This window comes from Adiantum capillus-veneris, chromosome 13, assembly GCF_014529385.1.
Source record: "Adiantum capillus-veneris isolate H3 chromosome 13, ASM1452938v2, whole genome shotgun sequence".
NCBI classification, from domain to species: Eukaryota; Viridiplantae; Streptophyta; class Polypodiopsida; order Polypodiales; family Pteridaceae; genus Adiantum; species Adiantum capillus-veneris.
In genome coordinates this window covers 92,745,870-92,817,958 of record NC_140943.1, presented here as the reverse complement: position 1 = coordinate 92,817,958, position 72,089 = coordinate 92,745,870, and the positions used below count along the sequence as shown (strand labels likewise).

General features: G+C 41.2%; 1 long non-coding RNA gene across 1 annotated transcript; it reads left to right on the top strand.

Moving 5' to 3' along the window:
* The first annotated feature begins 21,177 nt into the window (after window positions 1–21,177).
* Window positions 21,178–60,820, top strand: LOC147444448 (uncharacterized). The gene is made up of 2 exons (XR_015190119.1): window positions 21,178–21,397; window positions 60,449–60,820. It is a non-coding gene; the product is annotated as an uncharacterized LOC147444448 (long non-coding RNA).
* Window positions 60,821–72,089: the final 11,269 nt, after the last annotated feature.

The following is a 72,089-nucleotide window of genomic DNA, read 5'->3' as shown; positions in this document are numbered from 1 at the left end:
GAATCGATGACCTTGTTGTGGGAGATAGTCTTTGTGATGGGACTGCAACAACCTCTGACTTGGCCTTGTACTCTACCGTTTAGGTTGGTAGTGTTCTTAGCAAATGGGGTTGATTGTCCATAGACTGTACAGATCCTTTGTCTCCCCAATATGATTCCACTTCTAGATTCATTTGAAATCCAGCTTCAAATTCCTCTATTGGTGGAAGAGACACTCCTCTTCCATCACCCATTTGGTTTACTTATCTACTTATCTCACTTGCTTCATTGGCCTCTCTGACTTGTTTCCACAATTCATCAAGACCATCTATTTCTTTACAGTTGTCAAGTATAGCTATGTGAAATCCCTTAGAAGAGTTATCCGTGGTATTTAACACTATCATTGGCTCTAATGTGGGGTCCTTGAGCTTTTGTCCGTGCTTGTAATGGGAATCTAGCTCTTTTTGTTCCTGGTTTGGTGGGATTAATGGTGTAGGTGGGACAAGGATCACACCCTTAGGTTTTCCAACTTGTGGTTCTAGTAAAGCTTGGGTTATTTGAATCATTTTCTTACACATTTCAAACCTGTCCTTTTCTAGTTCCACATATGGATATGTCATCCACCTATGTTCTTGGATTTAATTGTTTTCTAGCCGTGTTTCATAGGCTTTTAGAAGGGCGTCTAAATTCTCATTAACCTTCTTGACCAACATTGATCCTCCTGAACTAACACTCCTCAATTTCTCATATGTGGATGGTTCTTCTGGAGGTTGAGACATCTACGTAAGAGAAGGTGCAACCATTTCCTCATGTTGTCTTATCTTCTCTTCAGCTTGGGGAAGCTTCTCAGCTAGGGATTTCTACTCTCGTTCCCTATGTGCTTTCATCCTAGCCTTTCTAGCTTTCCAGCTATTACATTTGCTCTTGGTTTTTTGACTAGGTGTGTCGGTCTTTGGTTCACCGGTCTCTAAACTCGTGTCAGTTTCTGTTTTCTTTGTCTCTAGGTTCTCAACTTCTTTTTGAGCTTGCGCTCTCGTAACTATCTGAACTGGTACAACGTTGTCATTTTTTGAGCTACTAGGTAGCTGAACAATTCTTGAGAAATTCGTTGTGATCTTTATGACTCGGTTTGGATTTTTTGGATAATCGGGGATCAAGTGAATGATGCCACAATCAAGACAATAGGCATTCACTTGGGTGATCTACGTCTGAGGACATTTCTTGACCAAGTGGTTGTCACGGCTTTTGTGACAATCTATCTTTGGTTGAGGAGCTTCTTCTTCCAATTCCTCTTGGCTGTAAATAGGCTTTGACCTTGGTAAGCCTCTATTCACAATGAACCGCAATGTCCTTTTGTCCATTTCATACCTTCTTTCTTCAGGTCAAAACAGAAGAGGTGAAGGTTGTACCGGCCTCACTATTCCATGTGTTTCTCTCATCTTCTGCCGCTTCAAAGGAAAGTACCCGCTTTGGTTGTTATAATACATTGTAGCTGGTACTATTTCTTGTTTTGTTGGATGCTTCCATCATCTGCGCATATCTCATGTCTATAGGCATTCTAGCACTTGGACGAAGAGATTGTTGTCCTAAGATATGTTGTGGTCTTGCAACTCCTACTGGACCTGGCACATTCCCCATAGCGTATCGAGGTGGAGTAGGTGCTACTGGAATAGATTGTACATACCTCTCCTTAGCATATTCCATGGTGTAGTAACATTCTTCTCTCGTATGGTTGTCCATTTTCTCTCAATTGTGCACCACTTAAGCTCCCTCGGATCAGCATTTATAAGAGGAGCTAACCTCTTGACCATTTTTTCGATAAACTTTTCTCGATTGATAGGTGCCTCTGGTTTCTCAATGGACTCACTCATCTGAGAATCACTGTGCTGAGAGGATGTGTCATCCTCTTGACTCTTACAATCGTTTTCTTTATACTTCTCACAATTATCCACCAGATAAATAGCTTCTTTAACCAATTCATTTAGCGTTAGGCTCCTTATCATATGCAGATCCTTTTGAAGACCCATATGTCTCATTACTTGGATAAAGATCACCATTAATTGTGCTTGCGTAGGAAGTTCCACTTTCGGATAGAAGTTGACATATCTCTTGAGCTGTAATGCTGCTTTGCATACTGATTCACCCTCTTTTTGTTTGAATTTGTGGATTTGCGGGACCATATTATGAGCTATGGATTTCTGCGAGAATTCTTCGATGAATTCCTCAAACAACTCGTCTAAAGTCTCAAAATCCCATCTTTCCATTGAGTCAAACCATGTAGCCACGTCATCTTCTAGAGTTAGTCCAAATCCTACAAGCTGTGCTGCAAAATCCGAAACTTCCTTTGCTCTAATTACTCTTCTGAAAGCCTCTGCGTGATCTCTCGTATCTTTATCTCTCGAGTATTGCCTATTTACCCATTTTTGAATCTAGGATGGTCTAACTTGTGGATTATCTACAAGTCTCACCATAGACTCTCCCAATGTTTCTCTTGCTTCAGGCCTTCTACCATGCCTAGGTTCTTCTTTGAAGAGACTAGTCATTTTGTTGGGAATTGGTCCTTGAGAAAGCATGTCTGCCCTCTCTATGATCATTTCATATCTCGCTATCGCTCTAGAAGGGAATCTAGGTGGCTCCCTCTTTGGAATTCTCATGTTTGGTGGAGGTATCTGTGGTCCTTCATTGACCAAATATCCACTTCTATAAAAGTCATGTTCTATGGTTGCATCTGGGTATAGCCATGGTGGCAATGTAGTTGGGCTTGTGTCAAAATATGGATAGATTGGCATTTCAACACTTCTAGCTGGCTTGCCCTACCTTTGGTCATATCTACAAAAGAATGGGTAGATTGGCTTTCCATCCTGATGATCTTAGCTTTCTTAATGTTAGGCCCACTCAATACTCTCAAGATAGTCCTTAATAAGAACCTTTGGCCCCTTTTCAGGTCCCTAAAAGTCAAGTCTGGGTGGTCTTTTGACCTCTGGATACTGGTTTTGGGTACCCTAAAGGTGTGTCCTATTGCCAGGAAGCTTTTCTCTTGGCTATACCTAACTCAATTTGGAGTTGTCTATCAAAAGTTAGAGCAGTTTTGGTGAACTGCACTTGAAGCAGCACTCAAAACAGCTTTAGGATCAAGGATTTTTGCTTGTATCTTGACCAAATGTGACCCAAATTTGTTGAAACTTGGTCACTAGGCTTACTTTATAGTGCTTAACACTTCTAGAAGATCAATGTGAGTTTTCACCTCCATATTAGGGCTAGAGACATCATACGTGTATGATGTCTATTGTGGCCAAATCAAGTGATTTTTACTCTAGAGGATCTTTATCACTTGGGCAACTTTCATTAACTTTCAAAATTCAATTTGGATATTTTTGGGTAAGTTATGATCATTACAAGCATGAATCTGTCCAGATCTATCTTCTGGCCTTTACAAGCTCAAATGAGCTTCAAATTCAATGAAATTTTGGTTGCGGACTCCTTTTATACTCTAGGACACTAGGGTATACTCAAATATTTGATTTGACGCAAATCTGGCCTATGAGACATCATACACATATGATGTCTTTTGGCTTAGAATTCACTTAGATTTCTATCCAAGGTACTCCTTGATGCATACAACAAGAATATGTGATTACACCAAATTTTGGATGTCAAAATTGCTCAAAATCAGCACTTTTTCACCTTTACCTTCTTGTATCTGCAAAAATATCTTTAAATGAAAAAGTATGTGTCCAAATGAGATGAAATTTTGCAAGCAAGCTTAACGCATCATTTCCCAACCCCTTGTGTGGTCAAAAGTGAAATTTGACTTTTAGATTGGGCCTTGAGACATCATACACATATGATGTCTATGTGCTCAGATTTTGACAAAATTTGGTATGTGAGCTTGTCTTGTGGTGCTTAACACCCTGGTATGCTCATATTTCAATTTTGGACTCTAAAAGTGCCCTTTAGACATTATACGCGTATGATGTCTAACTGGTTAGAATGAAGTGAATTTCACTCCAGAGATTCCTCACTATAGTGGCAATTCACAACAACTTTCATAATTGAATTTTGATACTTTTGAGCAAGTTATGGCCAATACAAGCATTCACTACCTAGATGCGTCTTATGGTCTTTGCAAGCCCAAAAATGCTTCAAATTTGATGAAATTTGTCCTATATTCTTCTTGAATGCTGTAGATCACAAGGGTGCAATGGCTTATAAATTTTGACCTCATATCTGGCCTCTAAGACATCATACGCGTATAATGTCTTTTGCTCATATTTTAGTTCTGTTTCTACCTGAGGTGCTCCTTAGTGCGTAAAACAAGAATATGTGATCACATCCAATTTTGGATGTCAAAATTGCTCAAAATCATCACCTTTTATAAGGAAATCCCCTGAGAGAGTAAACCCTCCCAATTTTCAATCTATAAGCCCAAAAGAAATGAGATTTGGTGTATATGCTCAACACAACATGCAGAAGATGGATATAATGTCAAAAGTTCAGATTTGTTGTCAAAATCACCCCTCAAACATCATACATGTATGATGTTTGCTAATGAATTTTTGGACAATTTTCATCCACAAACATCCCCAAGGCTCCAACATTGGTTTTTGAGCATTTATATCAATTTTCATGCAAAAAATGTTTCAAACACTCCGTCTTTTGTCTTTTGGGTGTCGAAAGTTGGTCAAAACTCTAGTTTCGATGTGTAGTTAAGGTAAAACCTCCCTTTAGAATACTCTGGTGCACTCAGATTTTTCAAATTTGGTCTCGATTGGCCCTTGCGACATCATACGCGTATGATGTCCAATTTTACAGAATCTCGGATTTTCTTCACAGAACCTTTGCACATGCGCTCTTATATGCACATCATCAATCCGTCATGCAAAAATGTCAACAAGAAGATGTTTATTGCTTTTTTTCCTCAAAAGTAAACTTTTCAAAGATCGTGAATGAAAACAAGAACTTTAGCAAATAAATCAATGATGAATAACTCTAGATCAGAATCAAATCACTTACCTAAAGCTACTCCTACAAATCATATGGGGTTTTGCATCTATGAGTAGAAAAACGCTTCAATGTCACACACGGACTAGCAAACACTTTTATCACCTCACAAATCACTCGACCACCAACAACTACTCTAATCTACAAATCCTAACTAAATCTACCTAGTCGCAGACCCTGGTCCCTCGGCAAGACACACGTTTCCTAGCTATCCACTTGATCTCGGAATAACCTCTTCCGGATCCACTTCAGAAAAATGCTTTCTTTAGCCAAAACTAAAGCAAGAAACCATCACACAAGTGTTAGTAGGAATACCTACCTAAGTCCTTGTGTCCCTGGCAGCAGCGCCAATGTTTCAGGAGCGAATCACACCACCCATAAAGTGCATGCAAAACAACCTAGATCAACATAATGTCAATTGAGGACACAGATGACATGATAGGCACATGGAGGAAATATCTTTATCTTGTCAGACTGAGAGCATCCTACACATACAACACTCTGGAAGGGCAACCAAACCACAACCTAGAGTCTCACTGCTCTCAACTACACCACTCAACCCACATATGCACAAACGGAAGGAAACTCACTAAACCATGTCATAATCATACGAAACTTAAGGAACAACATCCCCTCACTAGGATACACATGTCCCTAAGCCTCTACATTCAAAACCCTAGCTCTAAACCCAGCTGCAAAAAACGTCTATAAAGACGGAGAAAAATTTTGAAGTGTCCAAATCTCAAGTCTATGAGTACCTATGTGTAGCTTATGTCGCTATGATTCTAACGACTACTTGCAGGTAGAAAATAGACATCGTTTGATATACTTACAACCGCAAATAGCTCGTAGATGCACGAGCGCGTTCGCTTCATTCCGTGAGGAATGTTTGGCGTTATCGTGTAGCTCTTGCTAAGGCTAATGCGATGGTGCATTCAGATCTCCAATGTGATGAACGAGCGGGGAGTCTTCCTATATTAAGTTAATAAAATACCAAGTCCTCATCATTTTCAAAAAATGAAAAAACATCTCAGCATTCAAAAAATCAACCAAACATTATAAGTAGGTTCCCTTAGGAAAGAAAAAAAGATTCTTAATGAATTTTTAGTTTTTCAAGAAAATAAAAATCTAATCATCAGGTTCAGTAACCTATCCATTTTTTGAAATTTTTTATAAGCAAAGCCCAAAGCTACTCTCCATGTCGAGCCAAAAAGACCAGGTAATATAAGTATCCCAATGTACAAGTTGTTGGAAACAGGGTTACAGGGAAACACACACAGATTGGAGAAGATGAAGAAGCTCAAGGTACACAATGTAAGTATCCCAATGTAGAAGTTGTTGGAAACAGGGTTACAGGGAAACACACACAGCTTGGAGAAGATGAAGAAGCTCAAGGTACACAACAGAGAGTCTATTGATTTGTACAAATGGAAAGATAAGATAGCCCTAGAGTGATGGGCGTCTGTACAATTCACGAGGGGAAAAAACCTCCTAGTGAGGGAAAAAATGCATCGGCAATCCTAAGTCTGTTCACACACATCATTACCACATATATATGGTAACAAATCCCCCCTTGGGAATGATGCGGTGAAACACAGCTAGCACATTGTGTATAGGGGAGTGCCATGCCCGAGGACATGATCAATCCATAAAGGGGAGTAAGCCCAAAGCTTTGCAAAAAGCTTCAAACTTCTTACAAAGACATTGCCTTTGTGAAAAGATCTGCAAGGTTTTCAAGTGTCAGCACATAAGCCAAGCTAATCTCCCTTGCTGGGAGTCTCTCTCTGACATAGTGATAATGCACCTCAATGTGCTTTATGTGAGCATGAAAAACTGGACTCCTCACAACTGCCAGTGCACTTTGACCGTTAGTGTAGATGATGTTGGTAGTGTCCTGTCCAACACCCAAATCAGCCATAAGGCGTCTGATCCATACACATTTAACTGTAGCTATGAAGACTACCCTGTACTTAGCTTCACAATTAGAATTGACCATAGTAGGTTGGTTATTGCTCAACCATGATATAGATGAACTGTTGAGCATGAAACAAAAACCACTCGTGGACACTCACATGTCATAACAACCAACCCAATCTGGACACTCGTGGACACTCACATGTCATAACAACCAACCCAATCTGAGTTCAAAAAAACATGTAAATCTGGCGGCAATTATCCCTCCTCAAAAATATGAATGCATCTTTATCAACCAAGTGCACTAGATGCACGAAAGGCGTGATAATTTTTTTCACATATCTCCAGAACATAAGAGAGATCACAAGTTGAAATCACTTGGTGGTTGCAAGCTCATAATGGAGGTACTTTTCAACAAATATCCCATCTCCTATATCACTAGAATGGTAACAGGACACTTTTATGTCCTTGGACACTTTTGTGTCCTGTTAAGTGACCATTTTGCTTGAATTATTTGAAGAGTATGAAAATGAATTTCTAGGTGCTATATATCCACAAAGTTGTCTTATGAGATGAAAAAAACTTAGCATTTTTTTTTGAGTATCGATCTCACCATTAACCTTACTCTTGCACAACATTTTTGAACCTAAACTGTGTGAAAAAACGGGTCCTGCTTTTGGCTTTTTTTCAATTTTTGGCAACTATACCACTCTAAACTTCATGTTTGTGAGGTTTAGATGGCTAGAGGTTAGTCCTTCATAGTTCTCAACATGTTTTGATGCTTGTAGGGAGAGCTAAGTGTTAAAATTGAAAGTTATGACCAATTTACAAGAATTGCATAATCCTGTTTTTTGGCCAAAATTAGCACTTTTATTATTTTTTTGGTGGCTTTCTTGATATCCAAATTCAATTTTGATTGTGTAAGTGTAATGTATAACATAAAGCTAATCTTCCTTGAGTTTTGGGGGACCTAATATGCTATATAGCATAGTATATGATGATGGTTGAGTTTTTTGATTGCTGAAGAATACAATACATTTTAGAGTAGCAAGTATAACTTTCTCAATATTGCTAGTTTCTTAGGCCAATTGTGTGTATTTTGTAGGTAGCGACCATATCTAATCATAGACTACAAACTTGGCTAGATATTGAGTAGTTTCTATGGGTTTCTAGAGGTCATAATGCTAAACCCAGTTTTTTCATGTTTGCTGTATTTAGCACTTTATCATTGCCCCGAAGGTTCCAATTGTAAGAGATCCATTATCCTTTTGACATGCTCCATGGCTCCTTTTGAATCCAGAGGCCCAAAGGGAACTAAGAAAACATGTATATAGTATCTGTATTGAGCGTGACTATAGAAACTTTGATGATAGGTCCGCAGAATGGCAAAAATGCAACTTTTTTGTACCTATTTTTTTTGCCCCAAATTAAATTGGTGAGGTAAAAGCAACCATATGTTTTGGTCACCAACCCATTGAAGTTAACGGGCCATTTTATCTCATGTCCTAAAAAAATCTCCACTCTTATTTATATGCAATCAACCGTGAGAAATTGCTGTTTTGGGCAAATGCACTGGTCCATCAACTTTGGAGGCTTGTAGTGACCAAGGGATGAGAAAAATAACCAGTTTCTCATTTTTTCCATATGTAGTAGTAATTGAACTATAAGCTCATGAAAGGATTTTTCAAAATGAGTGGATCTACTATGGTTTTGGAAATTTTTCCCAAAACCCTGAAAGGACACTTTTATGTCCTATTAGGTTACCATTCTAGTGATATCCAACAATTTCACAAAGGGCCGGATTAACCTGCTGCAAGGTTTGAGCCACCAAACGCTTAATTGTACACAATAATAGCAGGAGATCATCGTTCGCCCCCTTGTGCACATGCGGGCTGGCTTATTGCATATTCAAAGGTCATCTCCACATCCCTTTCATTCAGTGTGCTAATTACTTTTGGACCAACCTTCTTTTTTCCTTCGTCAAGCACCCATTCAAGAAATTTTTCTTTAATACTTTTGGGAGGTTTTTTGCAAGCTAGCAGGTTTCCAAGTATTTTGAACACATGTTCTTTTATCATGTGTGCATTCCCACTAAATTTATGGCCACAATATTTACACCTCAACCTCGATGAGGTCTTTCCTGCTATCAATTCATTCACGTACATCTCCACTCATATTCTTTTGCCATATTGTAACGGGGTCTGTAAACATCAACAAAATTATCTATCAACATAATAGCTCAAATTAGTTTCAATCTATACAAATTATTTCTACTCTATTTAAAAATCATATCATTTCCATTACTATCTTATTTGAAAATCAACAACCATTTACAATGTCCACAAACATAGGCATTAACATTTCTCAATATATAGTTATTTAAACCATAAAAATTCATATTCAGTGTGAGCTTTCACTCTACACATGGCGAGGAATCACCCAATTTATATCTATATAGCCTTCAAGTGTGAGTAAACTCCACACATGGCAAGCAATCTTCTAAATCTAATTAATGACCTTCAGGTGTGAGTCAAACTCTACACTGTAATTTCTATTTATCCTACCTAGATCAATTCCAAATTTGAGTCAAACTCTACACAAGGAAATCGATTACTATTCTACCTACATAAATCACCTCCAATGTGAGTCAAGCTCTACACGTGATAGGTAACTCTACACAAAGTAAGCAATTACTAGTCTACTTACCTAAATTGCCTCAAGTGTGAGCATCACTCTACATTTGGAAGGAAACCACAAAATAAGTTTACTTAAGTTACTTTCAAGTGTAAGCATGGCTCTACACAAAGAAGTTAATACTAACACTTCCAAGTGTAATTTTTTTACACATGGTAAGCAATCACTAGCTTTACTCACATTAACTTTTATAATCGCTACACTATTTATAAATATCACACTTTAAATTGAATTTCAAACTTTTTATTTTATACTAAAATAGACTTTATTTCTAACTAATAGCTTAATGAACAAAAAGATAATTGTTTTTTTTTTTTGGGGTTTTAGAGTTCACCTTTGAGGTGAACTCAAGGCAAACCATTCACTAGAGATGCAAATAGAGAATGATCAAAATGTAGATCAATTGAACTATATTGTGATCAAGTTGCTAAGAAATTATACAAAAATGGTGATCTGGGTGACGTGGTACTGTATAATACATCACTTTAAATGGGGTGTTGTATAATACACCCGATTAAAGTGTATGCCCCAACATACAATGCAAATTAGGTGAAGAGGAGGCAATCTTCAAAACAATTATAAGCATCAATTGTGTCAAAGTATGCAAGAGTAAGGACCCAAAGAACCATAAATTATTCAAACCTGTGAAAAGGAGGCAATCTCCAAAAAATCCATGTTGAATACATTATGGTAAGGTCAAATATGCTCAAAGCTCATTAGTAGATCATCATTGTATTATGTGATCACTCAAGCTTCTTATTCTTCTTTTTTTAAGCAAGACCAAAAGAAAAAACAACCAAAGACTAAGTGAGGGACAAAGCTTTTCCACTGCTTTTTTTTCACAATTCACGACCATGTAATTGTTTGTAACCAAGAAATAAAGAAGTAACCAAGCTAAGTGAGGGATAGGACCCTCACCTTATATATATAAAAAGGAGAGTTGATGCTTAGAGACATCTAAAGCAAGACGAAGCTTGTGGCCCTTCCTAATCAAGTCCAACACCACCAATCCATCATGAAAATTTCAATATAGTTGTAATCCTCTAGCCAAGTAGGTACTATAGTTGGAATCCACTAGCCAAGTAGGTACTATCTACTGATAAACCATAGTGTTGAAGGGATAGATGTGTCCGTAGTACTAGCCCATAGGAATGCGAGCACTTCAGCAAGTCAATGGAGGAGAAGAATCATGGTACATAAAAGAGAACAAGATTCAACAAAGCTTGGTGAAGCAATGCTTATAAGCAAGAATAGAATCAAATAAAGATACTCATTATAGATGAACTTACTGATGAAGAAAGAGCCCATCGGCTTGCTTAGAGGGAATAGGATAGAGCGCATAGGTAGGAGGTATTGGCATACCTTTCAACAAGGAATCTCAAGCCCATTGGCAGCCCACGTGGCGGTATGAATACAAATGTCTGCATAGGGCAGGGAGCAATAGGTAGTAGTCTGTGTGGAGTGCTACAAAGACGAGGAAAGTAAAGCACCACAAGCTAGGCAATGCAATGTGGAAGGAAAAAATATCTGCCTTCCCATTATTCCATACCATGTTGGTAGGTGGAGACAAGGGGGGTTCCCACATTAGGAAAAAGAGTGGTTGTCTTTTTGTAAAACATACAAGGTAAGGACTCATGGTAGTCCCCCACAATCAATATAGCCATCAACAAAGGGCATATTTAGTAGCACATGTGTGTGTGTGTGTGTGTGTGAAAATAAGAAGAGGGAACTGGAATGATCTTTCTATCACCCAAGTTCAATACATCTTAAGAGTAAGAGTTTCACTAGATAGCCCCCACCTGGCACTCCCTAGGGATCATTTGTCTTGGATCAACCCCTAAGGCCCTCCCTAGGGGAGTTGGAGATTTATTAAGACCAATATATATAGCAATCCACTTTTAAGGCACACTCTAGAGGAATTTAGAGGGGTTCTTTATTTAACCCAAGAATCAATGAGCGCTCTGCTCTAATAGAAGATCATTGTTTCAATAGTTTCTACCAAAAGTAAAATGATAAAAGAGTGTGTGTTTCTTTAAAGAAAACATGCAAAGGAAGCCAAAAGATTGTAGTTGGATAAAGCAATCTTAGCAAAGTAAAATGAGTGTGTGTGTGTGTGTGTGTGTGATATTTGCAAAGGGTGAGAAACACAGTGCCACTTAACTGCTGGTGAAGGTTTAGTAAGAAAAATCAAGTTAGAATACATGCTTCCAATCACTTGCTACAAGAAGTCAAGCGTGCCAGCTTGTTCAAAGGGAGTGATAAAGTCAAAGTATGCCGAAGGAGGGTAGCTCCTCAAAATTGTCACCATGGTGTAGAGTTGACAGAGAGAGCGAGAAGGAGGGGAATAATGTCTACGTGGTCACATGATAGGGAAAAGGGCATTAACTACCTCGTCAAAGTCCAAGGGAGGGTGGGTTTCCATGAGTAAGAACATCAAGGCCAATTTCCCACCAAGCACAAAGCCTCCCAAAAGGAGGTGGGGAATTGTACAAAAGAGGTGACAAATGATGGGAATTTCAAATAGGACGTATTCTTCATTGGGGACTTCAAAGGAACAAGGGGCCACTTGTAAAGAAATATTGAGTCTGGGGTTAGGGTGAATCTATCAACATGAACCAATCCAAGGGTAGGAATTTCCATTAGTGGACAACTACAAAAGGAGTTTGAGACTAGTCTAAGTAATGCCTTCTTATATTCCAGAGGGGCCAGATGTTCCCCTCGAGATCAGAGAAAAGCTTCAATAAGAGCCAATGCTAGGGCTAGCTTAAAATATTGCATGATAAGTTTATCAAATAGTGGTAGATTCATTAGAGTTTTAAGGATTAGGAATACTTAAGAGTTTTGGCTAGGTATATTCAAAACTAAAGGCATATTCCTAGTAGGAGAACATACGCTTGAGAGGTGAGATACATTCAAAAATGGCAAGGCCTTATCAAGAGCAGTAAGGTCCACTTTTGAACCAAGAAGTACTAGATCTTTAGGAAAGGCTACACCCAAAGAGGTAGCTTTTATTCTCATACAATGCAAGAGTTAATAAACAAGATTAAGATCAAAAGCTAGTAAAGCCTTGGAATGAGTTAGTGAACATGTCATGCCATTGTGTGTGCGTATGTGCGCATGTAGGCATGCATGCCATTTACTCTAAAAGTGGCCATTATCTTAATCTAGACAATTATAAAATGATCAAAATAGTATTATGGATAATATAAAACAAATCCCTTTCTCTTACACAGAGATGTATGAAACCAAGTTAGGTACAATAAGAACAAGCATCAATTATGGATTTTAATTCCCAATAAACCAACAAAAATATCCCCAAAAATACTAATGTAGAGGTTGATATTCCCCTATCAAAAAAACGAACATTGTCATGACTAGATTCAAAAACAGAAAGCTTGTTATGGCTTTTATTATAAGAAACACATCAAAAACTTCTCTTGAATAACCAACCAAGGTGGAATTCCTCCACTAGCGCTTGGTGATGCCAAAATTATTCAATCAAGACTAGTTTAGTAAATAAAGAGTAGGTACAGTACTGCTTGAAACCTAATAACATCCCTGATCAATGCAATAGCCAATAACATGCTGAATTTTTAAGAGAGGTTCCCCATACCATAATAGTTAGGGTTTTGTGCTCAAGGTTGGCTCTTTCTGGAATGTACGCGTAGGACATGCCTTTGTATGTCCGATTTGGTTGTCCTATTGCTGCCCTTACAATTTTATGACTTTGCACTACATGATTTTGTGTGCAAAGCTGAGCCCAAATGGCGCCCCATTTTGTTGCAGACTACTTTGCACTACAAATTTGTGCTCTGCATAGTCCCTAACATGCATATTTGAGCTACCACGTAGATGATACATTGGAGATCTTTTTTGGTCAACATTAAATCTTGCAAACCTTTATGCTCTGCGGCCTTTGTTGACGAATGCCCTTCATGCTCCATGGCTTTTGCTAATGAATGGTGAATATTTTGTAGATTTATCATTAAGTGCCTCTCATTTTTCATGTGGTCGCAGTTGTGTATAGTGAAGTGGCGGTATAGTTCTTTGTCTTGTTTTCAGAATATCCTTTGGCTTGCCGATTGAGGCCTTAGTGATGTGATACATCTTTTTTTGCTAATGAAAAATAAACTTGTTTGTTTTCTTTTTAATTTTTTTTAAAAATCCACAAAAACATTCTAGTCTCTATCCTACTATTTTGTGTGAGGAATAATGGAGAGACCAAGGTGTCCAATCAATATCATTAAGTGCCTCTCGTTTTTCATGTGGTCGAAGTTGTGTATACTGAAGTGGCGGTACAATTCTTTGTCTTGTTTTCCGGATATCCTTTGGCTTGCCGATTGAGGCCTTAGTGATGTGATACATCTTTTTTTGCTAATGAAAAATGAACCTTTTTGTTTTCTTTTTAATTTTTTTAAAACATCCACAAAAAAATTCTAGTCTCTATCCTACTATTTTGTGTGAGGAATAATGGAGAGACCAAGGTGTCAAATCAGTAGACGACATCGATGCTCCACCTGAAGTGAATATCCAAGGATTGGTATCCCAACCCTGAAATCAGTATCTGCAAGATGGGACCTACACACCCTCTGTGTTCTAGGCTTGGTATCTGTTGGAATTAGGGTTGCAGAGAAACACACACAGCTTGGAGAAGACGAAGGAAGCTCAAGGCACACAATAGAGAGTGTGTTACTTAGTGTGCAATGGAAAGATAGATAGCCCTAGAGTGATGGGCGTATATACAATGCACGGGGGGAAAAACCTCCTAAAGAGGGAAAAAATGCCCCGGCGGTCCTAGTGTGTTCACACACATCACTACCACATGTATATGGTAACAAATCCCCCCTGGAGTGATGCAGTGAACGAGAGCTGGCACATGAGTAAAGGGAAGTGCCATGCCATGAGGACGAGATCAGTCCACAAAGGGGAGTAAGCCCAAAGCTTTGCGGAAAGCTTCAAGCTTCTCACGAGACAATGCTTTGTGAAAAGATCCGCAAGGTTGTCCTGTGTTGGCACATAAGCCAAGCTGATCTCTCCTGCTGAGAGCCTCTCCCTGACATAGTGGTAATGCACCTCAATGTGCTTTGTGCGAGCATGAAAAACTAGGTTCCTCGCAACTGCCAATGCGCTCTGACTGTCAGTGTAGATAGTGTTGGCAGTGTCCTGTCCAACACCCAAGTCAGCAAAGGCGTCTGAGCCATACACACTCAACCGTAGCTGTGAAGACTGCCCTGTACTCAGCCTCACAACTCGAAGTGGCCACAGTAGGTTGCTTCTTGCTCAACCATGATATACATGAACTACCAAGCATGAAACAAAAACCACTTGTGGACACTCGCGTGTCAAAACAACCAGCCCAATCTGAGTCCGAAAAAGCATGTAAGTCTGGCGGCAATGATCCCCCCTTGGGATAAAACAAGCCAAGATGTAAAGTGCCACTAAGGTAGCGGAAAATCCTCTTGACAGCCTGCCAATGCTTAGACCCTGGGCTATGCATAAATCTGCTGACCTGCGAGACTGCAAACTGAATATCTGGCCTCGTGTTGCATACATAAATGAGGCAGCCAACAGCAGTTTGGTAAAGAGTGACATCAGCAGGATCACCAGCATCATGTAGACTCAACTTCAAACCTGTTTCCATGGGAGTGGAAATAGGTTTGCAATCCTCAAGTCCAAACTTACATAGCAATGTCTCTATGTAACTTTTCTGACACAAGGCAATACCACCATCACACTGCTTAAACTGTATACCCAAGTAATGATGCAACAGCCCCAAATCTTTCATCTTGAAAGTAGCATTCAAATCAGCCTTAAATTCAGCAATATGTCTCTCATTTGGTCCAATGATCAGCAAATCATCAACATAAAGAACCACAATGAGAAATACATCATCCTCACGCTTTACATACAATGTGCTTTCTGTTGGACTGTTACGAAAGCCTCGTTTAACCAAATGAGTGTCAGCTTTCTCATACCAAGCACGAGGAGATTGCTTCAACCCATACAAAGCCTTCTTACATTTGCACACTTTGTCCTCTTGTCCTTTTATGACAAAACCGCGAGGCTGCGTTACATAAACTTCCTCAAATATGTCACCATTCAAGAAAGCAGTAACAATGTCTGATTGATGTACATCCCAACCAAAATGAGCTGCCAATGCACATAGAAAACGCACAGTAGTCATACGACAAGTGGGAGCAAAAGTCTCTTCATAATCTATGCCTTTTTGTTGTGCATAACCCTTTGCAACAAGTCGAGCCTTATGGCGATCGATCTCACCATCCGGCTTGCGTTTCAACTTGTAAACCCACTTCGTACCAATGGACTTTTTGCCAGGAGGCAAATCACATAAAGTCCATGTGTCATTCTCTATAAGTGCATCATATTCTGATTTCATGGCAGCAATCCAATTTTCTGAATTCTGTGCTTCATCAAAAGACAGAGGCTCCTCAACATCATGTAAACTAGACACACCCAAAGCATAACAATCTGATGCATAAGATGCATGGCGAGAGCCTGAACGAGTACGACTAGATAAAGGTGCATCCAATTTACTGTCACGCAAAGTGTGCACCAGCCATTTTGGCATACCTCTAGCCTGCTCATTTTCAGCCCTTTCCTCATCAAGTACATCATGTACATCTGCATCAGTAATAGGCTGTTCTAAAACATTTTCAGAAACCCCCATAGGCTGTACATTTGCCTCATTGGAACTTACATTCGTATTTCCACCACTGAAAAGAGGCAACAAAGTGTCATAAATGTCCTGTGAGCTTACATTACTGTCTCTAGTACATGATAGCAAGGGCTGAACAGAGTCTTCCACAAACACTACATCCCGTGAAACCAGAATACGTTTTGTTTGCGTATGATACAACCTGTAACCTTTGCTTTCAGCACTATAACCAACAAAAATACATTTGACAGTCTTATCATCCAATTTTCTGCGCTGCACTTGTGGCACCAAAGCATATGCCAAACAGCCAAAAACACGCATGTGCTCAATAGAAGGTTTTCTATCATGCCATGCTTCATATGGAGTAATAGACTGCAAAGCTTTCGTAGGACACCTGTTAAGTACATAAGTGGCACACATGATGGCCTCAAGCCAAAAAGAATGCGGCAAAGCTTGACTTTTGACCATACATCGTGCCATTTCCGTTAGTGACCTGTTTTTCCTCTCAGCAACACCATTTTGTTGAGGTGTATAAGGCACTGTACATTGGTGTTTTATCCCATGACTAGCCAGAAATGCATTAGATTCATGAGACATATACTCCCCCCCTCGATCGGAACGGAGGGTGCCCATAGTACATTTTGAGACATTTTCAGCCATAGCCAAAAATTGTTTGAAGCACATAAAAACTTCGGACTTCGCTTTAAGCGGAAATACCCATGCATGCCTGGAGTAATCATCAATGAAAGTCACGAAGTACAGGTAATTGCCCAAAGACGGAGTTTGCATGGGCCCACAAACATCACTATGCACAAGCTGCAACCTGCATGTGGCCCTAACTGAACCATCCTTTGGAAACTTAGAACGCTGCATTTTACCCAGAATATAGCCTTCACAAACATGTTTGACAGGTGCTTCAAGAGGCGGCAAAGAAGCAACCATATCAGATTTCTGCAAACGCAGCAAACTGGCAAAATTCAGATGACCAAAACGTGCATGCCAAAGTTTTGCATCTAAAATAGCCCTTGAATCTACAACAACATTTGCAAAATTTTGTCCACACTTGTCATACAAAGTGAGCTTATACAGCCCACGGCACAAAAGCCCATATGCAACAATTTCATCACCAAAACTGAGATCATGAACTGTACATCTGTCATCCACAAATTTGACTGCAAGTCCAAGTCTAGCAAGTGCGGATACAGACAAGAGATTCTTCTTGATCCCAGGTACATAAAGTGCATCAACAAGTGTGAAGGAACTGCCATTAGCAGCAGTGAGCACAATCTTTCCAACTCCCTGAACTGGATAAGAGGCGTTGTTGGCACAAGTGACTCAATTCCCATGAGGGACAGACTCGAGAGAGGTAAACAATTCACGATGTGAGGTAATGTGCTTTGTAGCACCACTGTCGAAATACCACACATGTGAATCTGCAGCAACTGACAAGCATGCATCATGGACAGCAGGATTATAAGTGTACTCTGCGCTAAAAGCCCATTCTGCATCAACATCAGCATCACAATCTCCTTTCACAGAAGACTCAACAATGGCTGCATTTGTAGTGGAACCAGCATTTGCAGTGGAACCACCCTCTTTCTTCTTAGCCTCTTTGGCCTTCAACTTAGGACACGACTTGATCAAGTGATCATTGGCTTTACAATAATGGCAACGCATCTTCTTTTTGCCCTTATCACCAGAATTGCCAGACGAAGTGCTGCCACTAGAAGCATTAGGAACAGAATTTTTGCCACTTGCAGCAGAACCATAAGAAGTGGTTGCATTACTGTTACCACCCTTTCTTTGAGAAGCAATAAAAGCCTGTTCAACTGCACGCTGCCTAGTCCTGTTTTTTCTAGAAAGTGACTCTTGCAACAGCAATGTGCATAATGCATCAAACTGGACAACTTCAGGATTTCCTTGGGTCATCAGTCTCCAAGTACTAGCAAAAGTCTGGTAGGAATCTGGTAAGGAATCAAGAACAGTCTGCACAAGGGAACTGTCCGAAATGACTTCACCTGCAGAAATGAGTTGCTCATTGATATCCTTGACACTAGCAAGGAAAGTGTCCATATCATCTTCCTCATGCATAATCTTCGACTCTAGCTCTTTACGCTGCAAAGCAATTTTAGCCTCATTGCGGCTTGCATAAAGACCTGCTAGAATATCCCAAGCCTGTTTTGCAGATTTTGCTGAACGGATGTGAGGAATAATGGTGCGCTTCACAGACAACGCAATCAATGCATGAGCCTGCGCATCCTTAACATCCCAACGAGCTTGTTCTACCGTAGGCAAAACAACTCTAACAGCTGCAATCCTTGCAGCAAGACCTGCAACATCCTCAACATCGCCTACATCTTCAGAACCAGGACGTACATCAATGCCCTGCACAATGTTCCAGACACCTTTTGACACAAGAACATGTTGCATCATATAAGCCCACATAGGGTAGTTGTCCCCATCCAACCTGTCCTCAGCAACAAACATCTTGAACACATCTGTGTTGTTGTTGTCAGCCATGGTAAATGCTGCACCTGATGTGAAAACTGCCCGAAAATAGGAGAAATGGAGCGGGAACAACTTGTGCTATATAGCACAAACCGTAGAAGACTATAAGGCACCTGTTATGCAGAAAACGGCACTGACAGAAAATCTGCACAAAATGACGAAATAGCATGTGCAGTAGCCCATAGTGAAAACGGAGGCCGAAATGAGCCCAAATCAAAATTCTGAGCAGACCAAGCTCTTCGAGCTTACCCAAAATATTTGTCGACCTGCGAACACTCGCCAAAGCTCACTGAAATCGGAGAAAGTGAGCAGGCGTGTGCTGGAGCAGCTGGCGACTAAGCCCGGGAGGACGTGACCTGCTCTGATACCAATTGTTGGAATTAGGGTTGCAGAGAAACACACACAGCTTGGAGAAGACGAAGGAAGCTCAAGGCACACAATAGAGAGTGTGTTACTTAGTGTGCAATGGAAAGATAGATAGCCCTAGAGTGATGGGCGTATATACAATGCACGGGGGAAAAAACCTCCTAAAGAGGGAAAAAATGCCCCGGCGGTCCTAGTGTGTTCACACACATCACTACCACATGTATATGGTAACAGTATCTTAGTCCTAATAAGAGTATCTATGTGATCGGAATTGCTTACCCTCTCCATTCTAGATAACCTTGAAATTTATTGCATTTATCTCCCCCATCCATGTTCTGTTACTAATTGACCCCCAACTCACTCCCGCGGTCTATTCCAACAACTGGATTCAAGTCTTGGCATTCTCAATCCTGGTAATATGCTTTATAGGACTTTCTCAAACTGTGAATACCGAAGCCATTTGATTCCATTCTTCCAAAAAATTGTATTTCTATTGCATTTTGTTGTTGCAAGCTATTGCTATGTAGTAGCTTTTCTAGTTCTTGAAAAACGACAGCATCCACTTTTGTGCAACAAATGAAAGAGAATTTTTCTTTTGATTGGATGAAGTTGGTGTGAAGCAAAAGACCAATCATAAAGAAGCTTACAAAATTGAAATATAGTTTATCGACGTAGTTTATGCCTCATAATGATAATTAAAAAATAAATTTTTTGTACTGTTTACTCCATAGAGAAAGAACTCGTGCAAGCCCTTGGTTTTTAATCATGCAAAACACAGAAATTGTATGGAGTATGGTCCCATTGTCCAAGTATCTTGGCGCCTACCTAGCCATTGTCTCCTATGGCTACCCTCTCATCATATAGAGCAATGAATGGAGAAGAGATGAGATGTGGCATGAGAAATGTGTAAAAATCGAGGAGAACATTTGAATGCATTTGTTTTGATGCTTGGCAAGAGATTACTTGTTTATACGGAGGACAATCGCCAAAAGTACCAGCCTCATCATTTTGTTTGTCCACATTGCTCTCAAGTTATGGTTATGTGGACATGATTGATAGTATAGCTAGATTATCACTCGCTATCTTGCTCAAGTCTCTTGCAAGAACAAAACCACACTTATATACAAACATTTTCTTACTTTTTTGCACTAAATCTATCTATCAAACTCTTCTACTTTCATTGTTTGTATCACATTAGTGGCAGGCCTCATGAGTTTATCACTTGTTTCAGTTGTAGCTGGCTCTTCCATTGTAAGAGCCGAGTCCCCCTAGGGGCTAGTGATATTTGTAGCATTAGGAAAATTAGGCTATATAGGTGCCACACCATACCATATTCTATTTAATAAAATGAAGGGGACACAATCCTAAATGCTAGCAATACTTCTCATTGAAGGTTTTTTTCTTTGTATTACAAGTTGAAAAGAAAACTAACGAATGAGAATTCTCCTTACCAACTTTACTTTTGCAGCATGTTCGTCTCCTATCCACTTTTACTAGAAACAATTCACTTTCCATCCACTCTTACTAAAATCAGAATGTTGTGCTTGGCATTAAATTCTTGTGTGACCACAATTGCAATTTACAAACGTTTCATTTCCTTAATAATCTGAGAGCACAGGGGACTCGGTTCTAAGTCGCCGAGGACGTAATGGGGTAAAAGCTCGCATTTGAAGGGCCCTAGGGTAAAGGGGCCATAATAAGAACATTTAACATGGTCCCGGGCGAAACTCCCCTATGCTGCTCCATTTTGAACAAGGAAGGGCGCATTCCATAGCGATGGTAGTGACCTATCTGCAACGTAAGGCTCGATACAATCGATGCATCAAAGACCGAGATCGGTCGGATTTTGTGTTTTCTCGAGTACTAAAATGCGGGGCCAATAGCAAAACTGCTTTGACCCATTTATAAATTGGAGAAGCCAGCGCGAACCGAGCACACAACCAACGGACGAGATCCATCCTGCCGGCGTAAGCCGCGTCAACTCCCGCCTACTGATGTTCATAAACTGGTACCTTGTACATATAAATTAAAGGGGTCCGCTTGTCCACCTGCTGGACCCCATCCCACAACTCGCCCCCGTACCAGCATGTAAACATGAACTCATTGCTTCCCTTATTCATGCACTGGTAGCTCGTTCGTTCAGGCAGACGAGGAGATGGTGCTCAATTCGAGCTCGCTTCAGTCCGGAAGCAAGAGGGTTCGTGCCGAGGATGAAGTTTATCTTGATAATTTCCATGTACACAAGAGAGATCTTAGCGAGGTGCGTCGTTTACGTCTCTGAGTTCTCTGTGTATTTGTTGCCGTTGTTTGTTTGAGAGAGAGAGAGAGAGAGAGAGAGAGAGAGATGTCTGTGTACATGATGCTGAAGATTTTATATGGGCGTAAGAACAATGGAATGAAAGGGTTGCAAGTGTTTTGGTGCCTTTTCGGGGGGGGGGGGGGGGGGACAACCTGCTTGGTTTTTTGTTACGATTCGTCTGCCCAAGCTATCCCTCTCATGCGCAGCTGAGCCTAACTTTTCCTTGCGCTCCCGCTTACATTCCGTCGCCCCTTTTTCTGGGGGGGTTTTCCTGTGGGAAAAGCCTCTATGAAATCAAGGGACTTTCTTTGTGATGATCTCAAAAATCTCATGCAACAAGAACAAGAAAGGAATCTGCAACACAAGAAGGAAAAGCTTGTATCTTGGGAGAGGTCGTTTGCGTCTATGGCAACGATCCTTCTCATCTAGCCAAAAACCTAAGCAGCAAGATGGTTTTTCATTCTTCCTCTTGTTCTCGTGCAAGGTTGACTCAATTTTCTTTGGAAATCACGAATGACCACATTGTAAAGCTTTCTTTTGTACGCAAAGGTGTCTTTATGGTGCATCCCTTGAACAACAAGCTGCACCCACTAGATGACATCTATTCCCTTCTTTCTGGTTGTGCTATATTTTCCCAGTTGTCTTTTGTATTTTGAAGCTCTTTCTTTGTATGCAAATGCATCTTTATTGTGCATGCTTTTTCGATGAGCGTTGTGAACAATGACTTGTGTTATATTTTTATATTTTCTAGAGGGATTTTTGAGGTCAGGAAGTTGATTTCAAGTAATGCTGTTGATTGGGGTTTGGTTATTCCTTGCTCTCATTGTTGCATTTTGGAGTTTTTTCAATGTACAAGGTCTTGCGCCAACGTCCCCCTTTGCTTCTTTGGAAAATGGATGTAGGCATCTCTTGTAGAAATCTGAAATGGTTGTCTACCATTTTACTCCTCAATGGAGTTTGTCGAGGAAGCGAAGTCATTGAACTTTTGATGATCGGTTGAGATTGTGAACAACTGCAAAGGGCGCCTCTGTCCACAATAGTATAGGTAGCTCACGACTCATGAGCATAGGTTGTTGGAGATATGTCATCACTAGATGGTGCCATTTAAGGTTGCATATCATGGCTATATGGCCACAATGGCCTTACATATTGTCACAAACTGTTGACGTGTCAAGCCTTTGAAGAAGAGAGTCAACTTACAAATCCTGGCCAACGGACCTAAACCCTAGAGGCAACAAGTAGCAGATGAAAAAAGTTTCACCAACTTATAGATCCTCACCGAGTGGGGACAACATAATAAAGTATTTACCAACTTTTGGGACCTCGTTTGATGAAGCCTAGGTCACAAAAAAAACAAAGGTAGACCCACCCTGTCACAAACAAGAGCGCACACGAATAATGAACAAGATGAAAATAAATAATCTTTCAACTAAACAGAGTTGAGGAAGAAGTTCGACACAGTATTTGGGATCAGAAGATGGGCTGGTCCCTCCTTTAAAGAGAATCCTTTATTAGGGAGAATCTTTTTACAAGCATAAGAATCGAAAAAAATCCCTTCGTTCTAATTCCCTGACTTGATAGTCGTTCCTTCTCGTAAGGGAAATCCGAGAGACGAGCTCTCAATCCTTTTTTCGTCTGTACTCGGAGTCGACTTCGCAAACAATTTTCGAATTCTGTTCCCAAAATTTCCAAGCGTAAGCTTTGATACCACTGTCACAAATGGGAATGCACACGAATAATCAACAAGATGAAAATAAATAATCTTTCAACTAAACAGAGTTGAGGAAGAAGTTTGACACAGTAGTTGGGACCAGAAGATGAGCTGGTCCCCCTCTTAAAGAGAATCTTTTATTAGGGAGAATCTTTTTACAAGCACAAGAATAAAGATGGCTTTTGAGAAGCTTTTCTTAAAAAGCGGAATATTTGAATGAGTTTATCGGGAAGAGCAGACGCTTTTCCGCGAGAAATCTATGTCTACATTGCATTTGTGCATGTGGTTGCATCCAGGGACGCCTGGGAAGTGTTGTGAAAGGCATTGTTTTTAACTTATAAGGTTTTATTGATTTTTTGGGCAGGTTCAGACCAATTTTAAAAGATGCCGATCGTCCACTTAATAAGTGGATAGCCACTTAGAAAATAAAGCAACAAAACCAACCAACGAATCCTCTCTCCCTACTTCGAGTAGAACATAAAAAAAAAAAACCGTCGCGATCTCTATGCGGGCAGTCTTTGCTCAGCTATTCCTGCTGTGGCCAGGGAGCTATAAAAGCATCACATGTCCTCACTCAAGGAAGTTGTTGCGAGCACCAGCAAGAGGAGACTCTGTCGTCAGAAGACGCAAGAGATCGCGAGACTACGTACGGAGCATGAAAGTTGCTTTTTTCGTGAAAGAGCAACAGGTATCTATGGTGGATTCGCCATACGAATCATCGCGAAGGAGATGCGGGAAGTCTTCGGTCTACGCTTGGGAATTTCGGGAACGAAATTCGAAAATTATCTGCGGAGTCTTGACTCCGAGTACAGATGGAAAAATGATCGAGAGCTCGTCTCTCGGATTTCCCTTACGGGAAGGAACGACCATCGAATCAGGGAATTAGAACGGAGGGGTTTTCTTCGATTTTTGTGCTTGTAAAAAGATTCTCCCTAATAAAGGATTCTCTTTAAGGGGGGAGGGGTAGCACATCTTCTGGTCCCAAATACCGTGTCCAACTTCTTCCTCAACTCTGTTTAGTTAAAAGATTATTTATTTTCTTTTTGTTGATTATTCGTGTGGGCTCCCGTTTGTGACACACACAACCCCCTGCCCCCCCCCACTCACACACATACACACACAAAAGCTTTTACATAGGTGGTTGATGACATGGCATGATTGTATGGACAATCCCTAAGTTTTCGCTAACATGCTAACATATCGCATTGACATGCTGTTGATGTGGTAGTATGGATTTTTGCAAATCGTGTTGATGCTTTTTGGAGCAGCTGATGTTGGACTAGATGCTTTAGGCTTCGTGCTTTTCATGTAAACTGCTTTTGAAGGGCCAAGGGCCTTTAAATACGTGCTTAGGACCCATTCTCTTGAGTCTTCCATGTGAGTGTAGAGTGCAAGGTTTCGACGTTGTACTAAGTTGAAGCAATATAAATAAATATCGAAAGGGGCCGTCACAATACGAGCACCACGTGCTTGTCGAAAAAAACAGACTGAACAGACTTTTAACAATTGAATTGAAAGAGAGAGACGATACACGACACGGAGTGGCGGAATTCCACCCTAGAGAGTATTGGCCCTAAACCTTAGCGCCCCTTTCTATATTTCTTTATATTGCATCAACACAGTACAAGCCGGTACTCCAGACTCTGCACCCTCACCAGGAAGCATGCCAGAGAATGAGTCCTAACCTCATATTTTAAAGGCCCTTGGCCTGAAAAGCAGTTACAGTGAAAATCCTTCAAAACTCAAAAGCTTCTGGTCCAAAAAGCAGTGCCAAAAGTTGCCAGCGTAATTTACGAAAATTCGTACAGCCTGCCACGTCATCAGCCAGTGCAAAACATGGAAATCCGTACAGCATGACACGTCATCATGTCATCGTAATTTTCAAAAAATCTGCCACGTCATCAGTTTTTGCGTGTGTACGGGTCTTGCTTTATTTTAATCCTTTATGTCACTTAGGGCCCCATCGAACAGGGTTTCCATAAGTTAGTAGGACTTCTTCTTCTGTTACTTGTTCTTCTTAGGGTTTAGGCCCCTCGATCAGCATCTGCAAGTTGGCTCCATTCTTTAGGCTTTGACACATCAGCAGTTTGTTACAGGGGTGCCAGGGTTTAAGGCCAATGCTCTCTTAAGGTGGAACTCTGCCCACTTCCCATCTCGTGTGTCATGCACTCTCTTAGTTCAGTTGTTTTGAAGCGTTTAAAGCTGTCTCGTCTTTTCTTTCTTGTTGGCACGTGGTGGCCTCCCGTTACACACATGCCTTTTAGTCTATTTAGCCGAAGTAGGAAGCTGTTGTCCTTTCCAACAGTCGACATTTGTGTGCAAATCTATCATCCAAAGTATTTGGACAAGTTTGTGTTGTTGAACCTCTAAACGACGCAGGCTACTGTTTGGGGAGCAAATGGATTCCCCAAACAACGTAGACTGTGGTTTGGGGAGCGTTTGGTTGTACTAGGCCTTTGAATCTCATGGCCTGGTTCTCTCGAAAAGTATGCATGGCGGAGTGTGGCCTTTGAAATTTGAATTTCTCATGGCTTGGAACCTCGGTTCTTAGGGAGAGTATTCAACGGCGAGGTTATGTCTTTGTCTTGTACTTGCATCTGTAATCATTTGTGTTGCATCATGATGTGCCAGTCATATTTTCTTGTGAGATTGCTTGGGTATGTAATATTAGTGCATTGAGACATCCCTTTGAAGATCAACGTGGTCTGGGTGTGATGGCTAACATTGCTATGCTAGAATATTAAGAGCTTCGACTCGGAATGAGAAAATTGATTGACCCTTGAAATGAACCTCGATTTTTGAGCGAATGTGATTGAGTTTTGTAGGTCTTATCGCAAACGATTCCAAGAGGGGTGTATGTCACTAACTGCTGACGTGCCAACCACTGAAGGCGAAGGGGGTTAGGACTCCCTCATCCTAACCCTAGCCAACTTGCAGATCTTTGCAGAGGGGCCTAGAGCCTGGCGCAAGAAGAAGAAGAAGAAGAAGAAGAGGACCCTATCAACTTATTGAAGATGGCCTAGGGGCCTAAAACCCAAAGAGGGTTAGGATTAAAAATCCTAACCTTGCCCAACTTACAAGAACCGGCCCAAGGACCTAAAAACCTAAAACAACTAGCAGAATGCAAATCGCATGAGCATGATGACATAGTAGGATTGTACGAACCAGCCCGCAATTGGCGGAAGCAATTGATGACGTGGCACTTTGTACAAACCAGCCCAATGGTCGCTTGCTTTAGGACAAAATGCTTTTAGAGCAATTGCTTTTCATGTACCTGCTTTTGAATAGGCTAAGGGTTCTCTATCGCAATGAATCACTATGGGCTCTCTTTCTCAGAGTCTACCGTGTGGAGAAGTAGAGTAGAGTTTTTAAAGCTTGTACCTTGTTGAGCAGTATAAAGAAAGAGGGGTGCCACAGTGCCAGGTTTTGGGGTCAGTGCCGTTTGGAGTGGAACTCCGCCACTTTGTGTCTTGTGTGGATTCTCTCTCTCTCTCTCTCTCTCTCTCTCTCTCTCAGTTCAGTTGGATTGAAGTGCTAAAAGTTTGTTCTAGTCTGTTCTTTCCGGTTGGCATGTGGTGCCGTCCCATTGCACATTTATGCCTTGTGTAGGGTTTTTTTAACTCAAGTGATAGATGACAGATCTTTACCGTTCCTAATGGCTTTTATTAGTTCTTGTAGATTTATAGTTTCCAACTTAACAATTTTCAAGTGCACAAATTTTAAATATCCTAATTTCATTAAATAGAAATTATACTAAAAAATTTTAATTTCACTAAACAGAAATTACACTGAAATACAAATTTGAATATCCTAATTCATTAAATAGATAGTACACTGAAAATAAGAAAATAGTCAATTTAGCAACATTCTAATTAATTGTCTTCAGCTGTTGTGCTTGTACATATCCTTCCAAAATCTTGGAATAAGGTGCTAGTTCTTGCTCGGTCATCCATTGAGCATTGAAAGTGGAGTAGTCTTTATACTCCGTTTAATCTTTCCGGACTTAAGTGGCCGCTCTTGATGGTAAATGATATGATGACTGAAGTAAACTAACATGGAAAGCATTGTAGATCCTTCAATTAGGCGGTAACTCTAATTAGAATGTTACATCGTTCACTTGGTCAATTATCTTAAACGGCCCATAGTGATTCACTGTGATGCTTAAGGTGATTGCATCTGTGTAGTGCCTAACCTAGAAGCCCATGCAATGGCTTTTGAAAGCAGATGGCTAGGATGTAAAAATGCATGCCTTGATCTATGAGAAGGAGCTTATGACTGTAATTCACGCTTTGTCTACCTCGAAGCATTATCTTCAAGGAGCGAACTTTGTGATCAAATTAAATCATGAGAGTCTAAGATGTTTTCTTCAGAAGGGAAATTAACTGAGAAACAAATGAGATGAGCAAAACCCTGTCCATGTTTTATTTCCAGCTCCTCCATATGGTTGGAACTAAAAACGGGGTTGCATGCACACTGTTTAGAAACTCTGAAGCTGAGCGTGAATGCAATCACTTATGGATATCACCATGAACGGGAATCACTTCCCAGAAAACCCAAACTTTGCCTCCATTTGGAGGTTGCTACAAAACGGACAAAATGAGTATCCCTATTCAATTCCGAATGGGTACCTCTACCACCAACCAAGCAATTTGTATGGCGACACCATTGAGGAAGAGAATTATGGATAAAACACATGCTTCGCCTTATGCAGGTCACTAGGGTATTCTCCCTACGACCTTGACATTGGAACGTCAGTACGTTAATGAATGCTTAGTTTGCCAAAAAGTGAAGTACGGTCATCACAAGACGCCCGAGTTACTCCAACCTTCGCCCGTGCCTGATCAATCTTGGGGAAGTCTCCATGGAATTTATTATGGATTTTTCTAAGACTCAAACTGGAAATGATGCAATATGGACCATTATGGACAGATTTAGTAAGCACGCTAACTTTATTCCAATCAAGAAAACGATCAAAGTAGATTATATGGCTAGGATTTTTTAGCAAGCATCATGGGATGCCAAGTCTATTGTGAGTGATCAAGATCCTCGCATGACAGAAATTTTTTGGTGTGCCTTGTTTGATAACCTTGGTACGAAGCCTTCTACATATCATATCCAAACGGATGGGTAGAGTGAGATTGCCAACTCCACAGTGTTACATATGTTGAAATCGTATGTGTCGGACAAACATTTTGACTAGGAAAAGTATTTACCTCTTGTCGAGCACGCGTATAACAATGCCGTATATTCTTCTACGGGCAAAGCTCCTTTTGAGATCCTTTAGGGTAAGCCTTTCTCCCACTGAACCTTTCAACTAAGGATAAGATATTTGCAATAGATGAGTTCGTCCGAGATATGGACACTGCCTATGGGCAAGTCAAGAGAGCAATGTTACGCTCTCAAGAAAAACATAAGAAAGTTGCCGACAATCACAACAGGAGTTTGGATTTGACAATTGATTAATTGGTCTTACTCAAGTTTGAGAAGGCGAGAGTAAAGATACAATCTACTCATAATAAGAAGGTGGTTAAAATTTCCAACCATCGCAAATGGTTTCCTTAAGTCTGGTACTATCAGAATAGGACCATGGCTCAGAAGATGTTTTAGCCTCTCAAAGGCAGCTTGTTGTCTCTTTCCCCATTTGAAAGGGATCTTCTTTGTTAGGTTATGGAGTGGTCCTGTGTCACGTGCACATCTACCCTGTGTGCATGTGGACAAGCTATAACTACTATTTCTAGGTTTTAGGAAAATTTAGTAAGTGTTCTGGCAACTTTGTGAGGGTGCAATGTATTTTTTTTGTGGAAAAGCCTAAGCTTTTTGCTCAACTATTTGGAGATAAACTATAAAATTTTGAGCAAAATTGTCAAGGTTTATAATAGTATTAGAAACAAAATTAGCTTCTCAAACACTATCCAAGTCATAATGATTAATAAGTTGTAATATGATTTTCATTTAGAAGAGGCAATTTTCTAAATTTTAACATAATTTTTAAAAGTATATTCTCTAGATAAAAATTACAAATTTAGCTATAAAAGTCTATACATCTTACCTAATGCTCATATTTTTGGTGATAGCATGTAAAATTTAACTCTTAGTTATAGCCATTAACCCTCGGGTTCAAATTGTGTTTTTAGCCAAATTAGTGATATATTGCCAAAAAAAAATTTACACTATGAGGGTGTGTTGCTAAATGGACTATTTTCTTATTTTTTTGAGCAATTTTTTTTAATTGAAATTAGGATATTTAAATGCGTGCACTTGAATCATAAGGTTAGGATTAGTAGATCTACTGGAAATAATAAAAGCCATCAGGAACCATAAGGTTAGGATTAGTAGATCTACCGGAATTATTAAAAGCCATCAGGAACCACAAGGTTATGATTAGTATATCTACTGGAATTAGGATATTTAAATGCGTGCACTTGAATCATAAGGTTAGGATTAGTAGGTCTACTAGAATTATTAAAATCTATTAGGAACAGACAATTCGATGTGTCATATGATGGGTGACATTAAGCATCGCGAAGGGGTTGTACTGTTAGTTCGGTAGGAGAGACCGGGAAACAGATATTTTTGATGCGTGACGTGATGGATGACTGGAGCATGGGAAAGGGAAGGTTTCATTGGTTTGGTAGGAAATTCGAACTGGAAAAAGGCATACTCATAAAAATGCAAGCACAAGAATAAAGATGCTTCTGAGAAGCTTTTTCTAAAAAGCGGAATATTTTGAAGTGTTTTTTGAGAAAAGCAAATTCTTTTCCACGAGGAATCTGTGTCTCTATTGCATGTGTATCTGAGAACTACATCCGATCACGCTTGGAATGTGACTGTGTAGCATCAATTTTCAACTCACTCAGTTTTATTGATTTTTGTCTAGGTTCACATTAAAAATAAAGTGACCGGTCGTCCACTTAAAATAAACCAAACCTCAATTAAAAAAAGACCAACGCCAAAGTTGTACGGCTGAATTTAACGTAGCCTCCTCCCTCTTTCTCTCTCTCTCTCTCTCTCTCTCTCTCTCTCTCTCTCTCTCTCTCTCAGTCCCGTCCCTCGTGCTGCCTCCCCCCCCCCCCCCCCCCTCCCCCTGAAGGGGATCGGGGAGCACCACAGATGGAGAGTGAGAGAGAGAGAAGAAGACACACACGATGTGGGTGGGGAGACTGTGAAGTGGCAGCTTCCCCTATACAATATACTCACTATAAGTATAGGGTAACAGTGGGCGGGCGCCCATGACCTGGGCGACCGATCAAGGCACATAGGCCTTAACCCCAACAACCTTCCACTTAAAGGCCAATGTGCCTTTAAGCAAGATCTACTAGTGTACAACTAATAGAAGGTGAGATATTCTCTCAACGTATGCCCATTGACTCTCGATGAGCTAGTGCATCCGGCTCTATTGATAGACAAACATCCTGCTGCGAAAGCCACACAGAGCTAGCTCCAAGCTGTGCAAAGAGTCTACAAGAGCTCATGCACTCCTGCAAGTATCGGTCCAATACCTGCAAACCTCCCCTATGCTCTATGTCGAGATCAGTCATTGAACAACTAATCAACCCTATTGCAAATGCTCCCACTGCAACTGCTATGTCGGGTCTCGAGATCAGCATCTCGTACATGAGGACACCGAACGTTGATGCAACCCTGGCAATCTCTGCCACCTCCAACTCAGAACTCAACTCATGATAATCGTGTCCCCTATCATAGAGACCATGGCACTCTGACTCCGAGCTCTGGAGTGACTCTTCGTGCTTACCACATATCACATGTGTACCAAGAGTATCCATCTGTCTTGAATCTGCATCAAGATCTGGCATAAGCATATCAAGAAATGACTCCACAATAGTCGCCATCTTAGCATCCATGTGAGTCAACTCTGTCATCACCTCTGATGACTCATCCTGCTGTGACTCACTAGAGTTGTCCCGCTCTACCTGTGCATCCGTAGATGCAACCTGCACAACAAGGTCACTGCTCTGCACTCCATGCAAAGCATCCTGCAACCCACAAGCAAAAGAGACTCGCCTGCTCTTTCGCTCTCTACCTGGCTGCACGATCACAAAGACAACACCGTCTCTCCCGTGATCCACATGCAATGGGTAACCTGTACCACTCCTGGCACCTCGCAATCACTAGCGAACCCAAATGCATCACAAAATCTCTCTCTCGTAGCGAAATCTGACATCCACAATCTCTAAGCTGACCAATCGAGATCAAACTCACTGTCAAATCTGTTACATAGCGCACATGTCGTAACAAGTAAGATGCACCACTCGGTAATGACAGTCTCACATCTCCTGCACCTGCTATCGCATGCACCGAGCCATCGGTCAAACGTACACTACCAAGCATCCCGCTAGAATAGCTACAAAACCATTCACGATGCGGCGTGACATGAAACATAGCATCTGTATCTAGCAACCACTGCGAAGGGAGTGCACTATCCACATGTATAGCATCTCGTGCATAGATTGAGGTAAAAGTGACATCCCCGTCACTAGTATACTCTGACACTACATCTGCCTCAATTGTCAAAGCAACTAAGTCCATGGCATCACTACATACATCTCTGAGACTGCCATGTCTCCTACGATGTCGCATACGACGAAAACAGCGCCGTCTAACGTGTCCAGAATGACCATAATACCAACATGTCACCTGTCGACGTACTCGTGAATGTATATGTTTCACACGAGTCCGTGATGACTCAGATCTATCATACATATCATGTAATCTGCGCCAAAGTGCTCTCGAATTAGTCTCATACATAACAAGAGCATATACAGATTCCGCAAGGTGCAAAGAGAGTGTAGATAGTGCCATCTCCTCTAGCTCCTGCCACCACTGATCGTCATACATGTTTGAAGGTCTACCTACATCACCACTCAATGGTCGATGCAACCCTCACTGTGTCAATGCATGAAGCATACACTCTCTCCATGCTGCAAAGTCTGACCCATCAAACATGCACATTTCGGAGAGATCATAATCTGAGCGATCACCTATCTCTGCCATGAGCACAATGTAGCAAACTAGAAAGAAAAACCACCTCGCCAACAACACCTGGAAACTGTCTACAAATATGGCCAGAAACACAATGTAAAACCTGTGAGACATACTCCAAAATCGAGCTCCCGCAATGTCAATACAAGCCTCGCCTGCTCTAGTATCACACTGCAATCTGTGAGCTAATCACCAAGCCCACACTATGCGATATCGATGCATACACATGCACAAATCTCCCACCTGCAGAGAACAGCGCACGCAAATGTTGAGTGCAACCCCCAATCTCTACCTAGATCACATAAATGATACGCATAAAACTCCTGGGAAAATTTCGCCAGAGTTTCGACGCACAATGGCTATCAACACAAAATAACCATTGTCCTGCAAGCTCAATACAATGAGCAATCAATGCGTGTCAAACTACACTCAACATACATGCATAAGCTCTGGAAAACTATGGAAAACATTGCTCGAGATCACAAGACTCTCCCACCCGAGAGCAAACCACTGTCTCAAGCAAAGAAAGATACACAACTCCTCACTCTTGCGAGAGTGGATACAAAAAACACAAAACTGTGTCCAAACTGACAAAACCTGTCAAAGTGAGAGTAAACACTCGATCACAAACTATGGTGAGAATCTGAGAAAAATCCGACAGAATTTTCCCTGAAAACTGAGCAAAAAACTTAAGTACAATCTCTACCATAAACCATAACACTACTCAATTCCAATGAGTAGAAATGCCAAAATGGCTCTACATTTTCACATACAATAGCAATCCGCACTCAACGTACATCAACGGAGTGACCGCACATAAACAAGCGCCAAAAGATTTGCAATCCGGAAACTTGATCAATGTGAAAACAATGCTCTCAAGGGAGCTCACCGGCACTTGAAAGTGCTCGCCAAAATGCATGTATAATGGGCATCAACCATGCGCCATAACCATATGCAAACCATCTGCAAAGACCATGAATCCAAGCACAAAATCATTGCCAAAGTATCATGTGAAAACCAGTGAAAGAAGCTCCACCTGTGTGCTCCAAAAAACTGCGTCTCTCAAGAGACCGCCTCGGTGGTGTGTAAACGCCTCCGTACTTCGTTGCCCAAGTCTACCAAAAAAAACCCTCAAACCACAAGCTTAACACAAGTTGCAATTGCATCTTCAGCTTAGAATTTATGCACTCAACATCAAGCATCTCCCGTGCTTCCAAAAGTGCATCAAACTCGCACACAATGCGACAACAGAAAATCTGGAATTTTTGTATACAGTCGGTCTGAGCTGAATATCAGCAAAACGGTGAGAAATTTGCAAAAGGTTTCACTTTGCAAAGTTGTAGACCACGTCGAAACGGATGGGCATAGTGGATAGAATTCTCAGATCTGCAATCTACAAGGAGAAAAACGAATTTGAAAACAATGCTGCTGCGCACACAATTTTAGGGCAGCACCTTCACTTACACACAATCTTCCACACTCCTTTCTGAGCTTCCACAAGAGCATACATCACTCTCAACTGAGCTCACAAGCTCCCATTGCATTCTCACAAAGCTTCCAAGCTTTCTTAATCTCTCTACCGTCGAGAGCGAGCGAGCTATCGCCTCGAAGCTCTCAAAGCCGTTGAGAGCGAGCGAGCTATCGCCTCGAAGCTCTCAAAGCCGTCGTGCTCTCCGCGGTCACTATAGCTCTGATACCAATTGAAGGGGATTGGGGAGCACCACAGACGGAGAGTGAGAGAGAGAGGAGGAGACACACACACGATGTGGGTGGGGAGACTCTGAAGTGGCAGCTCCCCCTATACAGTATACTCACTATAAGTATAGGGTAACAGTGGGCGGGCGCCCATGACCTGGTCGACCGGTCAAGGCACATAGGCCTTAACCCCACCCCCCCCCCCCCCCCCCCCCCCCCCCCCCTTGCCACACCTCCTCGCGCTCCCCCCTCGCCCACCCCTACTGCCCCCTGCATTTTCTGCAGACAGCCTTGTAGCAGACTTGGACACTCCAAGTCGAGAATCTACCGCGACAACACAAATAACCACTTCAAAACAGTTCACAATTCACAATTGATTCGACAATGGCCCAACGGAGTTCCGTGCCTAGAGTTATTGGCCCCAAAGACTGGCACCCCTTTCCGTATTTATTTTTGTATTAATCTGAGTTCAAAGTACAAGAGTGCGGGCAGACGCTCACACTCAAACTCTGCGTCCACATGCTCTGAGTTATGAGGCCCCTGTCAGCTTATTTAAAGAGTAAAGGGATGCCAAAAGCAGAGCCCCAAAAGCTTCTTTTAAAAGCTTCCCATAAAAACTGCCTCTGAAAATAGGTTTTTAAAATTAAAGCAACTTTAGTTTCTCTCTCTCTCTCTCTCTCTCTCTCTCTCTCTCTCTCTCTCTCTCTCTCTCTCTCTCTCTCTCTCAACTACTTGCGTAGCATAAAACAATGCCCAAAAGCTATTGAAGCTTTTTGCGTGGGATTTTCTCATGCGTAGACAACGTCATCCCAAAAAGAAAAACTTTCGTGTACTGTTGCCACGTCATCAAGCCCGTGAAATGCGCCGCAAAACGCGTTGGCGTTCGTACTGCCATGTTGCAGATCCTCCGCAGATTCTGGGTACAGCCAGCCACGTCAACTGCAGCCATCAGGCAAATGTGGGAGTACCATCGGGGTGTGTGTGGATGTGTACTGTCATGCCACGTCACCGATTTGTGACATACCCCCCTCTTCAAAAATCAAGACATCTGTTGACAAAGGAGCGGAGTAACTCCTCTCTTGTTCAACCCACTGCACCAGATCTCCGGCCAAGCTGAATTTTGGGTTCTTTTTGGAATAGACTATGCTAAACCAAAAGCTTCAATGTAAAGTTTCACAATCTGAGGAGTATCTGCTAGATCCTCCTCGTCCATCCACTTCGCATTTAATGCAGGATAGTTCTTTAATTTAACCAAGAACCACCTTCTTACTTTACCCTTATTCTTTGTGTCCTTATGTGCCAAAATCTATTTAGGAACAAGGATCTCCTCGTTTTCCTCCACTTCAGGTTGCTCATTGGACTCCCCATCTTCAAGCACATCACCTTTAAAAGGTTTCAAGAGACTCACATGAAATACATTGTGAATTCTCCAAGTGTCAGGCAGTTTCAGTCAGAAGGAGATATCATTGATCTTTTTGGAGATCTGGAAAGGTCCATAGTATCTCATACTAAGCTTTGGAAAAAGCCTCTCCTTTCCTTCTTCTTTCTCAGGCATGCCTTCTCAAAACGTAAGAGCATCCAATCATCCTCTTTCAATTTCAAATCGTGACGATGGCGATCCGCTGCCTTTTTTTTTCATTCTTAAGATTTTTGCAAAGCCTCGCGGACCTTAGCAAAAGCCGTGTCTAAGTCGCACGTATACTCATCAGCTTCGAAAATCTTATCTTTCGTGCTTAGGAAGGGTGGAAGGTTTGCAGCACCTTCAACAATCTTAAATGGCGCCTTTCCCGTCGAAGAGTGTATCGTGTTATTGTAGGAAAATTCCACCAAAGGTAGATACTCTTAGCATTGAGTCTTCTGATCCAAGATATAAGACTTCAATAAATCTAAAACCACTGAATTGGCAATCTCAGATTGCCCGTCAATCTGCGGGTGGAAAGATGACGAGAACTCCCAAATTGCCTTCCAAAACAAACTCGTAAATTTGGGGTCCCTGTCGGAGACAATCGTCTCAGGCATGCCATGTAATCTAAAAATCTGGGCCACCAACAGTCTCTAAATGATCCGGCTTGAATGTTTTCTTCACTGGAATGAAATGAGCTTGCTTGCTAAATCTGTCAATAACAATCCAGATACCATCGTGACCAGTTTGTATTCTCGGGAGATGAAAAATGAAATCCATTGCAATACTTTCCCAGGGGCGGGTGGGTATAGACAAAGGCTATAACAATCCCTGTGCTTTATGCCTGTCAAACTTGAACTTCTGGCATACCAAGCAACTGTGCACAAACTCGTCCGAATCTTCTTGAGTCTCGGCCAAAAGAAACATCTCTCTACCCCTTTCAAGGTGGTAGCAATGCCGCAGTGACCCGTAAAAGACGAACAGTGGTATTCGGTTAGAACCTTTTCCTTCAACGACTGTGTAACGCACAACATGGTTTTCTTCATCAAGTAGCCATCCCGAATGGAATAGTCCGCTACTATCTCCCCTTTCTGTATTCAACTGAATACATCTGCAAAATCTGTTATGTGCGTACCGACCATATCCTAGAAGTTCCTATGATGTATCGCGGAATAGCCAGAAACAACGGCTTTCGGGACAAAGTATATGCCACCAATTTCTTCTGTCCTTGCACATGGATAATCCGGAAGTAAACTGTTGCAAGATGTTTACCCATCGCATGTGATTTTCCGATAGCTGCTTCCATGACAAGTAGCATAAACCCCCATCATCTGTGAAAAACCATAAAATCGGCTTCGAGTAGGTAATGTCGCCACTGAACCAAAAGCTCTTTCTCACATATTTGTACTGTCAATTTCGGCTCTCATAGGCAATGACATTGGCCTTCTTGCATTAAGACTGCATCTAGACTACGACCACAAGTATCACAATATACTTCAAACGACTTTTGAAAATCCGGCAAAGTCAAAAATTGGTCGTGTAGTCAAATTATGTTTCAATTCCTGAAAGGCAGTCACTTTTGTGGGTTCCCACGAGAAAGGGACTCCTTTCTGTGTCAAGATATGCAAAGGGGAAGCAACTTCTGCAAACTTTTAAATGAACCGGCTATAGTACGCACATAATCCCAAGAAGCTTCCAACTTCATGGACATTCTTCAAATCGGGCCAATCACGGATAGTCTCTATCTTGGCCAGATCCATCTGCACTCCTGCTGTTGTGTCCCAAAAAGTGTATCTTTGGTAGGAAAAATTCACTTTTCTTCGCATTAATCACTAACTCGTGATCTCGTAATTCCTGAAAGACTTGAAGCAAATATACTCTATGTTCTGCCTCATCCTTGGAAAAAACAATGATGTTGTCAAAGAAGGTGCCAACAAATAGTCTATACTCTCGAAAAATCATGTCCATCATCCGATTAAATGTCGCAGGAGCATTGGTTAAGTTAAAAGGCAACACCAACAACTCAAATAACCCAAAAGTCATCCGAATGGTTGTCTTGTAGACGTCTTCCGGCGCGATTCGGATCTGATGATATCCACTCTTCAAATCAATCCTGCTAAAACACGAGGATCCCTGTAATCTGTTGAGTATATCATTGATCCTAGGAATCGAAAATCTGTTCTTGATGGTGATTTTGTTGACAGCTCTATAATCGATACACATTCTCCAAGATCCGTCTTTTTTTTCAAAACCAACAACACTGGAGAGCAATACGGTGAAGTACTAGGCTAGACAAGACCCTTTTCCAAGAGGTCTTTCACTTGGTTCATAATCTCTTCGTTCTGGGGCCTCAGTCTATCGAACGTAATTCCAAATCGAGTTTCCAATTCAAGAAGTTGGCCTTGGGTCCTTCAAAAGAGCTTCTTGATCTTTTCCTTTGCCCGACAAAATTTGTACTTTCATTCATTAAATTCGGTTCAGGCCCCACGCAATGTGGTACCAGTTCAGCTTTTTATCTGCCTTTTTGACCACGTCTCTTAGCTGTTTTAGAACTTCTTGGCCTTTCTTCATCCTGTTCATTCGGTGCCTTTTTAGGGAACTTCGTGGAGATATGCCTAGTTTCCCCGCATTCAAAGCACTTCCCCTCCTTTATGTAGAGAGCCCTCTCTTGAGGAGCAAGCTTGGGTTGTGCATCCTTTTCTTTCTGTTCTGGGTTTCTCTTTCTTTTTCTACTTTCATTTTTCGAAGTTTGTTGAACTCTTTGCGTCATGATCTCATCTGTGAGGTAGGTCAGACTGCTAGAGTAAATGGCAAAACCTCGTTTTTCATGACTCATCAACTCTAGAATGGAAGCTGACTTTTGTTCTAAGCAGTGATCTCGGATCTCTGTAGATAGACCCAAGGTAAACCGCTCAATCTGTTCCTTGAGCGAGATCTTATTAAATGAAGAAGCGGATAGAAAAGAGCTCCAATATCTCTCGCAATAAGCGTCCATTGTATCCTTCTTGGTCATCTGAAGATGGTTCCAAGCAGTTCGTATATCGCGTTCATACTCTCGAGTCAGCCAAGAAGAAATAAAAAGCCTCTTGAATTTCAACCATTTAACTGGTGCAGTCTTGTTTAATGGAAGCGTGGACCACCAAGTTCGAGCATTCTCTTAAATGTAAGAGGCAGCTCTCCGAATCTTAGAGTGCTCTGAGTAACGCCCTCCCACAAAAGCGATGTCAAACTATTGTACAAAAGACGAAGCCTTCGAAGCATCTCTATAACCAGAAAACATGTCAAATTTAATTGACTGTCCACCTTTCTTAAACTCTCGGACTTTCTTGCTTTTGTCTTCTAGAAAGTAATACTGGTTGGCTTTATAAAAATTATTCTTCTTTGCATAATAGTTGCTGTCATCAGAGTCTGAACTGTCTGAAGACGAGTCCTCTGTAGAACTGTCACTCATGGGGTGAGATTTAGACTTCTTTGCCTTTTTCTTGCCCTTTCCGAAGCGTTGCTTCTTGCTTCGCTTTTTGCCTTTTCTGTCTTCTTCGCTCGAGTCAGATGAGCTAGAAGAACTCTCAGAACAAGAAGAACTGGGTACTCCTTCAAATTGAACACGCTTCTTCTGTTCTTTGCCTTTTCAAAAGTAGATTGACAACCCAAATAACCCGGGAAGTCAGTGCCTTTCTTTTGCTTTTTGCCGTGCTTTTCAGCTTTGTTCTTTGCGTCAAAAAGCTTAGCAATTCGTGCATCAACCACTTCTTCTAATTCCTGCTCTGTGTACATCCTGGGAGTAGGAGGTTTCTTGGGTGGTTATGTGGTCTGCCCCCACTGCGTGTTGCACCTCCTTGACAGAGGTCTTGCTCTTATATTTTGCAAATTTTGGGTCTTTCGCAAAATTGAGCATCATCTTTGTTGCATCGCCAGTCAATCGTTGACGCTCCATCTCTTCTAGCTCTGCCTGAGTAGGTCGAGGTGGGCCATACTCCTTGCTTGAATCTTCGTTGTGATCCCTTCCCGCATCTCCGGATGCAGAGGGAGTCAATTGATCCTTGCCAAAAGCCACAGGTGCTACGAAAAAAAAAATAGGGATCCGATTTTTCGTAGAAGAGAAATCGGTCGTGCTCTGATACATTGTAATAGACTTGGACATTCCAAGTCATGAATCTACCGCAACAGCACAAATAACCACTTCAAAACAGTTCATAGTTCACAATTGATTCGACACTGGCCCGCGGAGTTCCGTCTTGGCGTCCCTTTCGGTATTTCTTTTTGTATTAATCTGAGTTCAAAGTACAAGAGTGCGGGCAGGCGCTCACACTCAGACTCTGCGTCCAGATGCTCTGAGTTATGAGGCCCTTGCCAGCTTATTTAAAGAGTACAAGGGATGCCAAAAGCAGAGCCCCAAAAGATTTTTTTAAAAGCTGCCCATAAAAACTGCCTCTAAAAATAAGCTTTTAAAATTAAAGAAACTTTAGTTTCTCTCTGATACCACTGTAATAGACTTGGACACTCCAAGTAGAGAATCCACCGCGACAACACAAATAACCACTTCAAAATAGTTCACAGTTCACAACTGATTCGACACTGGCGGCGGCGGAGTTCCGTGCCTAGAGTTATTGGCCCCAAAGATTGGCGCCTCTTTTGGTATTTCTTTTTGTATTAATTTGAGTTCAAAATACAAGAGTTCGAGACAGGCGCTCACACTCAGACTCTGCGTTCAGATGCTCTGAGTTATGAGGCCCCTGCCAGCTTATTTGAAGAGTACAAGGGATGCCAAAAGCAAAGCCCCAAAAGCTTCTTTTAAAAGCTGCCCATAAAAACTATCTCTAAAAATAGGCTTTTAAAATTAAAGCAACTTTAGTTTCTCTCTCTCTCTCTCTCTCTCTCTCTCTCTCTCAACTACTTGCGTAGCATAAAACAATGCCCAAAAGCTATTAAAGCGTTTTGCGTGGGATTTTCTCCTACATAGACAACAGCAGCCCGAAAAGCAAAACTATCGTGTACTGCTGTCACATTATTAGGCCCATGAACTGCGCCGCAAAACGCGCTGGCGTCCGTACTGCCACGTGGCAGATCCTCCGCAGATTTCGGATACAGTCAACCACATCACCTGTAGCCACAAGGCAAATGTGGAAGTACCATCGGGGTGTGTGTGGATGTGTATTGGCATGCCACATCACCGGTTTGTGACACAGCCCCGCTGCCCCCCCTGCACTTTTTTGCAGCCAGCCCTGCTGCCCCTATATTTTTTGCTTTGCCTTGCATTCCCCCTCCCCTGGGCAAGTACAGGTTTAGCAATTTTCTAGTAGGGAATTCACACTATAGGGAATTTTCTAACAATTTTTAGAAATTTTCAGAAATCCTCAGAGTTTGCAGACAGAATTTCTGAAATACAAAACTCAAGAAAATTCAGATAGCATACTTTTTTTGCAGATTTTGCAGAAATTGCAAGGGTACGCAAAATGTATACTTGATACGGGAGACAATGTATGCATACTGTGGAAACATTTGTGCGCTTAGTGGCTCTCGTTTTTCGGGCGTCGATTAAGCATGAGGAAGCAGAACAATAAAGCTGACCCTTTAGAGGATGCCATTCAAAAGTGCAAAGAGGAAATGACAGAGACCATTACCAAGATGAACTGCAATCTATTGGGCACAATAAAAATTCTTGAAGGGCGCGTGTTGATCCAAGAAAGCAAGATAAATGCACTGGAAGATCGGGTGACGACTCAGGATGAAGAGATTGTGTCACTCAAGAAGGATCTCGCCGAAGTACGATCAAGAAACACATTGGAAGAGGACGAACTGCAACCCTCAATAATCGAAGATATCAACACGATCAAGGAGCAAGTACGTGCCATCAAAGAGGGAGAAGAGCAACACAAAGAGATTACGACTTTTTGGATAGATGTTATTACAAAAACTCAACATAAGGCGGATGAAACCAAGAAATGGATCGAGGTTGCCAAGAAAGGAAAAGGCAAGGAGATAATGTCCACGTCCACACCTACTATCATTAATCTGACACTAGTGGAGGAGCAAAGAAGACGTGCCCGCTTTACATGTGAGAATTTGCAGTCTTCAAGACAAAGACAATGTGGACGAAGAGGTAAAAGAACTCATGGCCTTGATGGGGGGTTCAGGAGACGATGCACACAAGAGCTTGGAGAGTGGGCAACATAAAGAAAAATGGAAGCAGTGGGGAAACCTCAAAATAAAGGGCACTCATCCTCCGTTTTTCCTCCATGGAAGCGAAGAAGACCTTGAAGAAAAGGCCAACTCTTAAAGAGACAGTCATCTTTCTCGGGGATGATCTTACCCTCTCGTAGATCGCTCATATGCAAAAGGTAATGCCGGAGATTAGAGCGGCAAGGGGAAAAGGCAAGATTGCCTTTTACCGAGATGGAAGAGTGGTTATACTGGAGCGACGCTCCACATGACAGTGCGAGACTTATAGGACCAAGTTGCTGCTTGGAATTGTAATGGATCTATGCATCTTGATGTGGGTGCTTTTGAGGATAGTTTTATTGGAAGAGACATCATCTTCTACTCTGAGACACATCAGGCTCCTGGGAAATCCATGCCTCACATCAGTGGATATAGATGGGAGACAGCTTATAGACAAGAGACACAATCAGAGCATAGAGGACGGGGCTCAGGGGGAGTGGCAATGTTATTTAGAGAGGATTAGCAACCATTGATAGATATAGCCTGCAGGGATGAGCAAGCTAGGTATATGTGGGTGAGATTGAGAGAAGAGACATACATGTATCTTTACATTGCTATTTGCAACTTTTCCCCGAGTACGTCAGTCTATGCATCACCCAGAGGACAGTCCCTTTTTTTCTATTTTGGATGATGACATATGGGAGTTCTCTAGAGATGGTGACATTATCATTCTAGGGGACTTCAATGCTAGGATTTCCCATCACCAGATAGTGTTTTATGATACTTCAGAGGAGATTCTGAGAGAGCTAGATGTTGTAGAGACGGGCATGTTCAGACTATCACAGGATGTGGAATATACTGAGTATGGGCGACACCTGATAGACATAGGCACTGCACATGGATTGGCCATCTTGAATGGCCTACAGAGATTTCCTGTTGTGCGAGAGGTTTCACATGATTCCCACACAGACATGGAGCGAGCACAATGGATTATATCATGGCACAGCCGAGTCTCATCTCTAGTATCCAAGATCTCACAGTTGGGCCCAGACCAGTTGGGGTGGTAGTGGATCATGCTCTTGTGTCGATGACCATCTCCTTCCAGTTCAGTGTAGCACATAGGCCACGGGTAGCATCCCCTACTCGCTATACCTTCACACGGGAGACGAATTCTGTATACATAGACGGGATCTACAGACGCCTATGCACTGAGGAACCAGGGCGACCTCTGGAGGAGCTTACTACTATACTGACACAGACATTACATGATGCGGCAGTAGAGGCATACCCACACACCCAGCCTGAGCAGAGACGCTGTTCAGGGAGCATGTCTCAGAAGAGCTGGTATCATGAGGAATGCCGCCAGACTAGAGCTAGACTTCATAAGGAGGTGCTCTTAGGTGACATCACTCATAGACAACCACAAATTGACTTCCAATGCCTGGTGTGGCGCAAGAAGAGGGCATTTTTGGCTCGACTAGAGCAGGATCTATACCAGCTATTCTTGAGTCAGGACTCGCGTGAGGCGTGGAGGCTCTTTCATGAGTAGTCCCCCCCTCCGTGACCCCCTCCCCCCCCCCCCCCCCCCCCCCCCCCCCCCCCCCCCCCCCCCCCCCCCCCCCCCCCCCCCCCCCCTCTTTTCCCTTGCCATTACCTCTACAGAGACCTGGGATCAGTACACATCATCTTTGTACACAGTACCTCGACATCCGCCCCTCTTGACCCCCCCCCCCCCCCCCATCCATGCCCGCACACATGTGCTTTTTTCACCGTTGAGATGGTGAAGAAATCCATTGACAGGATCAGGACTGGGAGATTATATGATCATGATGGCTTAGTGTTAGGTTTAATGGCCATGTGGCCGACCTCCCATCACTAACTGCCGCTAACCCTAAGTGTATAACTATACACTTGTGTGAGCCACTAACACTAAGTACAATGTGTATTGTGCCTTAGTGCATAAGATAAGAGAAGAAAGAAAGGGGACATACAGTACGTTGGCTCTCCCCCTTGAACCTGTGTGTGGCTATGTTGGTTTGTGTGAGTGTGTGCGTGCGTATTCTTCTTTCGTTGTGCTCCCAGGTCCTCCCCATCATCTGGTATCAGAGCGGTTTCATTCCTGAAATCGTTTCCGTGCGCGTGCACTTTCAAGAGTGCAAACAGGATTCCGATTTCGACATTGACAAGCTCAGCTTCCTGAGAGAGTTTCCAAAAGGTGTCCTATGATTTTACCCCCCTTTTGGAGCCATTCGAGCCATCAGAAACCCCATAGTTCGAGCTACGGTTCAAGAGCTGAAATTTTCAACCCTCTTGTGGTAGTTTGTGTTGCAGTGCTTCCATAGCCTGCTTACAGGTATCATTGTTGCAGTCTCTTCCATCTATGAGAGCCCACAGCTCATTCAGGAGTGTGTAGCCTCTTTCGGAGTGGCCTCATATACACACATAGAGTGGGAGCTTGACAACATTGTCTTCTTAGACTACAGGTACAGGTATAGGCTACAGGTCTCAGTGCTTGCGATATTATGGTTCCAATGGGATTGTTTATGCGTACATGCATATGTTGACACTTTTGACAGTGTTTGAGCTATTTTGAGAGCGGATTGACTCCCCGTAGGGATGTTTAGTTGCAGGCACATGCTTTTGACGCCTATTTGAGTGTCTTGACAGACTTGTACGTCTTTGTGGATACTGTCATTGTACGCTTTTGTGAAGCCATCTTTTGGCTAGTACGGTAGTCCCGGCCATTTCTGAGACTTGGTCCGGAAGATAGCTATTTCTGAGACTTGGCTATACGTTTTTTGCTGCATAACCTACATTGTTGAGGGTCGATAGCGTGAGGTTTTCATTGAGCTAGATGTGGAGATACCTTCGGTGATACAGGTAGCTGGAGCATCCCTTACAAGGCCTCGCATAGGACATGTATAGAGTGGTATAGGTGCTTCTCATCCTGAGTTGGCGGTCTATAGTCAGTTTGACTATTTATGCGCCTCAGTTGGTCTCTATACAATGTGATTTTGAGAGGCATTGCTCTCTTTTATGCTTTGTGAGTGACATACTTGGTCATTTTATCTCGTATTTTTGTTGACATAGTCCCAAATACAAAGGAGACTCTGCCAAAATTTTCCCAGAATCTTTTGGTAGTTTTGTCACCATGTCTACTAACAAAGACCGTGACATTTATGACATAAAGAAGTTTGATGGCACTAATTTTCAGCTTTGGAAGAATCAGATGCAAGATGTGCTTGTCCAAAAGAAACAGAAATTGCCTATTATTTATGCGACACGGACTGAAGAGATGAATTTGACTCAGTTTCAGTGGGAGGAGCTTGATGAGCTATGCAGATCTACTATTAGATTGCACCTTGCTGAGTCAATGTACTTTTCAGTGCTAGAATGTGAATCTGCCTATGCTTTATGGCAAAATTTATGCAACACTTATGAGAAGGATACGGCAAGTAATAAGGTTTTCATGATGCGAAAACTGTTTAACCTTCGCATGAAGGAGTCAGCCAATGTTTCTAGTCATATTAATGACTTTGATTCTCTATTTGCCTAGATTCGTGTACAACGGATCAATATTGATGACGAGATGAAAGTAATCTTCTTACTTTGTTCGTTGCCACCCTCATGGGATATCTTTTGCACAGTTGTCAGTAACTCTGCTCCTAATGGTACGCTAGTGTACATTGATGTCACTAGTTCTCTTTTGTCAGAGGAAATGCACCGCAAGGCTATGGATAGCTCGTATCATGGCAAAGCTCATTATGTGCAAAAGGATGAAAAACAACGTAAAGGTCGTTCTTGGAATCGTGAATCCAAGAAAGAGGGCAATAGAGATGCTTCAAAGGGTAGATCAAAGTCTCCTGGTCGTCGCAATGTTCAATGCCATTATTGTGATAAGTTTGGTCACATAAAGAAGGATTGTTATGCTTGGAAGCGTGACAAAGGTAAAGGCAAAGACAAAGACAATGATGATAAAGAGGAGAAACCAAAGAGTTCGGTTAAGATTGAAGAATTGAACATAGTGCAAGATGATTGTGATGCACAAGGCATCAATATGTTGACTGAAAATAATGATGTATTTTATGATGCACAAGAAACTTTATCTTTGCAGAGTTCTATGCTAGCAGAGCTACTTGTTAGTGGTGAAGTGTCCCATACATGGATTCTTGATTCGGGCGCTTCGTTGCATGTCACACCTCATAGGCATTGGTTTACTACATATGAGGAAACCATTGGCACTGTTATGCTAGGTGACAGCTACTCTTGTGACATTGTGGGCATAGGTGATATTGCTATGGTTATGAAAAATGGGGTGAGGTTTACCATACATAATGTGCGTCATGTTCCAGCTTTGACACAAAATTTGATTTCGGTTGGACGTCTTGATGACTTGGGTTACAAAGTCACTTTTCATCAGCAGTTTTGGCGTATTGCGAAAGGTCATCTTATTTTAGCTCATGGTTCTAAAGTTGGTACACTTTGTCTTCTTTATGTATCTAACAAGAACAGTGTCCTTTCTGTAACCGAGCTGCCAACTGTTGCTTTGTGGCACAGCGGGTTAGGTCATATGTCAAAGAAGGAAATGGAAACTCTTTCTCATTTGGGCTACTTACCGTTTTTATCATTTTCTGATTTTCCCTTTTGTGAACACTGTCAATATGGTAAGCAAACACGAGCACATCGTACACAGTCTTTTGACAAAGAAAGAAAGCCCTTAGAGCTTGTGCATAGTGATTTATATGGGCCTATGCCTTCTAAATCCCATGGTGGTGCGTTTTATTATGTTACATTCATTGACGATGTAACACGACATGTTTGGGTTTATGCCATGAAGTCTAAAGATGAGACTTTTTCTTGTTTCAAAAAGTTCTTATCTCAGTCTGAACATAAGTTGAAAGCTTTACGATCAGACAATGGTGGAGAATATGTCTCTAAAGAGTTTGCAGACTTCTGTTCAAGTAGGGGAATTAAGTGCGAGTTTACAACTCTTTATACCCCTGGACAAAATGGTGTTGTCGAACAAATGAATAGGACCATCCAAGAGAGGATTATGTCTTTGCTATCATAGGCTAATTTACCGCAAGCGTTTTGGACTGAAGCATTATACACTGTTGTGTATTTGATCAATAGATCACCACATGCTTCATTACAGTTTCGTGTACCTTTGGAGTTATGGTCAGGACATAAGTTGTCTTAGTGATGTTTTTCGATGTATCACCTCCTGTACAGATAGATCCAGAGCCAGTTACTACACGGGCTAGTACAAGCTCTGAGCAGCCAAGGAGATCTCAAAAGGTCTCCCATGCGCAAGAACGGTTTGTTCCAGGCGTGGACTTTGTGTTGCTGACAGATAGTGGTGAGCCTTCTTGTTACAAAGAGGCTATGCTAGCCAATGATAAGGTTCAGTGGGAACATGCTATTGAGGCGGTCTGGGGCGGGCAACAAGAAAAGTGGCCTCCAAGCACTCTTCTAGGCTCCCATGCTGCTCAATTGGGTTGGGGTTGGAAAAAACAACAAACACACACACAAACCCGCAACCTAACCCTACACAAATTTGGGGCACCACCTAGTTTTGGATGCGAACTAGGACGCGTAGAGAGAGAGAGAGAGAGAGAGAGAGAGAGAGAGAGAGAGAGAGAGAGAGAGAGAGAGAGAGAGAGAGAGAGAGAGAGAGAGAGAGAGAGTGCTCGGGCTGCTTTGAAACGTATCGGCAATGATCAAGCAAACACAACTATATATTTAAGAAAGAGAGAGAAAGAGGAAGGGGGTGCTTGTTGCATTAATACCTTCTTACAAATCTGTCATGACAAATCAAAGTGAGATTAGTATTTGTTCAACATAGCTTGCGTAAATTTCACCACAACACATCACAAGAAAAGCCACCCCAATCACTGTCTTAAGGCCAGGGGAGTCCTCTCCACCCTGTCGCCCTCTTACAGTATGTGGGATTTATGGCTAGATTGATGACAACACCAGAGACAAGCTATCAAGAACTTAACAAAAAAACACCAAGACACTTATGCATCATTGTTGTCCATTACTTCACGTTGGAAGAGAGACAAAGTATCCAAGCTTAGTCCAAATCCACCCTCCTTGATTCAGCAAATGTTGGGCTTACACTAGTAGGAGAAATGATAGATTTCCTACTCTCAATTGAATGATCACTCTCTCTCTCTTACAATGGCATAGAGTTCCCTTGCTAATCCCCTATTACAACACATGCACATGCATAAGACAATGAGGTTCCACTCAAGAGCTCCTTCTAGAGAGGTTGAGCTTGGCTTCTCAAGCTATAGCATAGTGCTCTTGCTTATGGCTCCCCTCTTTTGTGCTAGCTACACACTCCTTTTATAGCAATTTTGAAGGCTAGGGTTACTCCTCTAACCATGGTTGGGTTAGATTTTCAGCAATTTACCTAATTTCTTTTCGTTGGAATTATCAAGAAGTTGGTGGGGAAAGAGAGAGGAGAGAAATGGAAGTGATAGGACTTTTCATAGTGGGTTAGTGTTAGTAGAGTTAGTATTAATTTACAAATGGAATTGGATATTTACAATGGGAGTATCCATGTAGGATACAAATAAGGAAGAAAAACTCTTAAGATGTAAGAAAAGGTGGATTTCTTACAAGGTTGATGCTCCAAGTGTCTTGAGTAGGGCCAATTTTGACGCTTGTTGACGGTCCACTAGCTTTGACGGTACATTTTTTCTCCACTCTTAACCTTCCTTGAGAGACAAGGTAATTGAAGCTGAGTAATCAACCACCATGATGCTGTCTTTTAAAAGAAGAGGCTGAATTTTGTGGTTTTTTTGATAGATATGGGTAATTTGGAGGAGGAAAAATGAGACTAGGTGGTCAATTTTGGAATGGAATTGTGTGTGGGAGGTATGAGTTCACCATGGTTTCTCTTATTCTTCAAGGTTGAGGAGAAGGTGAGTAGGGTGCAGAGAGGAGTGGTGAGAGAGGTGGGGATGATGAGTGGAGAAGTGTGTGTGAAAGAGGAAAATGATAAAGTGGAAGAAAGAGTGTGGCTGCATAGCATGGGAAAACTGGGGTCCACTAATAAAATCATAGCTCACAGCTCGTAGCTCAAAAATATGAAAAAATTTGAGGCAAAAGTTCAGCCCACGAGCTACAACTTTTGTTTGTATCACCTTTTCAAATTCGGAGAGCAAGTGAACTTTAAAAATTCAGCAAAACCGACTGTTTTTTTCCACTGCACAAAGTCCTTGTGGGGTCCTTCTTTGGATGATTCTTTTGAATACCTCCAAGAGTGAGCTGTCCATAGTGCATGTATCCATGCCACCTACCCTTGACCTTATTTGGTAGGTCTATAATTGAAGATATTGTTGAGATCATGATATAAGTGAATAGTACAACTAAGAAAATCAAATATTGAGGGGTCTAAAAAAATATGTACATGTCAAATATAAATAATATAAGTAGAAAAAATATAAAGGGATCAAAAGAAATCTCTCTCATTATGAGGCTATCATAAAAAGATAAATATTTTTGGTGTTCTAATTTTTTAGAAAAAAAACAAAATAGATCTAGGAAGGGAAAAATCACAATAGTGAAAAAATATACACATAAATAAAACTAGTTTTTTTGGAGTTTTGTTGGGATGGAGTTACACCAAATATAAGAGAAGCTTACAAGAAAATATTTCTATATGGAATAAAGAGTATAAAAAATGGTAAGAAAAATTGTGGTAATGGTGAGGCAATGTACAGAGCATAAATAATACCCACCTAGGTAGAAATATTTAAATAAATACCAAAATAATTATGAAAAAATCTTTTATTTAGGCCCTATATACAAAGAAATATTTACATACGCATGGGCCATAATATACTTATATTTTTTATATTTTTGGCTCAACTAGCCCAATGACTAGCTAATTGAAGGTTTTTTATTTCAGTAAGGAGATATGGGAAAAGTCCCCTAACTCACACGCACCTATATACAGTGAAAGGGTGAGGGTAACCACAGTGTTTGAGTGATTTAATAGGGTGAGATAACTCACTATGGCAATTACAGAGAGCCGAAAAACGGTTATCATTAGCCCTCCCCCAGGATGATGGTATATTCATGTACCATCATAAAGAATCTTTTCCAAAGAGAGTTCTTCAGAGTCCTTGACAAGGTCTTCATTGTTTGGCCCCTTGGAATTTTGGTTTGTGTTACACTACTTACATGGGATAGTTGCCTTTTGCTCTAGTAGATCCTTTGGTAGAAGGCGACTCAAGTAAGGCTTCAAGCGATAGCCGTTTACCTTCCTGGAGTGCTCTTTCCCATTCAAGTCCATAAGTTGATAGTAACTTGAATTGAAAGCCTTCTTGACTATGTATGGCCCCTGCCATCTTGTTTCAAATGTGGCATCAAAACGATTATCGAGTCGATTGTCATACCTTAGCACAAGATCTCCTTCATTGATGCCTTTGTCCTTCAGTTTCTTGTCAAGCTTCTCCTTTGTCTGTGTGGCTTTCCTCTTATAGCACTCGTATGCTGCTTCTCTTTTCCACTCAAGCTCAGCTAAGGTAAGAAGTCGATCCATCCATGCTTCTTGATCATCTTGTGCTGATTTGCCATGAAGTCGCATTGTTGGAATTTTTAGCTCAATTGGCTGTAAAGCCTCTTGACCATAGACCAAGTGAAATGGTGTGAACTCCGTGGCTTCCCTATATGTGGTTCGATATGCCCACAAGGCACCATCCAAGAAGTCATCCCATAATTTTGTCTTGTTTTGCACCATCTTTCTAATGATTCCTGCAATGACACCATTAGCCTTCTCCACCAAACCATTTGACTGTGGGTAGTATGGTGTGCTATGACGATGTAGAATGTGAAGCTCTTCACAAACTTCTGTGAGCAAGCCCTTCCTAAACCCTGGACCATTATCAGAAACAATCTCCAAAGGTGTGACAAATCTACAACAAATGTGAGTGTAGACGAATTTGCTCACTGTTCTCTCATTTACCTTTGCCATACTTTGTGCTTCCACCCACCTAGTCATATAGTCTACAGCCACTAGAATGTAGAGTTTACCATTTTTGTCCTAGGCAGAGGATCCATAGCATCAATGCCCCACTTTTCAAAGGATCCATTTGCAAGCACGATTTGCCTTGGACCATAAATCAATCTTCTATTCCCATTTACCTGACAATCGTGACAACTTTTACACCAATGTTGGACATCCACATGCAGACTTGGCCAAACATACCCCGCAAGTAAAATCTTCTTCACAGTTAATTCTTGGAAAAAATGACCACCACATGCCTCTTCATGCAAACCTTTTAGAATGGCTGGAATTTCCTCGATAGTTGGTACTCGTCTGCACACTTGATCCTTCCCTCTTTGATAGAGGGAGCCTTCTAGGAAGAGATAGAAACTTACCTTCTTCATGAGTCTCCTCTTCTGAGCCTTCGTGAAGTCTTGTGGAAACTCACCCTCCAAAATGTAACCAATAATGGGAGCCAATGACTCCAATCCCTGGTATCTCGGTTGCTTGACAGCTGCTGCCACCATGATGACCTGCACTTCTCTCTCAACACATGTAACTGCTTGTTGTGCAAGTAAATCGGCATCTTCATTTTGTTTCCTCGGAATATGATATAGTTGCACTTCTTCAAACTGATTAAACATCCTACGAATGGCATGAACTTTTGTCCTTAAGCTTTCATTCTTGCATGCCCAAATGCCTAAAATCTGTTTAACAATGAGAAGTGCATCTCCCTTTACCATGAGACGTTTTATCCCTTGGCCAATGCACATCTTCAAACCATGAAGTAGTGTGTCGTATTCTGCTTCATTGTTGCTAGTTGAACCTAGTAGATTGACCTTCTCTTTCATGACCACCTCTCCACTTGGGTTAGGCAACACTAGCCCTCCCCCTGCTCTTCCTGTGGCTCGTCAAAAAGCTCCATCAAAGAACAAGGTAAAAGCATTGGGAATACTTTTTGGTGGTGGCAATGGTAGGGTCTTTACTTGAGGCACCTTAATTTCCTTCTCATGTACCCTATAAGTGAGAATCCCCGCCAATTGTGCACGCACACTATCTTCTACCTTGAAAGAGTATTGGAACTCTTGCAACTCCATTATCCACTTTGAGATCCTAGTACTAAGATTCATTTGAGATGACACCCAAGGGAACAAATTTTTTGCAGTGAGAATTACAAAAGGTTTTGGTAGCAGGTAGGATCTAAACTTTCTCACCGCAAACATGAGAGAAAGCATCATGAGTTCTGCTTCTGTGTAGTCTCTCTCCAAAGCATTCATGACCCTACTAGCAAAGTAGATGAGTCGCATCTTTGTACTGTGGAGATCTTGTTGTAGCAACACAGCACCAATTGTTTCCCTTCCAACACTAGAGCTAACAAAGAATGTGTACTCCCAACAAGGAGGCATGAGTGTTGGTAGCTCTGACAAAATGACTTTAATGTTACAAAAATACGCTTCGAGCTCATCAGACCATGCAAATTCTACTTGTTGTGTCAACTTTTGCAAAGGATGAAGCAACTCCGAGGCTAAGTGAATGAAGCGTGACATATACTTCACCTTCTGAATGAAAGAGATGACCTCCTTAAGACTCTTCGGTGATGGGAGCTCAATAAGAGCCTTTGCCTTTGAAGGATCCACCTCAATGCCTTTATAGGAAACCTTGTGACCGAGCAAGATCACTTCATCCTCACCTATGTGGCACTTGTCGGGGTTGAGTTGACCTCCCATGTCGTAGAGCTTCTTTAAACCTTCTTCTACCCTTTGTAGATGCAATAATTTTGAGCTATAAATGCAGAAATCATCAGTGAACACCCTAATTGACTTTCCAAAGAATGCTTGAAACACCATGTTCATGAAACGTTGGAATGTTGCAGGAGCATTTGTCAGACCAAATGGCATGACTCTAAAAGCATAACAACCCCAAGGAGTGATAAAGGTTGTTTTCAATTGATCTTCCAATGCGATACCTATTTGAAAGTACCCTGAGTAGCCATCACACATAGTGTAATTCTCATGACCAGCTACCTCATTTAGTATCTCATCTTGAAACGGGAGGGGAAAGTGATCTCTTTTTGTTGCCTCATTGAGTGGACGGTAATCCACACACACCCTCCACTTTCCGTTTTTCTTAGGAGTGACAACAACGGGAGAGACCCACTCTGAATTCTCCACTGGATAAATGAAACCTGCTGCTAGAAGCTTTCTTACCTCCTTGAGTAAAGCCTGCTCCTTGATGACTCCTAGCCTTCGTAGCTTCTGAGCCTTAGGCGTGGCCTCTGGCTTCAACTCAATTTTGTGTTGAACAGCATCTACTCCACGCACATCGGTGTAGTCTTCTAGCATTCTTTCATCTTCCACTTTTTGGTTCTCTTGGGAACCTACCTCCTCCAAACCTTGACAAGAGGTCTCTTGGTTGGTTGGCTTAAACCTTACCCCCATGACTTCGATGGAAGACTCCTCTTCAGTAATGCTGCCGCTACTTTCTTCTTCTGAAGTGTTATCAGTCCAACCTTCTTCCGTCTCACTTTGAGATGATTCTTCATGGAGCTCCTCTTGGCGTTGCTCCTTCATGTCAAAGACAACCTTCTTATGATTGTCGTTCCTGCAAATTATCTTTCCACTCTCCCAATCTTGCAAAGCTCGCATTTTCATTAGCCATGGTCTCCCTAAGATAAATGGGTAACCATTTCCTTTGGTAGACATGACATAGAAATCCACTGCCTTCTTAATGCCAAAGGCCTCCACAAAAACATTTTTACAAATGCCTACGTACCTAGCCTTGCTATTGTTTGCCATCTTGACCTTAATTTCAGGTGTCTCATGGATGTGCATGCCTAGTTTTTGCATGAGTCCCTCTGTCATGATGCAAATTTGTGCACCCCCATCCACTAGACCTTTCCTAACCAATCTCCCTTTTATGTAACAATCTAACACATGTGTAATGTCCTCATTCATTTCAGCTTGTGCAATTTTTACAACAGGCACACTCTCTTTTACCTTTCTCCTAGTGCTAACTGCCCTTGTTAAATCCCTCCTAACTTGTGGACATAATGCAAGAAATTGAGGCCATGAGATATCAGGACCCTTACCTCTCATGTCTTCCAACAGGTTGTATGGAGCCATTCCATGTCCAAGAGGAAAGTCTTGGAGGTTGATACGACGTCGAGTCCTCTTAGCTTCCTTGGTCTCCTTTGCCTTCTTTTCTCGTCCATGGTCACTTTGTGATGTAACTCCTTCTTTCTCCTTACCTTTCCCTCGGCCACGCTTAATGCCATTTTCTTCCATGTCAACCTCTCTTGAATTTGTCACCTCTACCACATGCACGTTTGGGTCTGGCAAAGGTGGAACTCCTTCCACTCCTTGTGGAGGTGGTCTTGCTCCATTTGGCCTTTGTATAAGCCGTGGTTGCTGACTAGTTCCTTCACCTGCATTCATCACTGGGTAATTCAAGTTAGGTCTCCTTGGCTCCCCACGGGGACAAGGACAATTATACATCCCATGTCCAGACTCACCGCAATTCCAACATTGCAAGACTCTCCTAGGTCGTGGGTCTCGCTCTTCAGACTTCTTTGCTTGTCCCTTTGGACCTACAGCTTGTGCAAGGTGAATTGACAAGCTGCTTAAAGATTCATTTAACTTCTCAATCACTTCCCCCTTAAGCACTTGAGTTTTCTATATTTCTCAGCAGCCCTAGTTTCAGCTGCATCAAAAGTAGCAGGTGCACCCGCCTCAACTTTTACCTTAAGGTCAGGAAAGAGTCCGGCTATGAACCTCTCCTTCTTTAAAAATTCTGCACCATCACCAGGGTTAGCAACATTTCGTATCCATAGAGCCCAAAGACGTAGAAACTCTTGCTTGTATAAGTAGTAGTCATCTAAGTCTTTTTGCTTATGAGAAACAATGTCTTGCCATAGTTTTTGAGTGTTTTGGGGATCAAAGAAGTCTCTCTTAAAACAATTCAAAACTTCTGTGTAATTCCCTTTAACTTCCTCAGGCAAAGAGTCAAACCAAGTGCTAGCATCTTTCCTAAGGACCACCTCAAACATTTCTACACGTTCTTGATCAGTTACTATCCTCTTGATACGGCAAGACATCTTGAAATTCGCTAGAAATAATTCTGCATCCTCTCCAGGCTCTCCAAAGAAAAGAGGATATCCAGACATTTGGCGTTGGCTCTCCATTGAATTGATTTCAAAGTGACGCGTTTTTGTTTTTTCTTTCTTTAAAAGATTTACACAATAATATTTTCTAAATTGCAATCTATTCTACAACAAAATAAAAATATTCACATCAAATGACCTATGATAATCAATAAGAGGTAGAATGACAGGGTTTGGTGATACGAGAATTTCTCCTACTCTTTGGGCACCAAACATGAATACCATACGTTGTTGAAAATGGATTTTTCTACTAATTGCAATGTTTACTCTAATGTGTCGAGTGAAATGAAAGGAAAAAACCTGTATTCCTAGGCCATTATCCATGGTCTATGCATGACCTAATTCTTAAAACAAAACAAAAATATAAACGTCCAAACTAAGGTCGTACCTAATGAGAGGCAAAATAAAAGGATTTACTGATGCGTTTATCTCTACCAACCTAAGAGGACCTAAAATTCTATGAATTACTCGCTGAAATTGTAACTTAGTACTAACAATTATGTGTACCTTTTGCCTTACAATGGGAATGAAGGGATCATACAAATTCTCGTGATTCATGCAAGCTACTTGATTATGCTAAAGGTTGAGCCTTCACAAAACATACACAAGCCTGTCCTCAGTGGGGACACCAATTTGAGGCGGTCTGGGGCGGGCAACAAGAAGAGTGGCCTCCAAGCACTCTTCTAGGCTCCCATGCTGCTCAATTGGGTTGGGGTTGGAAAAAACAACAAACACACACAAACCCGCAACCTAACCCTACATAAATTTGGGGCACCACCTAGTTTTGGATGCGAACTAGGACGCGTAGAGAGAGAGAGAGAGAGAGAGAGAGAGAGAGAGAGAGAGAGAGAGAGAGAGAGAGAGAGAGAGAGAGAGAGAGAGAGTGTGCTCGGGCTGCTTTGAAACGTATCGGCAATGATCAAGCAAACACAACTATATATTTAAGAAAGAGAGAGAAAGGGGGAGGGGGTGCTTGTTGCATTAATACCTTCTTACAAATCTGTCATGACAAATCAAAGTGAGATTAGTATTTGTTCAACATAGCTTGCGTAAATTTCACCACAACACATCACAAGAAAAGCCACCCCAATCACTGTCTTAAGGCCAGGGGAGTCCTCTCCACCCTGTCGCCCTCTTACAGTATGTGGGATTTATGGCTAGATTGATGACAACACCATAGACAAGCTATCAAGAACTTAACAAAAAAACACCAAGACACTTACGCATCATTGTTGTCCATTACTTCACGTTGGAAGGGAGACAAAGTATCCAAGCTTAGTCCAAATCCACCCTCCTTGATTCAGCAAATGTTGGGCTTACACTAGTAGGAGAAATGATAGATTTCCTACTCTCAATTGAATGATCACTCTCTCTCTCTTACAATGGCATAGAGTTCCCTTGCTAATCCCCTATTACAACACATGCACATGCATAAGACAATGAGGTTCCACTCAAGAGCTCCTTCTAGAGAGGTTGAGCTTGGCTTCTCAAGCTATAGCATAGTGCTCTTGCTTATGGATCCCCTCTTTTGTGCTAGCTACACCCTCCTTTTATAGCAATTTTGAAGGCTAGGGTTACTCCTCTAACCATGGTTGGGTTAGATTTTCAGCAATTTACTTAGTTTCTTTTGCTTGGAATTATCAAGAAGTTGGTGGGGAAAGAGAGAGGAAAGAAATGGAGGTGATAGGACTTTTCATAGTGGGTTAGTGTTAGTAGAGTTAGTATTAATTTACAAATGGAATTGGATATTTACAATGGGAGTATCCATGTAGGATACAAATAAAGAAGAAAAACTCTTAAGAGATAAGAAAAGGTGGATTTCTTACAAGGTTGATGCTCCAAGTGTCTTGAGTAGGGCCAATTTTGACGCTTGTTGACGGTCCACTAGCTTTGACGGTACATTTTTTCTCCACTCTTGACCTTCCTTGAGAGACAAGGTAATTGAAGCTGAGTAATCAACCACCATGATGCTGTCTTTTAAGAGAAGAGGCTGAATTTTGTGGTTTTTTTGATAGATATGGGTAATTTGGAGGAGGAAAAATGAGACTAGGTGGTCAATTTTGGAATGGAATTGTGTGTGGGAGGTATGAGTTCACCATGGTTTCTCTTATTCTTCAAGGTTGAGGAGAAGGTGAGTAGGGTGCAGAGAGGAGTGGTGAGAGAGGTGGGGATGATGAGTGGAGAAGTGTGTGTGAAAGAGGAAAATGATAAAGTGGAAGAAAGAGTGTGGCTGCATAGCATGGGAAAACTGGGGTCCACTAATAAAATCATAGCTCACAGCTCGTAGCTCAAAAATATGAAAAAATTTGAGGCAAAGGTTCAGCCCACGAGCTACAACTTTTGTTTGTATCACCTTTTCAAATTCGGAGAGCAAGTGAACTTTAAAAATTCAGCAAAATCGACTGTTTTTTTCCACTGCACAAAGTCCTTGTGGGGTCCTTCTTTGGATGATTCTTTTGAATACCTCCAAGAGTGAGCCCTCCATAGTGCATGTATGCATGCCACCTACCCTTGACCTTATTTGGTAGGTCTATAATTGAAGATATTGTTGAGATCATGATATAAGTGAATAGTACAACTAAGAAAATCAAATATTGAGGGGTCTAAAAAAATATGTACAAGTCAAATATAAATAATATAAGTGGAAAAAATATAAAGGGGTCAAAAGAAATCTCTCTCATTATGAGGCTACCATAAAAAGATAAATATTTTTGGTGTTCTAATTTTTTAGCAAAAAAACAAAATAGATGTAGGAAGGGAAAAATCACAATAGTGAAAAAATATACACATAAATAAAACTAGTTTTTTTGGATTTTTGTTGGGATGGAGTTACACCAAATATAAGAGAAGCTTACATGAAAATATTTCTATATGGAATAAAGAGTATGAAAAATGGTAAGAAAAATTGTGGTAATGGTGAGGCAATGTACAGAGCATAAATAACACCGACCTAGGTAGAAATATTTAAATAAATACCAAAATAATTATGAAAAAATCTTTTATTTAGGCCCTACATACAAAGAAATATTTACATACGCATGGGCCATAATATACTTATATTTTTTATATTTTTGGCTCAACCAGCCCAATGACTAGCTAATTGAGGGTTTTTTATTTCAGTAAGGAGATATGGGAAAAGTCCCCTAACTCACACGCACCTATATACAGTGAAAGGGTGAGGGTAACCACAATGTTTGAGTGATTTGATAGGGTGAGATAACTTACTATGGCAATTACAGAGAGCCGAAAAACGGCTATCACTATGAAGAGGGAGCTATCCAGTATTGCAAAGAACAAAACATGGGAACTTGTTCCATTGCCAAAATGTAGGAAAGCTTTGCCTTGTAAAGGGGTTTACAAGAAGAAGATTGCATCCAACATTGTGAACTACAAAGCTCGTTTAGTGGCCAAAGGTTTCAAGCAAGAATATGGTGTAGATTTCCTAGAAATCTTTTCTCCAGTGGTCAAGATGACGAAACTAAGAATGTTGCTTGCTTTGGTTGCCAATGAAGATATGGAGCTTGATCAAATGGATATCATTACAGCTTTCTTACATGGTGATCTTGAGGAAGAGATCTATATGCAGCAACCTGAAGGGTTTATGCTCAAGGGCAAGGAACATTTGGTATGTAAGCTTCTGAAAAATATCTATGGCTTGAAGCAATCGTCCAAACAATGGTATCAAAAGTTTGATGCATTTATGCGTTGCATAGGCTATAAGAGCAGTAATGAGGATCCATGTCTTTACATGAAAAGACAACCAAATGGACAGATTATTATGCTTATCCTTTATGTAGATGACATGCTTATTGCTGGTCCTTCTAAGAAGGACATTGATGACTTGAAAACCAAGCTGAAAATTTAATTCGACATGAAAGATTTGGGTGAAGCCAATCATATTTTGGGTATGCGCATTACTCATGATCGTAAGAAGAGGTTATTGTACCTTTCTCAAAAAGAATATGTACACAAGGTTCTTGATCGTTTCAACATGCAGAAGGGGAAGACCTTGAGTACTCTATTGACTGCATATTTGAAACTTAGCAAGAACGATTGTCCCAAATTTGCTAAGGAAAAAGCTGCGATGGCTAAAATTCCTTATGCTTCAGCTTGTGGTAGTCTCATGTATGCCATGGTGGCTACAAGACCTGACATTGCACATGCAGTGGGAGTTGTCAGCAGATTTATGTCTAACCCTGGTAAAAAGCATTGGGATGTTGTCAAGTCGATTCTCAGATACTTGAGTGGCACTACAGATAGACAGTTATGCTATGGTCATGGAGAGTCATCCATTCAGGGATTTGTAGACAGTGACTATGTAGGCTGTGTTGACAGTCGTAAATCAACAACAGGTTGGATTTACACATTTGTTGGTTCTACTATTTCTTGGAGATCTGTTCTTCAAGATTGTACATCCATTTCTACCACAGAGGCAGAGTATGTTGCATTGAGTGAAGCATGCAAAGAAGCTATTTGGCTTGCTCGCCTAGTGAAAGATCTTGGATTGGAGCAGTGTACACCAGTTCTTCATTGTGACAGTCAAAGTGCTATTGCCTTGGCTAACAATCTAGTGTTTCATTCCAGAACGAAACACATTGATGTGCGCTATCACTTCAGTCGTGAATGCCTGACAAACAAGAGCCTTGATTTAGTGAAGATTCCTACATCAGAGAACACAGCGACGGATGCACTCACGAAGAGTCTCTCCAGCCATCAGTTTCAACACTGTCGTAAGTTGATGGGCATTGGGTGAAGAGTGGTACTCTTCCATTTTTATAGTCTCCCACATTGTCCATCAAGTGGGAGAATGTTAGGTTTAATGGCCATGTGGCCGACCACCCATCACTAACTGCCACTAGCCCTGAGTGTACAGCTATACACTTATGTGAGCCAGTAATACTAAGTACAATGTGTATTGTGCCTTAGTGTATAAGATATAAGAGAAGAAAGAAAGGGGGCATACAGTACGTTGGCTCTCCCCCTTCAACCTGTGTGTGGCTATGTTGGTTTGTGTGTGAGTATGTGCGGTCGGCCACATGACCGCCCATCACTAACTGTCGCTAACCCTAAGTGTACAGCTATACACTTGTGTGAGCCACTAACACTAAGTACAATGTGTATTGTGCCTTAGTGCATAAGATAAGAGAAGAAAGAAAGGGGGCATACAGTACGTTGGCTCTCCCCCTTCAACCTGTGTGTGGCTATGTTGGTTTGTGTGTGAGTGTGTGCGTGCGTATTCTTCTTCCGTTGTGCTCCCAGCTCCTCCCCATCACTTAGTGGTTGAGCATTTCATGCATGCCAAAGATCTACTAGCAGAGCTTCTAGTAGTTATGTTGAACCGTGCCATGTGTGAGGGCTTGCCTGATTGCTTCTTTTAGGTGTTTATGTACAAACACACAGAAGCTCACTATTCTAATTTTGCAAGCATGTGTAGGGTTATCTCGATCCATAATATTTCTTAACGCACATGCTCTCCGATAAAAGTGGCGTGTACAGTTTTGGAGTGATTCTACTGGAGATGGTGACAAACCTGCAACCTATTACCAGGGAAAGAGTCTCGTTAGAGAGGTGAATGGAGCAGACTTCCTTGACCTAGGACACTTGTTAGCTCCGGTTAGATTGGACTTACTGCATGTTTCTCATGACGTATTGTAATTATGTGTTTTGTATTACAGATGGAGAGAAAGCTTCTTTGAACGAAATTCTAAAGGTGGCAACCAAGAAATATAGAAGAGAACTTGGTGAAGTAAATCTTGAAAAAAACTTGTAGATTATTAATCTAAAAGATGTGCCTAATGGAATTGGAGATGGTAATGGTTGTGTATACAAATGATGTTTGAGCAATTTTTTTAATTGACATTGATTTATTTTACAAATTGATACAGGTTCCTAAATCTAAAGATATGCAACTGGAGAAGTGCAGATTGTTTCAAGTTTCAACCAGGCACGGAAGTCTACAGAGTTGTACTATTGTATATTGTATAGGATTTTGAGAGAGATGCTACCTCAAAAATGAACTGGAGTCTGGAAGTTTACAATATTGTATAAGTTTTTGAAAGAGATGTTTACTGTCAATTGTTACTCTGTGGACGTAAAGACCAATGTATTATTGTAGCTCACAAGCAAGTTAGAGGAGTCGTCCGAGCCAAGCTAGAAAAGGTAATTGCCAATGTCACTAGCAATGGCACCAAAGTGCTAGTGACACAGAGGACTAGGATGCAGGACTTACAAATATTGAAGTGCTACAAGGTGGCTGTCTTGAGAGAGATTTTTTCATGTAAGTATAGATTAGGTAGTTTTGTTTTCAAAATTGAGATTGATTTATAAATGATTTTCGTACTTTCTCTAACCTGTGCAACAAAGTTGAAATATTGGCTAAGCAAAGTTGCTAAAAAAATATAATAAAACATCTCAGTTTAATGTGAAATGTCGTCTGATAGATGACATTGCCAATTGTTATTCCATGGACGTAAAGACCAATATATTGGTAGAAGGTACAAACTTGGCAATAACTTTTATCTCTAGAAATTAAATGACACTTGATATGACGTATTGTAATTATGTATTTTGTATTATAGATGAAGAGAAAGCTTCTGTGAAGAAATTCTAAAGGTGGCAACCAAGAAATATAGAAGAGAACTTTGTGAAGTAAATCTTGAAAAAACCCTACAGATTATTGATTTAAAAGATGTGCCTAATGGATTGGAGATGGTAATCACTGTGTATACAAATGATGTTTGAGCAATTTTTTTATTGACATTGATTTATTTTACAAATTGGTACAAGTTTCGAAATCTGAAGATATGCCACTGGAGAAGTGCAGATTGTTTCAAGTTTCAAGCATGCACGAAAGTCTACAGAGTTGTACTATTGTATACTGTATGGGCTTTCGAAAGAGATACTACCTCAAAAATGAACTGGAGTCTGGAAGTCTACAATATTATATCAGTTTTTGAAAGAGATGTTTACTGTACATATTTTTTAGGGTTTAGGGTTTAGGGTTACTAAAAACGTAAAAAAAATATGTACAGTAAACATCTCTTTCAGAAACTTATACAATATTGTGGACTTTCAGACTCCAGTTCATTTTTGAGGTAGCATCTCTCTCAAAAGCCTATACAATATACAATAGTACAACTCTGTAGATTTCCATGCATGGTTGAAACTTAAAACAATCTACACTTCTCCAGTTGCATATCTTCATATTTCAAAACTTGTACCAATTTGTAAAATAAATCAATATCAATAAAAAAATTGCTCAAACATCATCTGTATACACAGTCATTACCATCTCCAATTCCATTAGGCACATCTTTTAGATCAATAATCTGTAGGTTTTTTTCAAGATTTACTTCACAATGTTCTCTTCTATATTTCTTGGTTTCCACCTTTAGAATTTCATTCACAGAAGCTTTCTCTTCATCTATAATACAAAATACATAATTACAATACGTCATATCAAGTGTCATTTAATTTCTAAAGATAAAGTTATTGCCAAGTTTGTACCTACTACCAATACACTGGTCTTTACGTCCACGGAATAACAATTGGCAATGTCATCTATCAGACCACCTTTCACATTAAACTACCTTTCACATTAAACTGAGATGTTTTATTATATTCTTTAGCAACTTTGCTTAGCCAATATTTCAACTTTGTTGCACATGTTAGAGAAAGTACCAAAATCATTCATAAATCAATCTCAATTTTGAAAACAAAACTACCTAGCCTATACTTACATGAAAAACTCTCTCTCTCAAGACAGCCGCCTTGTAGCACTTCAATATTTGTAAGTACTGCATCCCTAGTCCTCTGTGTCACTAGCACTTTGGTGCCATTGCTAGTGACACTGACAATTACCTTTTCTAGATTGGCTCGGATGACTCATCTAACTTGCTTGTGAGCTACAATAATCCACCACCTTTGCATTTTGACTGTTTACTGTAGGGCGCTTACAAACACTTTATATAGGGCCACATGTTTCAAAAATTTTATGTTTTACCTCTCTAATTTACACACATATCCATGGAGAGTTTGTGTGTGTGTGTGGTGGACAAGGTGACCATGTGCGCATGGGGAGGGATGAGGAGGGCGGAGAGAGAGAGAGAGAGAGAGAGAGAGAGAGAGAGAGAGAGAGAGAGAGAGAGAAACTAATGTGTGTGCAGATGTGGGGGATGATGTCTGTGGACACACACACACACACATAGACATTGTGTGAGAATATTTGTGTGTGTATATACTTGCGAAAGGGGGGGGGGGGAGAGATATATTTATTTATTTACTTACTTATTTACTCGCGTGTGTTTTTGTGAGGGGTGATGTGTGTATAGGGAAACATAGAGAAAAAGAGAGAGAGAGAGAGAGAGAGAGAGAGAGAGAGAGAGAGAGAGAGAGAGAGAGAGAGAGAGAGAGAGAGAGAGAGAGAGAGAGAGAGACTAATGTGTGTGCGGATGTGGGGGATGATGTGTGTGGACACAGACAGACATACACACACATTGTGTGAGAGAATATTTATGTGTGTATATACTTGTTTCAAAGGGGGGGAAGAGAGATATATATATTTATTTATTTATTTATTTACTTATTTACTTGCATGTGTCTTTGTGAGGGGTGATGTGTGTATAGGCAAACATAGAGAAAAAAAAAGGAGAGAGAGAGAGAGAGAGAGAGAGAGAGAGAGAGAGAGAGAGAGAGAGAGAGAGAGAGAGAGAGAGAGACTAATGTGTGCGGATGTGGGGGATGATGTGTGTAGACACAGACATACATATACACACACTGTGTGAGAGATTATTTGTGTGTATATACTTACGAAGGGGGGAGAGAGAGAGATATTTATTTATTTATTTATTTATTTACTTATTTACTGCGTGCGTTTTTGTGAGGGGTGATGTGTGTATAGGGAAACATAGAGAAAAAAAGAGGGGGGGAGGTGCATGTGTGTGAGAGAGAGAGAGAGAGAGAGAGAGAGAGAGAGAGAGAGAGAGAGAGAGAGAGAGAGAGAGAGAGAGAGAGAGAGAGATGTGTGCGGGGGATATGAGAGATGATGTGTGTGTGTGTGTGTGTGTGTGTGTGTGTTTGAAATGAAAAGCCTAACATTAGTTTGATTTTATATATGGACAAGGGTAATGATAAATATATAAGGACATTGACAATATATCCAAAAGATATGTTATATGTATATAACGCCCTGTCAAATATTTATTTTAATAGTTTACTGAATAAGAAAATGTTTGATGTAAATATTCCTTTCTCCAGGTATTGCTATTGATTTGATCCACTTTGAAGATATCCAATTCATAGAGACAAACCTCCACTAATCCTACGAGGAGAAGGATTCAACTGTTACCTACATCCATACAAAAGCATTCAGTTAGAACTGGTTATGCTTGTGCGTATTACAGGTGTCAAAGCTAGGTCCAGTTGTTATCCATGTCACACCTACAGAATTAGCTTATAGCCTACCCAATGGATTATCATTTATTTTTAACTATGTACCAAAGTCAATATACGTCAATTACATCATCAAAGTCAAGACCTCGTCTTTTTTGCAAAAAATGGACAACAATTAAGTAGATCTCTTGGTCAACAAAGAAAGTTGAGCCCCTTTCTGAGAGAGGTGTATTAGTGCGTTGTTTATTGAAAGCAAGTTTTAAAAGACCAATGTAAGCAATCTGACCAAAATTGGACAAAGGCTTGTTTGTAATTGGGATAATTTTTCAAAAAATCCAGTAAATACCATCTCTTAATGAGATCCTCCATGGGAGTTTTAAGGCTTAGTACCATAAACAAAAAGCATCTCACCTATTAGAATTAGGTATGTGTCATATGTACCTTTGCTTTTCCAAATGAAGATGTACTTTGCCAATACCAGCTCAAACCATTTTTAACTATGTATGCCTACAGATATCAGTAAAAAAAGGAAAAATAACATTTTGTGTTAAAAAAACTGTTCGTTGTTTATCTAAAAAAACTATGCAAGGTCAATCAATAATATATTCGCTCACATTCCCAACAATTGAGAAAACCTTGAGCGCGTTAGTTTGTATAGAACAAGTGGCAACCCGGATTGCATCCCTTCTTGTGAGAGTGTGCATGAACTCCCTATATATAGCTCAACAGGATCTCAACAAACAAGTAAAAAAGAGTTACTTTTTGATATACCAGTATCAACATCAAACATATGCAATATCCAACACATATAATTAATCAAGGCATAAGAGAAAATTAGTTAACATTATACTTTTGCTGGTATAAAGATAACCCTAACCTCAACATACATTACCCAATAACCTTGTCAACACTGTGTAACACCGAGTCGGATATGAGTTGTTAGTTAGATTGTTTCATTGTACACCGTGTGTGTGTGTGTGTGTGTGTGTGTGTGTGTGTGTGTGTGTGTAAAAGACTTCAAATAGCAGAAAGAGAATCATGCTCATAAGATTCAATCATTAGAAGGAGACCTCGTGACAGATCACATACCCATTCAAGCTACTATCACATTTGTCAGCATTATATGTTTTTTATACAAGTTTTTGATAAGATTGCCTCTAACAAAAGCATCTCTGACAAATTTTATTTTATAACTTGGAGTATGTAATCAGTAGCCTACTTGATATGAGTGATGATGATCCACATTGTGTGTGTGCAACTCACAATTCCCAAAACAATTCGCCAGCATTTTGTTTATTTTTGGATCATGTTTTCAAAAATTCCATTCACTTCTATCTCTTACGAGACCCTCACTGGAGGTTGAAGGTACAAAATATCCCAATGATGAAAACTATTTAAGTACTATATTATTATTCTATATTATCATTGTGTTGTAGTTCAAAAACACCTTAATTATCTAGCAAAACTAAAATTGGCCAAATTCTAAGTAGGTGCACGGGAACCTACCTATGGGTAATCTTAAAAAAAGAGGTGTTTGATAGAATTCACAGATTGGTTTGATCAATTACCCAAGTAAAAGATTACCATTGCCGTTCTAAGTAGATGCAAAGCACCTACCTGGTGAATCTTCAACTATATGTGTGAGGAAGGTGTGCATATCCTCCTTCCTTGTGTTGGATTTCCAAGCTTAGTATGATCCAGCCTCTTGCTGTCATGTTGGAACCATGCCAGTCCATTTGTATGTTGCATTTTGCAAGCAACAGCTACAAGTACAATAGTAATGTTGATGCCGTATGCACTCATCGCCAGGATGTGCCTTAAGAGGAAACACAAAAGCTACATTTCACTGCATAGCATGAGATATGGTCTTTTGGTTGGCTTGTCCCGGGGATTTTCTTACGAGAACTGTTGTGGTTTCCTGACGCTCATTTCTCTCTCCATCTCTACCATTACACACCTTTGTGGTCAATGTCTGCGTAGCCCACCGTCACATCCTTGTGGGATGTTACTCAAAGCATGCGCGCGGTAATGATACGGTGAGTATATATATACCACCACCTATCACTCAGATATATATATATATATATATATATATATATATATATATATATATATATATATATATATATATATATATATATATATATATATATATATATATATATATATATATATATATATATATATATATATATATATATATATATCATGTGAGCCCATATAACAAAATTACACCGTAATGAGTGTAATTCATGATGTGTGAAATCGACTAAGATAAGAAATACCGTGAGTGAAACTAGTAGACCTAGCATAATGGGCAAGTATTGCTTGTGTGAAGTATATGGGACTAGCGTATTGATTCCAAGATTATTTCCTAATCCATCACAGAAAAGGTTGTCAACCTCTCATCATTCATAGGAAAATTAACGACCGTTCCATAAGGTGTGGGAATAGAGACAGTGGAACATCAAGTGAGTGTGTGTGAGGTACCCACTTTTGATAAGTGCATTTAAGTGTGTGTGTGTGTGTGTGTGTGTGTGTGTGTGTGTGTGTGTGTGTGAGAGAGAGAGAGAGAGAGAGAGAGAGAGAGAGAGAGAGAGAGAGAGAGAGAGAGAGAGAGAGAGAGAGAGAGAGAGAGAGAGAGAGATTTTACTAATGTTTTTGTGTATGTGTGTAGGAGAAGGGAGAGGTGGATGTTGTAAGTGTGTGGAGAGAGAGAGATTTATTGACGAGTGCATGGGTTAGGTGTAAAGACCTGAGGATCTACTAAGATGAATCCACCTCCCTACCTCCCTATTTTTAGGCCCTTGGCCTTGTAGGATCCCCTGCCCATTAGCAGTCGGCCCTTGGCCCAAGTCCTTGACCCCCCACGGTTGCCCTTGGCATGACATTACTCCCCCTTGGAGAAGCTTCCTTGAAAACAAAATTGGTTGTATCTTCATGCCAAGGGAAACCCTGGAGGGTCAAGGACCTAGTCCAAGGGCCGGCTGCTAATGGGCAGGGAATCCTACAAGGCCAAGGGCCTATAAATAAGGAGGTAGGGGGATACCAGTGTAAATCCCTGAGGAACAACTAAGATGAATCCTCCTCCCTATTTATAGGCCCTTGGCCTTGTAGGATTCCCTGCCCATTAGCAATAATCCCTTTGCTTAGGTCCTTGACCCCCCAAGGTTGCCCTTGTCATGGCATTGGAGGTGATCTGTGTGTGTGTGTGGTGTGTGTATGTGTGTGTGTGTGTGTGAGGAGTGGGAGCAGAGAGAGAGAGAGAGAGAGAGAGAGAGAGAGAGAGAGAGAGAGAGAGAGAGATTGATTGATGTGTCTGTGTGTAGGGGGCATGGGTGCGTGTGTTTTTTAATGGCGTATTCATAAGAGCAAGCAAGACCCATCATAGATAGGTGGGGTTGAATAAGTTCGTGTATGAATAAGGGGTCAATTGCAATTAACCCAACAGGTTAGCTTTTTTTGAGATGCATGCACATGACCAGGTAAAACTCAACAGCAACACAGAAGAAGCAATGTGATGTTTTGGAGACATTGGGAAGAATTTATTAAGGGCCATCCACATTGACATAACTACTCAAATGAGGTCCTTAACATGATTATGAGGCTAGGTATAGACATTGTGGTGGAAAATTTGCTCACAAGGGTGCCAAAATTGTGTGGTGGGAGCTGGTTCACTACAATTGAAGATTATTTTCCTTCGGGACTATCGTAGCTCTTTCAACCCTCTCGCACGCCTTCATCAAATTGGCCCCAAAGACCTCCAAAATTTCTCAACAAATATATACTATTATAAAAGGGGGAGGGAATTCAGCCCCCTCCCCCGGACACATGGCAGTTCCTCCTTTATCCGGCAGTGTATTTTGTAGCTCCAGCAATCGCAGAAGGACTGAGCGTGCAAAGAGAGAGAGAGAGAGAGAGAGAGAGAGAGAGAGAGAGAGACGTGCTGGGAGGGGGGGGAGAGAGGCGGCCAAAGGCCGCCGGCCATACTAGTAACAATAATAAGAAGTGACAAAAGACCCATGTTTTTTGAACACCCACATCCATGCTTGTATTTATTAATGCTTTGCAAATTACAAAATTGTTAAAAATGGGAGTAAGAGAGATAGAAATGTATAGAGTAGCTTGGGGTCGAGCCTCCACTTGTTAGGCCATTAAGTAAAAGAAACCAATGTTACATGTCACCATCATCATAAAACAACAAGAAGTTAGCCCAATGGTGGAAGACATGTGTCATAGAGGTCTCTTACATGCTATAGATGTCCACTTAATGATAAAACAAATGAAAATAGCTCAAACCTACGAGGAAGACTCCATGGAGAGGTAGATGGTGTGTATGTGTCAACTTCTTGAAGTGTTCTTGGAGTGTAGTATGTATTCCATGTGAGGGGACCTTTTACCTTTTTATAGCTAGGCCCATGACTCTTGAGTTTCCCTCTCTTTATTCTCGTTAATTACTTTAGGAGAGGAGTGGGAGAGTTGGAAAACCCCCAAGATTCAAAGGGTGCACGGTTCTTCTTGGGTGGTTTCTTTTCAATTTGTTAGGGAGGGGTCCATGAGACATGGATCCTATCCATTGGTCTATATGCTTAGCTTTGATTTAAAAAAAGGGGGGGGGGGGGGGGTCCTAGTGCCCTCCATTTTTTACCAAGTCCAATACTTGTATTGGGTTGCACATAGATGGTATAACTAAGAGCCTGTTTAAGGAGTTCCTCACATGTCTACAAAGCTTCCCTTTTTCAAACCCATAAGGCAAAAAACATTAACAAGCATCTTGATATCTGAGGTTGCATCAGTGGGGTAGGGTGTTACAAAAAATGATGGGCTTGATTTGTGAGATGATGACCTTGTGTGCCCATTTAGATGGTCAATTTCTCAGTCTTTTTAAATATCAAATAGGGGAGCAATTATCTAAAAAATCCTTTTGTGCTAATCTTTTTTGAAGTGTACCATTGCAAATGTTAAGGGAGAGATTGAGAAATTTGGTGCTTGTGCCTGTTGAGGCTTCAATTTTTAGGCAAGGTGGGTAGATCCTATGTTGCTCAATGAAGTACGCTGGATCACTTGAGCCAATCAAACAAGTGTCATCAAAGTATCTGTACGGAGTGCCAAGTTTGTCAAGCACATTCTTTGGGTTTGGTTGAGTTAATGTGTTGTTGATGTGACTGTATTCCAAGGTGTGAAGGTACACATTGCACCAGAGGGAAGAGCACAACAATCCCATATGGATGGCGTTAGTCTGTTTGTAAACCTTTCCTTGGAATTGAATAAACACATTGCTAATTAGCCATGTGTTGAGAGTAGTAGCTTCATCAATATTGAAGGAGAGCCCACTTCTATATCTATAGGAGGACCATGTGCCTTCAACACATTGAGAAGGTGTTCGCCTAAAAGATAAGAATTCTCCTTTTGCTGTGGAAAACACGTACCTAATGAGTTTACTTATAAGCAAGATAAGTCCATGCTCTCCTCTATGTGGGATGTTTTCATAAGATCTCTTCACATCACAAGAGTAGAGTTGTGGTGCATTTTCTGGGAGGTTAATGATGTATTCATAAACCGACTCTACTATCCACCATGATTGTATGTGGATATTGTGGCAAACGAGTGCTTTCTAATTGAGTTTATGAGCTCTTGTCTTGAGAGCTAGAATGCTTGTTTTGAGTAAACAAGCCATAAGAAGGGATGATTTTGAGTAGCAACAAGCGGATCCACATGTGATCCATCGGTATGCTTTCTTATGTTGCTTGTAGATGGTTGTGAGGTAAGGTAGTGTTGGGTTTAGAGGTGGAATTATGTTCTCTAAAAAGTGGAAAATGGCCTGAGTTACTTCTGCCATGTCTTGTGGCCAAAAGGAGAAATCATCTCCTTCCAATCGTTCGTTGGCCACTTGAGATATAAGGGTCTTACATAAAAGGGCTATGTTATTGGGAGCCTTGTCTATGCATGTTATTAATAAGTTTTTGCACATTTCCCCTATCTCCGAGTCCAATATCGAGTATGTTTGATGCACCTTCTTTGTTGGTAAATGGTGCTCACAATAGGCTAAGAAGAGGGAAGTTAGTAGAGAAGTGTTCAAGTTTGGTGGTAAAACTAAGTACCCTTTGCAACTCTTAATAGGCCAAAAGTAAGTTAGGGGGCTTTGTAGGAATATGCCCAAGACCATTTTGGCATAAATGTATTAATTCTCGACTTAAGAAATCATGTAGTTTGGTAGTTATGACATGTTCCATCCCATCCAAGTGGAATTCTTTACAATTACAGATAAAAGTAGGTTTTGAGGTGAACACCTCTTTGCCATTACATAGTGTTACTTTTAGGGGAGGATCAAAACTCCAAGTAAGCACACATTCGTCCCAGAGAGGAGTGGTTATGATTCCAAGACCAAAGAAGAAGAGCTTAAAAAGATTGCTACATTCCTCAAATCCAAAAAGGGATTTACAAAATGAGTCAACATAAAAAGGCCGTTTTTTTTGTTTTGGGGGGTGAGACAAAGGCATCCATGTAGGTAAGAGCTGCCTGCAATTAATCATAGAGTACGGATTTAGTGCTTTTTACACAGGTGGGGCTAAAGATAGATTTGGTGCAAGGGATGGGTTTTACAAAGGTTTAGGTGAGAATAGATGGGAAGGAAGGAGCGGCGTCGGGATCGGGTGCTAACGGATGAGTCTACGGGCAATGTCTGGCTCCATCGAGATCTCGGGATAGAAGCTACCGAGTGTTGAGGTGTGCCATGGCACCCTCTTCCCCAATTGGGGGGTGTATGATCTCCGCCACATGCCCGTTTGTGTGCCCGACTGTCATGGGCTCCCTTAGTGGACTGAACGACAGCCAAGATGAATGCCTGGAGTTTTGATGAAGAATTAAAAGAGGGCGGGGCTTGATCAAAGAGCACCAAGTGGGTGAGTGCCTATTGTAGTTTTTCTCTGTAGAGAAAGTGCCGTAAAAGTGCCTTGATTACCTCTTGTGCCTCCTTGGCTACCTAGTTGAGGAAGCCAATTGTTGATTTTTTGAGAGAGGATGTCGGGAAGAAGGTAGGCAGGTTATGAAACAATAGCCATAGTGCGTGGTCGAACCTTAGGGCAATGGCACTATTGCCTTTGTCCTACCATCTTGCATCCACACTTATAAACGGCCTATGAACATTCCATATGTGCGCCATGTAATTGGTGTCCCGACCCGCTGTCAAAATCACTCCTTTCTCTCCTACTGTGCTCCCGTAAGCTGCATTGCACCTATAATTTTCAAAGCATGCCATAGTAGCTATTATTATATTCTCAATTAGGTTCAAAGAATTAGTATCAAGGAACTGTAGTAGACCCCACCATACAACATCTTTGTTGCTATCTCATTAAGGAGTGTAAGTAACAGATTAACAATAAATGGCACCAATAATGTGAAATTACCAAATCTCCAGGCTTGGTGGTCCACCTCTCCCATGTACACTCAACACAAAGGGGTCCGTATAGGACTAAAAGGTTTTGGTGCATAGGTTTTTGCAGGGTGTCAAAACAGAGAATGCTTTGTTCGCTATGCCTCGCTCCTCCTCATCCAAGTTCGTGGGCAACATGAGGCTCTTTGTGGCAGCCGGAGGTGACATAATGGTTTTGGTAAAACCATTTCACAGATGCTTCTTCCTTTGTCTGGCCATGGGGTCATTCCTCAGTTTGTGGCCATGAGCCTCCATGAAGCTGCGCATCAGGCTCATGCTTGATCCAGGCCATTTCTTCTGCTCATTCGTATCATTCTCGGCTATGGCTCTGATAGATTTTGTCGCAGCTCTTTGAGGCGGGCGATGGCCGTGCTAGGGTCTGCTCGAGCCATTGTGTAGAGATGAAACCACTCCGGTATATTCAGTGTGGTGATGACTAGCAGGTCTTGTTCCTCCCTAGAGGCTCTGCTATCCACCTCCACCAAGGCTTGATGGAAACCATTATCCTAGATGCAAAGGAGAAGCCCTTGAGCGATAGGCGGGGTAAGGTAGGGGAAAGGGCATCGTACCCCAACTTGGCAAGTGCAAGGTCCCATCCACAAGTGGTTTGCAGAGAACGTAGCACCGGTCAGCTATTTTTAAAAAATATTTTGATAAAAGAGGGGGGGGGGGGGGGGGGGGGGGGGGGGTGGGTTTTCTTTAAG